This window comes from Gasterosteus aculeatus, chromosome 12 (genome assembly GCF_964276395.1).
Source record: "Gasterosteus aculeatus chromosome 12, fGasAcu3.hap1.1, whole genome shotgun sequence".
Taxonomy (NCBI): domain Eukaryota; kingdom Metazoa; phylum Chordata; class Actinopteri; order Perciformes; family Gasterosteidae; genus Gasterosteus; species Gasterosteus aculeatus.
In genome coordinates this window covers 18,525,197-18,597,285 of record NC_135700.1, presented here as the reverse complement: position 1 = coordinate 18,597,285, position 72,089 = coordinate 18,525,197, and the positions used below count along the sequence as shown (strand labels likewise).

The following is a 72,089-nucleotide window of genomic DNA, read 5'->3' as shown; positions in this document are numbered from 1 at the left end:
TAGCGAGTACACAGGAACGCACGTTTCTCTGATTCTATTCCCTTGACTTGAATTGGTGTAGGCACAATAAAAGACTCATCCGTTGGAATAATTAAGCCCGACACCAATGTATTTGGTGCGCATCTTAACCCATTTCACTGAAGCACTCATTTACTCTATTTGAATAACTCCTAGAATGGTAATAAAAAAGCATGCAATAAAAGAGGCTCAGTGCGCCAGGCAGCATTGTTTCTGAATTAAACGCCCCAAATATCTTCAGGAAATAAGATTGTTTTCCTGCGGATGGAGGCTTAATCTACTCAGTCATGGTGGTTTGAAGAGGGAATGTTTTCAAGTTTTAACAGGGTTGGTTCCAGCATTCCCACCACCACCACCAGAGTGATCTAACTACTGAGGGGGCTTCTCCTTTCCTCTCACTGCCACCAAAGGGAAAAGAGGTTACATGGATGAGCTGTGAATTACACCCTGGAACCGCCTGAGCACACCAGCTTGGATGCCAAGGACCTGTGAAGTGTCACTGCTGATTAAATGATATCTATCAAGATGAGCACTGAATCATTTGCGTACAGTACACTGAAACTCTGTCCTCTAGAGTAGAGATTAAAGAGAAGGCTCTTTTGGATTCATTACAAACAACTGAGCCCAAGGCTACAGGGCTACCAGATAATCCCCCCATGAGTCAGACTCTCACAATCAACACAAAGGCCTTGGAACCATAACAGTTTGACAACAGTAAAGTACAAGAGGGTGCAACCAGAGGGAAACCATGTTAGCTCGTTGCCTCTAGCTGCTTGGTTTTGGGTCTCGGGTGTCTTCTTCTCTCCAGGTATGTGTTACTATTATAGAGTAGTTAAGAGGGCCTGTTGTTGAGGGCCCTTCCCTCCTGTCTCGGCACACTGACTCCAGTGTGAACCGGGGTGCCTGGCCGGTTTAGCGCAGTCTTGTTGGACTGACTCTCGCACAATGGAAACTGTCATGCGGCTTGTAATGTGTAATTGAACTCGGAGCCATTTTGCGTGAGAATATTCAGACCGAGCTCGATTGGATTACACTCGGAAAAAGTCGACAAGCATCCGGCACGGCGTTTTTGCTCGCAGGCTTGTTTTTTGGGAAGCGCGGAGCACATGCGGGGGAACAGTTTTCGTAGACGCTTTTCCCAAAAGGCCTACCGTGTACGGTACATTTGCACCCTTCTCTTATGACCCCGAAAACCACAAACACCCACACTTCTTTCTCAGAACCCACCCCACCCTCGCTGAAAACGTTTTTTTTCCCTCTGGAACTTTCATTATGTGACAAGGATAAAAATACAGCACTCTGTGAATTCATGGTTCCGTCAGCGTTGCCATTGAAAATATGAACTTTTCAGACATTCGCTCTGAAACCAAAGTAAGAAAACAGAGCGGCCACAGCTTTTATACAGAGTCACCGCAACATGGAGGCCTACAGTCACTGCACACGCACTTACGGCCTTTTTTGTATTAAGGCGCAGCCACTTAAGGCTCTCCACAAACAGAGCACATGTACACACACACACACACACACACACACACACACACATCAACCAACTGCATGAGAACACATTCATGCAAGCATATAAACGTTTTAAGATGTCCATGTGTGCGTATGAGGCACATAAACATCCAGTGACAACTGAAAACATGCACTCGTCTGCACGCAGGAAAATACACACACATGCGTGTGTGTGTGTGTGTGTGTGAGACGGACAGACAGAGACCATAATCCACCACATCCTCTTGGATATGTTAGAAATGTTTATTAAATTTTAAAGCACAGTCCATACATCTTATTCGTTTCCAGCGTAAACCTCGTGCACCCATTTCGACCTCCGACGCTGATGACACATTCTTTTAAACATCCCTTTCTTTTACATGGACACATGACTCAATGATAATGATAGTATTGAGTGTTTCACAGAGTCATAATTACAATCATCCAAACCGCCATTTCTCGGGAGTTTATGTCCATCTCCTCTTTCCTTCTCTCCCCCCTCGCTCTCTCTTTCTCGCTTGACAGCTGCTTTTTCCTGGGAAAGTGCCTCTTTTCTGCGGAAGATAATCTATTGCCGCCCCCCCCATCGCTTACATGTAGCTACATGGTGAGTCAGTGCTGTAATTCCGTCATTAGCTGGATAATGTGTGTGCTGTCTCTGTGTTAAAACTCTAAGTGCCAGCCTTAGTGTGACCCCGGGGCAGTCTGTGGGTTTGACTGATGCCAGTCTACCCACCAAGCGTCATTTGAGCTCTCTGTAATAGGTTTTTTTTCCAGCTCATTTCGGGCCCAGATCAGCTTCGGGTGTTTGAAACTTGTGTTTGAGGACTAACTGCAGACAGAAAATGTATTCTTTGGATCCTGGTGTATGTTTTTTGGCAGAGAGGAGGGGGGGGGGGGTCAAACGTTTTAGGAGCTGTCAGAAAAAAGGTTACTCATTATCAGAAAAAGCTCTATAAAACAAACCTATTGGCGTGAACTTTTTAGGGGAATGTGAAAGCTCATGATTTGGTACCACCGCACTCTTTTCTTTTTTACAACCCCACTGGTTTGTGCTTGGGGACATGTCTCTGACACGGGATTCACATTAGCGCGAAGTAACCCCAAATCACCTCCAGCCCCTTTCTGCACACACTGGGAGCATTCACTGCACTGGCTGCCAGAGAAAGACACCTCTAAATCAAACCTGGAATTACAGTAAAACATGGGTCCTATTACGCCAATACTTTAAGATACATAGAAAGATACAGCCAAATTGATAAAACATGTTTCGGCTAAGTCCCCACCTGTCTTTTTCCAATAACAAACCCGCACAATTAAGTTCTAAACTCTGCCGTAAATCTTCCAGGACGCATGTTTAAAGAGTCCCCCCCGGGCCGGCAGACATTCGTTTTTGATTGCAGCACGAACACGGAAAAGAAGTCTGTGTCTGGCTTTTCAAATACTTACCTGGAATGACATATGTATGTATTATTCACACATGTGTTGAGGTCCTTTCTGTTGATCCTTTCTACTCTCTGCACACGCATGTGCTTGCATGCGCGAGTGATTCACACACATGTCACATCCAAATACCGCTTTCAATCGCAGATGAGCTCCTACCAGCCCGTGACAAATCTCCACCTGTGTGTGGGATCACTGTTGCTGTACATGTGGGAGCTCGTCCTAATCCCCCAGCCGATGAACTATCACCTACCACCTAAGGCCCCACATGACTGATGATTGACTGATGGGAGAATCTCACCTGACAAAAAGCATCAGTGATTGATCACCAAGGCTCACCTGAGCACCTCAGGGGGCCCAGCGTGCCAGGGACTGCGGGCTCAAGCAGGTGCACCTTTCCCGGGCTCGTCCACCTGACACCCTGGGGCGGATTCCCCAGCACATGGATCTGTGTGGTCATCACCGCCGCTAGTGTATGTACACAATCTACCACCCACTTCAACGTGACAAACAAAAGACATGCAAATTCCCCCCCGGGACAAGAAAATGTGTTATACAAGTGTTTTTTCTGTTGATTTTGTTGGGAGCCCGATGACGAAGAAGGTCTTGGAAATAATCCTGGGCAATTAAACTGTCTTGAATGAAAAATGCATGAGGCCATTCTACACAGTATACACCATCCAATGCCAAATAGTGTGGATTGTTCAGAAAGGAAAATTAGTGAAACCCTTCTCGTTTTGTTGTCGTTTTATTTTAGCGCCATAATGAATTCTGTGAGAGAAAACATATACACACGCCACGAGATTCTTGGAAGGCGAAGGCAGACAAACCCCCATCCCGCTGATAGCTATGTCTGGATTGCCTTCTGCGCTGGGATAGGAGTCAACATGTTTAGCGACATCAAAAGAAAACCTGATACCTTAAGTATAAGAAGATTAACACTTGCAGTGATCTTGAGCTTAGGCTTCTCCAGGACTTTCAACAGACTGTGCCAGAAGGGACAATTACCGATGAATTGGCACCAACATCTCGTAGTTATTTAACAAAATCTGGCACAGTGTATAAGCTCTCGTCTTTAAGACTTCCTTTCAAGTCTGGCCCCCGTATCAGAGGGCTAACAGATTGGGGAATGTGACGAGAGCAGACAGCAGGGGAATCTGCAGGGACACTGAATGAGGGGAGGTGGGGAAATAAAAAATACAAGCAAGACAGAAAGAAAGAAAAAAAACAATGAAAAACAAAGGAGACAAAAGAAGCCAAATCGTATCACTCAGTAGACATTTTTACTCCTGACTTTAGGGCTGTGTCATATCTCCGGGTGCATATTTGTGGCATTCCACGCTCACTGGTACGCCTGCGCTTATAAAAGATGTTGTTTCACTGTGCACCTCGGTGGACTCGATGTGACAACTTTAGGAATGTGACATTGTGTAAAATAAATGTTGACAGTCGGAAACAGAGCAGCAGAACAGCGCCATTGAACGACATGCACTTACACACCGGAAAAAAAACATTTAAAATGCATTTTGAATCGTTTCATGATTTGAAAAGCATGTTATTTTCACGAGGATTGCTATTTAGAGTAATTCAAGAATACTTACGGGTCCCACAAACACATATTCAGCTACAGAACACCTGTAAGAGATGTTCCGTTGCCACAAGTGCTCTGCTAATCCGTACATTGAGCGCCACGCACTCACCACAGGACTTCTGAGGGTTTATAAAGTACACTGCTCTTTACACACATATCACTCTCTATTAATCCAAAGTACATACTCTATGCTTGTACCTACAACCACTTTGTACAGCAAATGTAATCTGCCTGTCAGACGGGATGCCAAAAAGAGGAAACCGCATGGGGGAGTCATCGACAAACTCATCAGGAAAAGATGTCTCCTTCCCTGCAGGTACCTGACAGCGCGCTCGCATTTCACCCCAAATTGTTGCCCTTACTCAGGAGTGAGGGCAACAATTTCTTAATAAATCTAGTTTGAACTTTTCTTTTTGTGAAACTCTCACTGGAGGTATATTTTTTAAATTGCGTGGATCTGAAGTGGTGTTTATGAATGTCAAATTCATTTTGAATTTCCACTCAGTGCTTTAACTCTAAGGAGCTTTTAGCCTCTTTGCGATCATCGCCTTGACATCATTAACCACACTTTTAAGCTCTGATGAACACTGTATGCTACCATCACTTGTGGGTAAATATACAAAGTTCAACAACTCCCTCGTACAAAAAAAGCCAAACTTCTCGCCAGTAGGAGACAAGGAAAAAGGAAGCATGAATATTTCAGGTGAATTTGTAGTTTGACAAATGTACTGTGTTTCCTGCATGTGAAAGTGGGCAGCTAACCTTCAAATGGTGAATAACTCCGCTTGTAACTGTCCGCTTTGCCACATGCTGATTAATAAAAAAGACATGAAGCAAGTCGTCTCAGTTGTGTGCTCCATGAGAAAATCAACAGCCACTTACCAAGTGGATATTTGTTGCTTTTTAACAGCACTGACAGTTTCTCTGCTGTCCATGCAACGTGCTTATGTGATGAGGTACTATGCGGAACATTCGTCTCTCTACACGTCAAATGTAGCTGTTGAAACGTTGGGTAAGTGTTTAGAGGGAAAGAGCAGCTCTCGGTGAAATGTTTCTGCTCTTGATTCAATACAGGAGAGATGTCAGACATTCATCTTCATGTTGTCAAAGCAAATCTACGTGAGATAATGGCCTGTTCATTTATTTTCTTACAGAAACATTAACAAAAAAATATTATTTTTTACTTTACTGCCCAAACATTCACTAGGAAACTTTTTCTTTGACGACCCTTTTGAGACAAAGCATTCGCAGTGTATTTATGGTTATGCTCGGGCTCCTATAATTGCTTGTTGAAGGTAAGAACAGTAGGATCTATGGTCATACAGTTGGCTGACCAGAACAAAGACTGTTCTAGTCAGCCAACTGTGTCGTAAGCGAAAATGATCCCCCCACTACTTTTTAGAATTGGCACTTAATGTTGAAATAAATTGCAGTCGCAAATTATTTGCACATTACAATGACTTAGAAGACTTTTTCTAATGGAAAAGTGAGTGTCATCTGTCATCCTTCACCGGCAGTTGGTTTACATCCAAACATGATCCAAACCATCATCTTGACTTGATTATTAAAGAGAAGCATCGTTTCTGTGGGACTCCCATTCAGCTCGTTTCCAGCTCATTGTGGGTCATCGGCTTCGGCAGACGGAATAGAGGCCGCGTTCCACGACGTGAAACTCCCACCCGGCAATTTTCTTAGCAAGGCTGTGAGTGATCTGACGCAGGACTCCAAGACATGGTAAAGATAACAGGTGACAAGACAAGCGGCGCCAGTGCCTTGTTGGATCTGGAGGCTGCCTTGGGATACTGTGACAGACGTTGGTTTCTGACACATATCCATGGCGGATGGGGAGGAGCAGGAAAAGTGAGTGATTTGGCGTTGTTTTGGAGAAATTCCCTCCAGTCAGAGTGCTTCCTCATTCCCCAAGCCTCCCTGGAGTGGCTTTGACAGACAGACAGAGGAGACGTGACCTGAAACAAGCGGCTGTTTGATCATCTCCATACCGCTTTCATTCTGTCACAAAGATCTATGCAAGATCACATAATATTAAAAAAGATTTCACTATTATTAAAGTGAAAATAAGCTCACTGGTGCCAATGCATTATACATCAATGGCTCTGACAAAATCAATGGTAAAAGTAAACTGATGAGCCGGGGGGAAGAAAGAGAAATTGTGATATGTCTCAAGAAGGGTGTAATGTAGGCCATAGAGCGATTTGGCATGTGTGTGTGTGTGTGTGTGTGTTACTTTCTCAGAGACAGGAGGAGGGAGAGTAGGTCTAAAAGTGCAGTCAAAGTATTTTACTTTGAGTTTAGTCCACTATCCAAGCCACAAAAAAATTATGATTAGTGCATGTGTGTGTGTTTGTGTGGGGGGGGGGGTGTGCATTGACACATTTGTGAGGCCAATTGATTTATTTTATTTTTAACACTCATGTGTTCACAAAAAATAACACTGTCTGTATATTTCTTTATGAAGCTATGGTCTACAGAAAAAGACATGCAAACACACAGATTTTTTTACACTGGCACACACAAAGTCAAAGCTATCCCAACACCTCATAAAGTCGGAGCCCGCCCACGCCCCAAAAACAAGTTCAAAACAATCGAGAGGGTGCAGGCTGCAGCAGACTGCTCTCGTCATTACTCCGGTCTCAGCGACAGCTTACCCCGCTCACCTCATCTGTCTGCCCTCCATAAAGCGCAGCCTTATGGGCAGGCTGGGAGTCCCCCCCCCCCCCCGCCTTGACCCTTTCTCACACCCTTCATCAGACACTGGCCCCTCGACCCTCTTCTGACAATTTAGGCATGGTGTGGATGTGTTTATTCCCGACCGCTGTTGCCTGTGACCGACTACCGCACTCAAAATAACTTTTCCACTAAAGCTATCAGCGCAGATAAAACAAACACAGCAGTATAAAAGTGTGTGTTTTCAAATATCTCATTTGCAAACAATGTATCTCATACGTGCCCATGTCCTCTTGCCTAACGTGTTATGGAATAGGGTTTGTTAGCAGTTACGTGATTATCAAGCTGATCATCTTCATGTAGCAGAGAAAATATAAAATAACAAAAAGATCATAAAAATAAAAATAATAAAAGCAACCAATACTACAGAGCTCAAGAAATAAAAATATCAAGAAGTGTAGAGCTTAAAACATTTTCCGGTATCACTAGGATATCAATAATATCTAATCTACCCAGTGACCTTTTTTCAAAGATCACTTTTTGAGAGTTTTGTTGATTTACAGTGAAGTTCAGTGAAGTCTGACAAGCCTGCCGAGTCATCGCTGAGGCCCAGACCCCAAATTATTTCACCATTGTTCAGCTTGCTTTCTTTCAACCACTTTACACCCTCTATTTCTGACAATCACATGCAAAAGAACCTTCTAACGCATATCTTCAACTCGCAAATAACCGAACACACCCTAACATAAGCGTCTCCGACTTTCTTCCACTGCTGTGCACTGCCGCGGCAGACCTAGCCAGGATTTACGCAGCCCAGTCACAGCGTCTCCCATTAATTGCTGAAAGTGACACCGTGCACGGTTATTACACGATTACGACATGACAGCTCTCGTTTTTCACCATTAAGAAGCAGACGGGCCTCCGCTCGGCTGCAGCAGGGTGTCGGCACATGGGAGGGGGGCCGATAGGAGGACAGGTTACCCCGCCAGGGGCCGCGGGCGCCGCATGGGGTGCTCAGCTCGCTCGCAGGGCCTGACGCTAAAGACGTTCACCGCCAGGACCAAAGCTCACGGAAATGCCTCAAACTGCCCGATAAACAAGAATTCAAGCAAATGACCAGTCAAGTAAGCGGACTTAAAAGTAACAAAAACAAGGACGCCGCTGCAAGGAGCACATGTAGGGACCATATAAAAATAGTCTGCCACCCCAGAATAAATTTATGAGAAATATTCAGTGAATGTCAAGCAGTCAGCAGAGTAGTTTGGGGTTTACAGCTACCATTGCCTTGGTATCTAATCCGTCTCAGACATCATAAATTTGGTGAAAGGCCATTGAGATCCCTAAGGTCATGGTAGGAGTGTTCTGGTGGGGGGGGGCAGTGGGACGATGACATGTGTATTTACACAGGCTGTGTCTCGCAGCAGCGGTAACCGACCCAATCGCCCATAACTTTTCATTCACGATTGTATTCTCCTGGCCAAAAAATGAACATTGCCATTCGATGGCATCAGAACGCCCGCACTGTTAACTACAATCATGGGAGGAAATAGATTCTGCCTGCGGTTCTATTAATTGCCCACTCGAAGAAAAGAAGTCGAGGCTGTATGGATTTTCTGCCAAGGAAGTCTAGTGTGGCTGTCCCTCTACTGACGCGAGATGGTTGGAGGAGGCCTGAGGGGGGAGGGGGGGGGGGGGTGGTGAAGATGAGGATGTGAATAATGCATTACAAGGTATGAGGCTGGTAAGGAGCCGGGGCTGTGGGAATTTAAAAGGCATTTGTGTTTGTCACACGAATAAGGAAGTCTCGCTGAGCTCGGAGGCAAATCCGAACCGACGGGCTGCGAGCGAAAGAGTGCATCACCTTTTCCATTGAATCCAGACCGGAGGAGGAAGCAGTGGTCGGGAAAAGGGAGAGAAGATAAGAAGTGCATGTGTGTGAGCATGTGTGTGTGTGTGTGTGTGTGTGTGTGTGTGTGTGAGAGAGAGAACTCTTGATGGGAAACAGAATGGAAGAGGAGGAGGAATGTCAGCCTTGAATTCATAAATACTATGCAATATTATCATATATATCTGTGAATAAACAATTCTTGATTTTTGAAATGATGCTGTTATCCAGAGTGACCTGCAGTACCCTGATTAGCCGAGCTTTGGTATCACACAGCGTGAGGTCGGTGATTGACCTTTGGCTTTCAGGGATCAAACTTACCAATTAAATTAGGTTAACGGTGATCTTTTTTAATCTCAACTCGCCTTATATGTCACAGACAGTATCTGCTGTACTGATTTTCACAGTGAGAAATAGACACCCGGGATTCAACGTTTACTAGCAGCTACTTTCCGACATGTGAAACCTTCGGATGAACGAGACGCTCACTGGAGGTCAGACGTACTAAAGATAAAAGCCACTGACCTCTGCACAGAGAGAGAGAGATTCCCTTCCTGCCGGGCAGCTCTGTGGTTTGTCTGTCAGTGACCGTGCGTGCGTGTGTGCGTGTGTGTGTGCACGAGTCTATTTAAGACCATTTGTGTGTCACTGTCTGTGTCTATGTAGCAAAGGTCAACTTGGGCTCCTGGTGTGAGCCAGTCAGGCATGTCTAAAGCAGTCTGGAGCTGGAGGTTGGTCTTAAAGATTTTTACCTTCCCTGGTTTGGAAAGGAGGGGGGAGGGAGGGTGAGGGGGGGTTACATGGCAGGAGACTATGGGAATGGACAACTGGGTGCGTGTGAGGTTGGGCTGTTGCCCTGCTGCTGATGAAGAGGGCGCAGAGGTGCAGACAGACAGGAAGCAGATCACACTCAGAGACCAGACAGTCTCCGCCCTATTGGAAGCGTTGAGTTACAACAACTGTGCTTCGTGGTCAGCAATGTATACGTAGACACTAAAAGCTCTATTTGAGATGATAATATGGAACCAGGCAATGTAAAAGGTAGACACAAACAAAATAAGGCTTAGCTCTTGGAGCCTTCGGCCTCCATTTTCCTCTCTTATCCCTTACCATTATTGGTGCCGCAGTAACCATGCAGCCTAATAAGTAAAGACAACCCCCAGAAATGATATTAAAGTGAAGCTGCAATAGTGACAAAAATGTGAAACATTTCCAACGGCTCTTCTGCAGAGTCGTAAGTTTGAAGTGGTTTCTTGCCTCGCTGTTGACAGGAGATTGCATGTTACTTAAGGCAAATGGCACAAAGACCCGGCTGCCATGCTGCGGCTGGCAGACACATACCAGACCTTCACTTAAAAAGGCCACGTTGGGGGTTAAGTGGTCATGGAAAAGGAGGGCCGGGAGCTGCCGCAGAAGCTATTAGGCGGCGTGGCTTCTCTCGTCAGCAGGTGGGAGGTGAGATCTGGTGTAACAAGCAGGTGCGGCTCAGGGCCAAAGATCACAGACGAACTTAAGGCCGTGATAAGCCCAATGCCACTTAAATGACATCCCACCCCACCACAGCGCTCTTTCCCTGCATGGTTTATATACATGCGAGAGAGAATGAGAGAAAGTGAGAGAGTAGACGGTACAAGTGTGAGAAACAAAAGCGTGGACCTTTTTCTGGGATTTGCATTGCCATATGTTAGACACACGCAAGAAAAAAATAGTGAAAGCTAAATAAAGTGCAGTCATCAGTCATGACCAGCTAAGGGCCTGTTTGACTCGTTATAGTCTGTCATTCTCTAGAGACGATTTCCCCTCACATGTCTTACATGTGTGGGGGAGGACAAAGGCGGCTGAAGATGAAGGCCTGCTGTGTTGTTTTGTCAAATGCCAGCGCTCATCCACAAAATGGCATCGAGCCACAGATTTCAAAATGCCGTTTAGTGTAAAGACGGCCCCGAAACACGTTGGGGACGAGGGTGGGACGAGAGTCGAGGTGAGGGGAAGAAAGCGGCGGCGGCGCAAGGCGAGGCACGAAGGGCGGATGCATTTAACTGGTGATTATGTGTTAGTTACAGTCCAGCATCAGAAGCACTTCCAGCAAAGCAAAGTCACACACAGACCAAAAAAGAACGGTAGAAGAAACGGAGGATGAAAGTGGAAAGCACGGAGGGTGGGGGGGGGATGAGGCGAGGTGAAGTATTGATCATCCATTGACAAACACAATAGAAATTTTAGATGTGATGTGAGAGGCCCCCCCATCCATAATTTATCAACAGGCCAAATGTGAGTGAGGTGGTGTGTGGACAGGCAGGAGCACTGAGTATTGATTAGTGGGGCGTGGGGGGGTTCCGAAGACAAGATGGGGCTGAGATGGGAGGGGGGGGCGTAGAGCGAGCACAGGAAAGCCATTAGAGATGGCAGTGTTACCAGACACTGGCAGCGCAAAAACAGAGCAGAGCAGCGCAAAGATTGGTGGAGAGGGAGAAAGAACTACAGAGAGGTCAACACCCCCCCCCCCAACACAAGTCACACCACACACCCTTTCCATCCCAACCACTCTCCCCACCACCCCAATCAATATGACCATGTCAAAACATAAAATGCATGCTTCTGCTCTTAAGTAAAAGGTGTCTCAGATTTTTAAAAGCATTGATTCAGGGACAGGTCGATGGAAATCAAGGCAGATTTTTCTGTGCAAAGAGGGGCAATAACGCTCGGCTGATAATAGCACAACAGAGGGGACTCGCCGTGTGTCTGCAAGGAGTGCAATGGTCAGATTGCTGCACCTCCACCAGGAGACGGTCCCAGGAAGGGGGCAGGTCAAGGATTTGAGCTCTCTCCACACTAACTGGTGCTGAAATGTGTCTACTGGGAGAGCAGATTGAGTTGATGGCACTGGACTTTTACTGGAACATCTGCCAAAAACACATTTTACACATTAAAGTGGGGAGCAGCTAGGTAGGAAGTTCTCCCAGGCTTGCTGTTGGGGGAACGTGCAAACACAGCAAGACGCAGCGAGAGTCCTTCTCTTGTGCAGTGCTTCCCAAAACACAGCCAAACACATAGATTGAAAATCATTAGGAATAGAATTGTTGTTTGAAAATGTTGTTCGAACTACCTTGACTCGGTTACGGTTGATTTTTTAAGCGCACCACCACATTATGACTACGATTCAGTCACTGAGGGGAAAACGAGCCTGAGGCACAAAAGGTTATGGGTGGGTTCGGCGGTTTGGGAAAGTTGCTCCCTAATGTGGGCACCAGTGAGGCAGAGAAAAAAAAAAAAACCCGCTCTATGCCGGCACTGGGGACACTGCACCGCCCAGAGAGCCGAACCCAGGCAGTTAAAACAGACCAGCACAAAGAGAGACAGCAAAGGAAAACACAAGATGAGAGAAGGAAAAGAACAACAAAATCATGCTCCATAATCAGAAACAAAAACGAGCACCCGCCACATTAAGGCGACTGCCAGCGTGCGTCCATGTGCCCCTTGTTGTTACGCCACTTAGCGCAGCAGCCACATAATGGGCCTCTAAAGACAATGGCAGTATAGCATCAATTAGCCTTATCCCTGGGTGTGGCTACGCTCTGAAGGCACTCATCTGTCCACGACCACACAGGCATGTAATGAGTGACATGGCATCGCAGTGAAACATTCAAATAAACAACATCTGGCAGAACTTAAGACGACTGCCTTCATCTTCCATGACCCCCTGACCTTTGGTAGGTCATAACGGGGCCTTTAATCAACAGCAACTGCTTTTTGCAACATATGTGTGATATACACAACAACTCTGGATGCTCAACAAATCATTTTAATTACCTCTTGCCACGTAGGGGAGTTTTGTTGAGTCCACGGTGCAGAATGTTGCTTCGTCACATATGACGACTCGAAGGAAGCCTTGCAGACATGCTGAAATATCAGCGATGGAGCAAGCAGCGGCCCGCCATGCCTCGGTATCGGACATTTGGACCGGGTGGACACATTGGCCGCATGTGGCCTCACATTGAAAGGGTGTTTCCTCTTGATACCCAGCAATCTCTCTAAACGCCAGGTCACGGTAACACCCCAAACACGGCTTTCAGCGCGCAGAGGTGTATAACTGACAAGAAGCATTACTCACTTTGGAACCATTGCCCATCAAACTCTGAACCGAATGCCAAGGCCGTTGAGTCAACGACCTTTAACTTGAGCGTTTCTACGACACAGGTTGTGGATCTTGCGGACTGGTTTAGTCTTTTTGCTGGCTGCGTCCTGATTGTGTGTGATCATTTTTCAGAGTAGCCGATGAAAATGGGGGAAATGGAAGCCGGCGGAGAGGTATTCTGGTCGCCTGATCCAGGCTCGGTGGAGGCGATGAGGTGTGTGTGTCACATGATGAGGGGGGCAAAACAGCAGGTGACTCCCTCTTAACACATGACCACGCCACGAGGAAGATGAGAGCGGAAGAAGAGATGGGAAATGTAGATGGTTACGTGGATTCCCTTTCGTTGTGTGATTCTTGGCAAAAGCGGGTCGGATGGAAGAAAAGAACAGGTACTCTGCGGTTGGTCTAAGGCTCTCCGCTGGTACTCCAGCGACACTGTGTGATGTCCGTAGGTATGGAAACACACTGTAGCACATCCATATGTTGCGATCGAGGAGGTGTACGAGTGCGGTGTGTGCAGGTGTGTGTATTTACCGGCTTAATCAATTACCTCACCACTTGCCAAAGAGGAAACCGGATTTGCTCAACATGCCTCCCACCTTTCAGAAGGAGAGTCAACACAAATAGATTATGCAAACAGCTCACACACAGAGAACAAAGCATCTCCCCTCCTTTTGTTTAAAGGAGACTTCTGCTACATTGTATCAATAACCGCAGTCCTCTGTGGAAACAAAGCCAGATGACAAGTCATCAGTGCGAAGGAGACACACAAACACATTTGTATTAATATCTTGTATTACTGCAGTCACAAGAGATAATTCCCCAAAATAGATCAAAAAAAGGACCAGGCAACATGCTAAAACCCTCATGAATGCAGATCTCATGCGGATGATTCAATCAGCGGTCTAACAGATGTTTTTAGGCTGCCCCCTTTCATTAAAAGCCTCCAGCAGCAGATACAGGAATCAAAGATTATTTCCAGAATGAGGATATGAAAAGCACGTTAGCTCAATTAGGAAAATTAAATTGTGTACATTACACAGATCCTTGTTCGAGCAGCACTGCGCATTCCGCCGACTCGGCCGCGGCATAATAAAATCAAAGAATCACAGCTTAATTGAAATGCACTTAAAAAGGATCATGCTGACAAATGTGATTGTATTGAGCCACTAATGTGAACACCTCCTCCCAGGCCTCTCTAAATCCAATGAAATTGAAATACCCAGCGGCTGCTGACCACTTCCTGATACAATCAGCCGGCCAGCAGCAAAGCATATGCAAAGAGGAAGAAAAATTACCAAGCAAGTAAATCAATTTAGAACAAACACGTCAGGACGGCACCTCTTACAACGCTACACTCTCCTCACACACACATACACACATCAGACGTTACACCACTTAAAAGATCGAAAGGAATGAAGGGGGGGGGGGGGGGGGGGGAAGTGTAGAAGTCATCGTTGTCATATCAGTATTATCTCGCCAGGGGAGACGGTTCACTTCTCCGAGCTCATAATGGCATGAGACGCATGTCAGAGATGATGGACCAATTAGTGTTAGCTCAATTAACTGGCGTAACACACCAACAGGAACACGTTCATATCATCACACACATTCAAGTCAGTGGGAAATCCATATCCCTGGGACTGTTTGCAACAATAAAAGATAGTCAGTGAGTGATAATAATAATGTCGCATTGATTTATCTGAATATCTAAACTCAGTGAAACTTTAATATCAAAGTTTTAAGAAGAGCACACTTATTATTTGCAATGCTCCAAGGCTTTTTCCTGGAGCCTACTTGTCTTGGTACAACACAGAATATATTAGGCTGAATCGTGGCTGTGAAGCAAAGTTAAAAATCCTGTGTATGAGAGTACACAACTCTCTCCCTTAACACATTTATTTTATTTAGTAGTTGTTGATGAGAACATGGTACTTGAATTGCAAACACTAAATACCTACACCCTTTTTTGAGCTTACACTGTTTCACAAACAAGCCGTTCCCTCCACATATATATGTAAGCAAACAGAAATAGACGGTACACAGTTGGACTGCTGATATGGAAACAAAAAAGTAAGTGTTTGCTATTTCTCGTACCATTAACTTGCTGCTGAGCAGACTCGTGCTCTCTGAGGTAATTCTCTGGAGAAGCCACTAGGGGAGCTTCCAACCCCCTTTTCAGCTAACTTGAGCAGACAGTGTATGTATGCAAACACAGAGGAGCGCATGGCGCGCACACACACCACACACACACACACACTTAAACAAAAAGTAAAACAAAAAGAAAAGTAGCACAAATGTTATTTATCAAAGAAATATGGTGCTTTATCCCCTTGTCATGAAAGAGCCCGTGGACATACCTGAACATTTTCACTTTTCATCTTCATTGCGGCCCAAGACCTTTCATCGTTCTATCCGATACGTATATTACTTTTCACTGTTGACACTGCTGTGGGACACGGTGAACGAGCCAGTATGCTATTGTACCGCAGCCTTGTGTAGTTATGGGAATATTGTGCCCCAAAAGTACAGAGCACACCTCCATTATGCATTACACATCTAAGATATTTAAGCTCTTTGTAAGAGTTAAGTCTCGGAGCCGTGCCGTGTCATTCTGTGGGGGATGATAGGGAGCTTTAGTCATGTCTGTATTAGCGGGATGACTTCCAAAGCCGCTGGGATGGTGTGTTACAACAACTAGCTTCAGTCGGTCCCTGCGTTGATACCCAACTCTGCCTGGCCCTAAGCACCAGATCACAAACCCAAATAGGCCTTGCATTAAAGGGGATAAGCTTTACCACAGGGACCGACTATCCACCAAACAAGATCAAATGAAATGCTGTAGGTTTATTGTGAGTGGAAATAAATAGAAGCGCAGTGGTTCAACAGTCCGGCGAGGATGGAGGAGCCAACAAGCAAAAAGCTCTCATTTCTGTTGCATACAAAGAAGGCTGGATATGGATTTTTTTGGGGGGCTTTTCAAAAAAAAAAAAAAAAAAAAAAAGGTTTTAGGAAGGAGAAGTGAGACTTGAGACCTGTGAGCATCAACTGAAATGAATTCTAGGACACGTGTCTTTCTCTGAAGTGGGGAAGGCCGAGTTTTCCCCTTCTTGGAGCAGGAGAACATGGTTCTTATTCTAAGATAAATACTGTCTGGTGCTGTATGGCGGCTGGGTGTGTGTGCGCCAAAATCGGAGCCCTTCAAGAGACACTTAGGTCTGTGTGTATATTTTCGCAGTCTGATTGAAGTAAAACACAGCCTTTAATGTGTCATTTCAAGTGAACACTGTGCCCAAATGAAAACACACCCACCTACAAGCTCCACTTAATTGAAGGCTACAGGTTTTCACATAGCAGACAGTTTTTTTGGTCTTTTTTTTTTCCAAGGGGAGAAGAGAGCACTTTTTGAAATCAATATTCTCAACTTGTTTTCCTGCAAATTAAAGCTGCCATTCTCAGTCTGGTGTCACCAGGGACCAACGCCGAGAGACAGATAGGGACAGGAACAGCAGCAGCAAAGTTTTAGATTTCAAGCAAAAAAAAAAAAAAAAAATCCGTAATCCTGCATTATCTCAAAATGACTGAAGGAAAGAGAGAGAGAGAGACGGGAAGACACGCCCACCAAAAGGGAGCCCAGATGCCATTTCTGTTTTCGGATAGAATTATGGAAAAAGAAATATATGGGCATTATAATAATTTGAAATGTCCCTCATACTGTTCTTTCCGAGATGTATAAAATATTAGTCTGTTCCAATAACTTTATCTTGACATACTTCCCATCTGTGGGAGAAGAATTCCTTTGCTACAAGTTTTTGCCTCATCCTCCATCTCAATAACATGCAATTGCCTGCAGTTAGTTTACATAGCATGCAATTTACACACGACACTGCACTCTTCTCGCTGTCTGCTCTGGTGGAGCGGGACTGTACTTTGCCATAAAAAGGAGACACACAGGAAGCTTTGTACAGCTTAAAAACCTCAATTAGTTCCATCAATATTTGATGGAATGGCTCTGATAAGGTCCCTCCCTGCATCCCCCCCCCACCACCACCATTCCTCCCCGCTCCGGTGCCCCTGTGCTGGCGTTATGTCTTTAATTGTTGGCCCAGAGCACTGCAGACAGACATGACTTTGTTTTATCCGTAATGGACGGCTGTGTTCCTTACAAAATAGAGACTGGCCATTGTGCAAAGCATGGGCTGCCGCACTCCTGGCCTGTGGTGAGAGTGGGAAAGGGATGTTGACATCAGTGGAGGATCACGTGCGCTTTGGTGTGCATACAGTACATCAGTATACATACCGGCGCTCAGTAGAAGGACAACAAAGCGCATGACCTCAATCAGTCCCCAATATCACAGTAAAGCCCTAGTTTCTTCGCCACATCAAACTCTAAACACCAAGCAGGCAGGAAGCATCTACGCCGAGCCAGGCGCCTTAAAAACTATCTTGCACAAACTGCAGGGCTGTCGAGATATAATAGGAACAAGGCGAAAACATGAAAGGCAGCCCTCACCCGCCCTACTCCTACTCCCGCCCCCCATCTCCTCCTCCCTCCTCTGGCGTGTGTTGGTTTCACCTTGGCATACGCCGATCGCATTCTCTACCCTTGCCTGTGCGCCTCTTCCAGGACCCCTGAGCTGTCCTGGGAGGTGCCTTTACTAAGGGATTTTTCTTCATTGACTTCCTCGGGTAAATTGATTTTAATAGCCAACACTTGGGGCCTTTTTCTCACGCTCTGCGCTTTCAGCAGCGGCAGGCTCCGTCACGCCCTGCCATATTTCTCCACTCAGGACGTCTGGGCTATTTTCCAGGCCTATTGGAATAAGAACTGACGAATTCCTTTCAAGGTCCCAAGGAGATAATCTCCTGTCATTTCTGATTTGCATAACATTATTTAAAATTTAATGTAATGGCATTAAGATATAGAAGACCCTCCCTATTCCGCGAGCCCCCATCTGTTTGTGGTGTGTGCATACATTTTTGCATTCGTGAATGTGAATATGCAGATCGAGGTGGGGGCTCATCTCCGACCAGGGGTAACAGGAAGACCCTCTCCCTCCTCTCGTTCTTCCTGTCCTCCCCGAAGCGACCCCCACCTTCCAATCCGTCGCAGCTAACACGCAATCCAACGACACTGCACTGAGATAATCAACAGATAGCTCAAAGCAGATGAAAGAGGTATCACATCCTTACACACGAGGAGCCGCTAACAAAGCAATGTGTTTCAGGGTACGGGGGCCAAGGCATAGCCCAAAGGACCGAGGGTCAGATACCATTCCATTTGTCGGATCCGTAAGTGTCCTACTTAGAAAGCTGCAGTGGGACTCAATTAGGCTGGAAAGAAGACTAGCTGATGAATTAATGAATACAATGGAATAGAGAACGGAGGGACGAGCTTGCTCATTTGTTTGGGGCTGGCTGCTCTACTACAAACACTGGGTATTCATTGGGACAGAGATGGGTCAAACAGGGATTATGCAATAGAAATGAATACCTTTTGTGGTTGTCTCTCCAACAAATGTTGTTATAATATTAAACAAAAACACTTATTTTGGTGCTCTGTAGGTCACTATCTAATTATGATTTCACGTACATTACATCTCAAAAAAACACAGGAGCACAGAGAGACCAAACCACACACGCCTGCATCCAGACATGAACCCAGGTAAATGTGTACATGATGTGCAATTGTATTAGTGATACATGATGCACATGCAGCCACAAAATAGCAAACACACGCACAGAAACATGCTATTTCACTGTAGAAGGACAAGAATGCACACGCACACACACAGACTCATACACACCATCTCTATTCTCTGTGGTAGAGCATCTTCCTCACATTAAAAATAAATTCATTCAGAGTCAATTTGGAGAATGTTTGGCGATGCAGGGCAGGAATACCATCAGAGCTCTGGGAATTGTAGATTGCTTCCCCTCTCCCTAAGGCATTCTCTTTGTCTATTTGGTGTGATTAAAAATACAATGATGAATGCATATTTCTTCCAGATGAATAACTTGAAGGGTTTGGCAGCAGATGAATCAGTGTGCAGTGTGTTGTTGAAGACACTAGCCAGGTCAGACAGACACAGTCAGATCCTCTACAGGCCGGGCTTCCTCAGCGTGGACAGATATTAAAGAGGTCATCTGGACAACAGTCTAACTGAGGGTGGACCTGGATACATTTACATTATAGCTGCAGGCAGTTTTTGTCATGATTCAAGGCTTGGTTAGGACTCAAGAGCAGAGGCCGACACCGGACACGAGATGAAATTGGAAAGATGGATCTTTACTAGTTACCAAAAAGTAATAAACAAGAGAACTCAAAGCAACACCAATAGGGAGCGAGCAAAAACCAACAAAAGGCAAAGTCATTGTAGAAAGGGCTTGGCATGGGAGACACGATGGGCACAAGGGAAAGAACTATGACAACCATAAACTGGGGCAGGGAACACAGGGGGGTATATGTACCAGTTGGGTGATGAGACAATTGGAGGCAGCTGGGTGGACCAGGCAGGTGAGCAGGATGAGTGCAATCAGGGGAAACACACACAGACATGATGAGACTAACGGGACATTACAATTTTCATGTAAAAATAAAACATGTTATCACCGTTTAATGGAGATGCACAGAAAATAAATTCCCTTCCAGCAACCTATAAGAATTAAGACAATCCCATTTTCTCAAAATGATTTCCAAAGTGCGGATGGCTCACCGGTAATATATTGTTCACACATAGCAGTTTTCTGATTAGTTTACCGGCACTAATACGGAGACAGATTGACCCAAACCGCCATCCGTTACCAAGACAAAATAAATTTAAACTTTGACCTTCAAGCCATTACAATCTGAAAAAAGTATGTTTGTGGAAATAAAAAAACAAGCATTATATGCCATTCGCCTCCGCTGATATATTTAGGTGTTTTGTGTTGCGTTTTTTGATGACAAATATTAAATATTGCATACAGATGCACACAAACGCACAGCCACAACTGTTGTCTCTGCCAATGTAAACACAAACAACAAATGTATTCATGCACCCACACCCATCCCAAAACCATACATCCATAAATACAGTCAACTGGGCACCAAACATGAGATATATAAGACTCCCTGATGCCTCGGGAGGGTAAGGGCTTGAAGGGGAGCGTTTGAGGCTCATATCCCCAGCAGAGACCGCTCCTGGCAGGGCTACTGAGTGCCTCCCCTCCCATTGCCCCCTACAAACTAGTGAAAGAGGAAGGCCCTCCTCTCCTTACATGTCAACTTCAGAGAGCATGCCTCTTGCTGCCTCAAAGCTTTGATACCAAAATAGTCCAGGAAGCCTCTGTCTTAAAAATGCCCCAGCAGACCTTGATTCTGAGGATAGAGGGAGGGAAATGAAAGAAAAGAGGCTGGTGGAAGGAAAGCAAACACAGGAGGACTAGAGAGTATTACTGGGAGAGAGACAAAGAGGGAAACTGTATTGGGTTCCTTGGGTTGCTCAACACTGTAGTGTACTGCAAACCCCTCAAGCAATACGAGTCAATCTTGATGAACAAATAAATCTTTGCATGCCAATAGGATACATATGTTCACTAGGAGAGGGGCAAAAAATGCCACCATAATGTCCTCCAACAATAATGACAATTTAGTTCACTTTTGTCATAACAATTGCCGTAGAATGTTTTGGATTCTCGCCTCAACTGGCGTGTGCGGGAAGAATCAAACGTTCTTGAAAATAAATGGAGCGCTTCTTGATCAGACCTGTGATTGCGCAGAGAAATGAGAATGAGCAAATCCAGCCTCCGTCACCATCCCTGCTTGAAAAGAAAAAATCCACGCACCCATCGACCAACGAAAAATGGAAGACTACTTTGGGATGGAGGAAGATGACAAGAGAACCACCCTCATTTTTTGCAAGCCTCTCAAGGCACTCAAAGTTGTTGACAACAAACTACCAACGCTGTTGTCTAGCAGCACGTGGTGGTAATGGATGTTTTGTTTTTGTGAATGCTCCTTCAGCTGGGTAAATTTCTCAAGATTTGGGCCACTGAATACTGCCATTCCTTGGCACTCATGTCCAAGGCCCCTACCGTCTTCCCAATGGTTTGCAGACCAGGGGGTTGGATGGCAACAAGGTAGTCGTGAGGAACTACTCGATGTATCTTGTCATTGGGCTGATCATGAGCTATTCAGAGGGCAGATGCTAATACTGTAAGAACTGATGGACAACAATTAATAAGCCCCATCTGTGACTGCAGAGAGCAGGTCAAGTTGACACCGTGGTTCAGGTAAGACCTCCAAGGCATTTAGTGTATGCTCTGTTCAAAGGTTGCATTAACCAGATATTTTACCGGGTATATCCGTAGGGCTTAACTTATTATTCCGCCTTAATATTAGTACTTAGTACTTAATATTAGTACTTAGTAGAGCACCCTTTGACATGATTCAACTCCCTGCGTCAAGCACACCTGGTGCAACTAATCAAGGGCTTCATTAGTTCAGGTGTGCTTGAGATGGAACACATAAATACCTGGTCTGGCTAGGGGTTTGTTCGGAGTGACGTTTAATTGCATGTCAGAAATATGCCTAAGTCAAAAGAATTGTCCAAAACGTTCAGAGAAGAGATCATTGCCTTGCACAAACAAGGAAAAGGATACAAAAAGATAGCAAAAGCACTGAATGTCCCTAGAAATACAGTTGGAAGCATAGTTCGCAAGTTCAAAGATGAAGGAACAGTGGCTACACTACCTGGACGTGGCAGAAAGAAGAAGCTATCAGCGGCTGCCACCAGATTCCTGAGGAGGCAAGTGGTCAAAAACCCTCAAGTGACTGCAAAACACCTGCAGCAAGACTTGGTGGCAACAGGCACTGAGGTTTCATTTTGCACAGTAAGGCGCATACTAAACACTGAAGGGTTCCGTGCCCATTCTCCAAGACGCACACCACTACTGACCCAAAAGCACAAGAAAAGTTGGCTCCAATATGCTGAAAACCATACAAATAAGCCACTGAAGTTTTGGAATTCTGTTCTGTGGAGCGTTGAGACAAAACTAGAACTATTCGGGCCTATGGATCAGCGGTATGTCTGGAGGAAGAAGAATGAAGCATATGCTGAAAAGAACACCCTGCCTACAGTGAAGCATGGCGGTGGCTCAGTGATGCTCTGGGGCTGATTTGCTGCCTCTGGCACTGGAAACCTGCAGCGTGTGGAGGGCACGATGGATTCAGTCAAATATCAGGAAATCTTAGAAAAAAATGTCATGCCGTCTGTGATGAAGCTGAAACTTGGGCGTCATTGGACCTCCCAACAGGACAATGATCCCAAGCATACCTCAAAGTCCACCAAGGCTTTGTTTCAGAAGAAGAAATGGAAGATTCTAGAGTGGCCATCACAGTCGCCTGACTTGAACCCCATCGAAATATCTTTGGTGGCATTTGAAGGAAGGCGGTTGCAAAACGCACAACAAAGAATATTACTGAACTGGAGGCCATTGCCCAAACAGCTGAGAAATGGTATATATTGCCAATAAACCTAATGTGCAATGGGGGGTTGAATAATTTTGATTGCAACTGTACATGGTACAAACCGCTTGGGTCTGCTGTACTAGGGAATGGGAGTGAAAAGAGGGGCATTTTCTGAAAATACATATGCTACAGCAGTTGTAGTAGATCTCCACATCCTGCTTGCACTTGGATTACAGCTGTGCTAGATCTAAAGGAGTCTGCCAGGGAGTTAGTGGGCAACCAGCTCTCACTGGACTCTTCCTAACAGGCCTGCGTGGCTGACTTAAAGATTGCCTTGCTTTAACGCCTAGCTCACCCTCCTATTTGGCCATAAGGTTCATATTGGGGGACTTGCTCATTCTGCAGAGAGACCCATTGGTTCATTCAGCTGCAAACCCCTCAACTCACCCAACATATAGGTCCCTTGTTCATTCAGCAATGCCATGGTGCTAGTCAGATGAAAGCACCTGTCAAACAAACTGCTGGAACTGTGATAAATTAATGATCAAACGGCTGACTGGGAAGTAAAGTGGCATTGCAGAGACCTGTAAGCACCAAAGACAAAGCAATATAGACAGAAAGAAAGGGAAACGGTGAGAGAGGGACCAAAAGGAAAGGAGGGATGGACAGTGAATGAGCGAGATGCAGAGAATGTAGGAGACAAAAGAGAAAGGCGAGGGAAAATATATATATATAAGATGACACAGAGGGAAGAAATCAGAAATGAAGAAACAGAAATGTAATGGTGTTTGTATGCATGTAGTTCCTTTAGCCTTCAAAGTAAGGACAGTTTGAGGATGCATCAACAGTCGCTTAAAATTTACACACCACGCACAACGTAGTGGTGGCGTACACTGAACAAATAAGTTTGCACCCATTTTATTACAAGTAGAATTATTTTTGAGGGTTAACTCAACGACGCGCAGTGGCGGGCCTAACAATACCCCCGAAACTGTTACATTATTGGATGATAAAGTACAGCCTCTCGTACCTTATTGCTTAATTATTACTCAGTTTTACGATACTTTATGGGCGACTCAAACTGCCTAAAACAAACTCTAAATCTAAAAGCTTCCAACTTTAAAACAGTGGCCCAGTGGCTGTATTAGTTTGTGACAATGTTACTACATTGCAATAGACGAATACACTTTGATAGAGCGACATTTTTATTATAGACATACAAGAGAATGTTATCAAAAGACTGCAGTCACACACAATGGAAATTCATTATTCATCTGCAAGCTTTTTCGTAGGTCTTTAAACAAGCATTTCGTCTTTCTGTGTGATTTAATATACTTTGGAGGGCGAGAGATTTCTTATGGCTTCTGAGGAAAAATGTAGATGATGTCAAAGAAAAAGGTCTCGCAAACAACACATGAATGCGGGGTTTTGTTTGGGAGAGGAATTTGTTGTGAGTGACTGTTGTTCTGAGCAAATTTACATCCCTATTATGTCGTCCAGGCGTTGTGACGGAGCGCTGCAGCTCATCTCATATGCAGTTACCCAGCTAACTACCAGCCTTCCCCCTGCTGCTCCACCGGCCTTTGATAAGAACAGAGGGAAATTAAAATCATGAACCTGAATTATGAATCCAATGACGAAATAGCCTCCAAAGGGTTTTTTCTTCGCACCGTCTCTCTTGGGCGATTTTCTCCTGCTCACTCCCACTTTTGCGCTTGTTCTTATTTTTTCTTTCCGTTCCAGTGTTTTCTTTCTTTCACTTTGTTCTTCTTTCCCAGCACCGCCCTCCGTCTCTTTTCGTTACAGAGGAATTCAACTACTAGCATATTCCATAAGAGCAAGACAGAGACTGAAGGGGATATAGAGGAGGAAAGTTTCAAACGACAAAAAACACACAGTTTGATAAAACTGACGAGGGACTCAATTAAGGCTTCCCTGTCAAAGCAGGATTGATATTTTATTAAGTGGCAGTGTGCCATCCGAAGGGTACATCAAGCGACACATCTGTAGACGAGAGGACTGCACCAGCCGGGTAAGAGGGACACGTGTTGCCGCTTTCGGGAAACATCAGTCGAAAGTCACTTCATCACATCTGCTGAAAAATTAAGAAGTCCCTGTATTAGTATGCTTATTTACTTTTTCATGCACCACGCTAAGAATTTGACGAGAAAATGACGCTGTCCTCCTTTTTCCCCTCCTTTTATATTGTACACATGCCGGAACAAAGAATGCCGGTATTAGCTCTTGTTACATTACCACCGGAACAAGTGCGACAAAGATTTTGCCACTTCAAAAAAAGGCAACCAACAAAGCCCTGCATAGTCGCTGCTTCTAAAAAATAGATTTATAGGGCAACCTATGTGCATCCTTTTTAACTACGTCTAATGTTTCCGTTGCCAGCGTGCTTCAGCGTTGAGCATATTCAATAGGGGAACTACTTTGACTAGACAAAATGTAATCTTTCTAATGATTGTGTCCTGCTGCATGGACCCCAAAATACTTACCCAAATTATTGGTTGTGTTCATGACGTAAAACTCTGGTCTACCGTTCTTCTCATTTTAATTCGCTGTGGATAAGAGACAATAAAACATCCAAAATGTAACACGGAATGCAGCTTTATTTATTGCTGAAAAAAAAGGATTTGGGTGTAATAGGATATGGGCTATAAATTCACCTCTGTTTCTTTGTATATATATTCACCAACTTTGTCCCAAATTTATTTTTAAATAACCCAATCCTTCAGAAAGATCAAACATGGTGGTAGTTAAAAAGAAAATAGCAGTGCTCTGATTTGCCTACAAAAGGCCACCGTGTTACAGTAAAATTAAACTTTAATTCCAAAGTCTCTCTTGTATTTGAGATTGCTCTTGTCGGATGTTGTACTGTTGAAGAAAAACAGATGCCCCTGTCCACCCACACGCAGACACACACAAACATAACAGTGTGTGTGCCTGAGTTTTGTTATTCTACACAAGTATGGCTCTGCATGACTACTCGTTCTGTGTGTGTCCGTCTGTGTGCACGCGCGTACATGTTCGCATGGTGGAGCTGACACTGGGTTGTACAGGAGCTCAGTGCTGACCATACATAGTCTGTTTCATCTAGAACAAAAGCACTGTTGGAGAACACAAAAGGCCAGGTTCAAAAGCATCGGCAGCCCAGGCCTGGATACATGAAACAATCAGTGTAAACTTGTCCACAGCTAAGAGAGCGATGAAGCACACACAACAATGCTCCTCGTGCTCAACAGACACACTTCTGTCCACATAGGACAAGATTAAAGCTCTGGTTAGATCAAACACACTGTTGATGATTAGCGCAAAAGAATGTTTTTGTGTTTCTATCATTGATTAATATGTTGCTCCCAAGACGACCAATAATTTATGCATGAAGTGCACGACTGAAACCACAGCACTGCTGTGTGTAGTTGGCGTTGGGGTGTGGCGGACGTGAAAAAGCAGGCGACGTGCGTGCACATGGAAGGCCATTTCATTTAATGGTAATTCAAGTATATAAACATGCTAATGAAATAAATAGTATGGCTTTGAAATAAGTTCTGGAATGATTAATCAGGTGTTAAATACGTAAAGAACTAAATATAGAAAATCAATCTTTTCATTCTCTCCCCTGCCGATGATAATCCTGTGTTGCCAGTAGGACAGCATGGTGATGCTCTGGAGACAAAGCTGCCAGCAACATTGCGAAAATCACAACCTGGCGATGGAAAGTTCGCTATTTGCTGTTTTGAGTGCATAGTTTAGTCTCCTCCATCACTCTATCCAGTATTATTCTGACTGATGGATCCGTCAGTGGTCTTTTTTGTCTACTAAACAAATGAAAGTTGCAGCTTGTGCCATCGAGGCGACGCTTTCATCAGCACCCAGTGGTTCTGTTTGAAGTACCCCCCCCCCCCCTCTCTATCTCCCGTACCGGCGCTGAACTTGATGAGCTGGTACTTGGGAATGTGACATTCACATTCAGCTACCAGATGTGGCATACGCATGTTTATTTTCCTGCTGAAATGTGGTTTTATTGGTCAGTCAAATAGTTAAATAAAACTACATTTGGTAAGAGTTACATTTGAGTGCTTCATCTGTGAAGAAGTAGAAGAACAATATCATCCGTAAGTTGGTTCAGGTTGTGTTTTGTTCTTTTCTACAGACCTGCAGGCTGTTCCACTGTGACAAAATAGGGTGTTGTCAGCCCAGGGGCATCATGTGTATGCTGGTCTAGCTTTGGTCGCTTCGCCATCAATTTGCTACCGATGTTTCCTGACATCTACTATTCGCCTCTCCAACAATGTGCCAGTCATGTCCTTTTTTTCATTTTTTTTCACAATTTGTCTTTACAATTTGTTTTTGCTAAATCAGGCCTGTACAAGCCACAATTATTGTCTTTTATTGTTGGCAAAATAGCAGATGGTGGAGGATCAAACAATTGTAGGTGACGAGGGCCAGCAGTTATTTACCCCCACAATTTTATGATATGGATTTACAGATGAATGGATGGGTGTTCCGTGTGTGCCATGCTGATGTTGCCAGCCTGTGGTAGCTAGTTTGTGTTTCCCCTGGAGTGAATGCATTGGAATGGATGAATGATGAACATAAACGTGGGTGTAAGTTAGAGAGCGTCAATCACAAAAAGCACTGAGGTCTATAGCACAAAACTATAACACAGAAATGCCCCAGGGATACAAAACCCGCATAGAAACCGTGTAGAAACCAACACAGGAATTGTTTTGGGCTCAGAAAAAACTGTTGCCAATAGTTTTTTTTCAACGAAAACACACTCTTTTAGTTAATAATAACTTGAATTTTGTGTTGAGGAAATGACAATGGATAACAATAAAAGTGTAAAAGGTGATACAATCGCAACAAAGCTTTTGATCCCTGCACCCACAGAGACATATCCACCTGTTGCAGACTAAATACTAGCTGTATTTATTTCAGAGCCAAGCCTGAATTGAGGGCTAATTTGGTCAAATAAACTCAAACGGAAATATATTAGTAAGCTCCATTTCGGACTGTTGTTTTTTTCTAGCTATTCTAGCTTATTTGTAGCTTGGCACCCATTCACACTTAGCGGCACATACATAAATACACATTCACAAATTGCTCCAAATATGTATATGCGTTTCCAAAAGTTGGAGGTAAACAACTTTAATCATCCTGTTCCACGTCGGTTCCACTGACAGTTTGTATTAACAGACTGGGAAAAGATGAGACAGGTGGAGAGCCAGGATATTTTACCCCATTGGAGAGAAAGAAAATGTAAAATTGCAATGAAAGGGAAGAAAACCCAACAATAAATAGGCGGTGATGTCCTTACATAGCCAATAGGATACACATATTTGTGGAGGAAAACTTAACAGGCACTTCAATTATGTATTAATCAAACATAGCTTAACACGAACTGACAAGGAACTTGGCAATCTGGCAGCCATCTGGAAGACTGGACTGTCCGAGGTGAGGAAGAGGAGCGGCTGAACCCGAGAGAAAGGAAAAACCAAGGAGGGGGACAAAGACAGCAAGACCGAGAGGGAGTATCAAGTATCACTGACGGCAAAAGGTGTGTTTTTCGTACATCACTGAGGAAGAGTATCGTCATTGTTGCTGGTTGCCGTTGTGCGTTACAAGTATTCTATGATTGCAGAGCAAGAGCATAGAATCAGAAAGCTCTCCAAATGGCACAGTTAAACAACCCGGCTGATCGGTTGCCATTGGCAGCCTCTTCCCTCCACAGATGGGGACACAGTAACGAGGCGAACAAGACAAAAACTGACAAGACTGTGATACAAACAAGGAAGCGATACTTCCATCTGGCTCTCACTGCACTTTGATTTGCTCCCTCCAGTGGTTAGAGCGATTTAGATTTAAACCGCTCGCAGTGCGCTAACAATCCTTTTCTCCTTAACAATCCAAGACTGATTTCACATTGTTCTCCACCTAAGTTATGTATGACAAACGCCTGGGGCCAAATCACCATCAAAGCAGCACATCGCGGGAACACAGTGCTTCCGAGATTCTTAGTGATGGCAGATGTCACTTTTGAAGTGAGCAAGGGGATGAAAGTGGCGGGATGTGACGGGCGGCAAAAGGACAGCCTCTCTGCCGCGACCTGCTATCATCAGTGCCGCGGAGGTGTAATGGGGAGAGACTGGAGGGGCCCCGGAAGCTACAGCGGGCTCCGTGGGAGTGTCTCTCTTGGTGCCCAGCAGGGGTCATGCCTTAAATGTTGCACCCACCTACCCAGGAGAGCAGCCAGCCTGGCATCTTCCTTTTGCCAGTCAGTCAACGCGGCTGGGATGGAAGCGTCTCCCTGCTTCACACCGGCTTGCTCTGCCGGTGGATTCGTCGGGGTATAGAGAGAATAGCTAATCTGAGGGAACCGGTGGCCCGGAATCAAAGGCCCACCGGCTTCTCTCCTCCTTGTGTGCAGCGGGGCTCACCTGGGTAACATCCCCGGCGTGAAGGAGCGAGCGGCAAGAGGACTCGGTAAACAAGGCAGAGCAATGCAACTGTCAAACAGAGAGGCAGCCAGTGCAGGGAAACCAAAACAAACTCTTAACTCGGGAAATTCAGAGAGCATTTTCCCCTTGCCTGCTCCACTGTTCCCTGTGTCTTTATTGTGGCTTGATATGTCACCACTGTCTTTATCTCCTACTTACTCAGGACTTCAAGTGGCTGTCTCTATTTTGCTGGGCCATAAATTATTCAGTGCCGTGTGTCTTCTTAGTATCTGCGCTTTCCATTGGGATGCTATCTTATCCCCTGTTCTGCAAGAGGGGCTGGTGCTTTGAGACAGAGTTTGCAAAAGGTAACACAGGAACTTCAGCGCCGACATCCCCTTTCTTAGTAGGAGCTCTTGTCAAGTACATATATTTGTTCCGGCACAAGGAAAAAATGAAAAAGAAAAAACAGGAAAAAAAGTTGTATCTGAATTCAACATGGCAACCAACAAGCTCCTGTGCTGCTGCTACAACAACTTGGACTACTATCTGAGCCTAAAATAATGACAGTATTCCACACAGAGGAGTATGTTTTTGTGTTTCCCCCTGCGCATGCATGTGTGCGTTTGTGCAAGTGTGATTGTTTGTGTGAGTGCGGTTGTGTGTGTTGGAGCTAACGGAGCCTACTGTATGTAAATAGCCATATGAGACTGCATAGCATTACTGTCCACACATTGAAGAGGTGACCTGATCCCAATTAATCACACAATCCCAGGGAGAACTGTCACATCCCATCTCCATCAGCAGTAGCATCCTGTTCTGTCTCCCTCTCTCATGTCACCCTCTATTCCTCCATCTCTCTTCCTCTCCCACGCACACATGCACGCATACACTACCCATCGCAGGCCCGTCGCACTCTCAACCAACTCCCTCGCCTCCCTCATTTTATTCAAACACACAGGGTCTAAAGCTGACAGGTCAGCTGGCGTGGGCCAGTCGGTCCCCACCTGTCCCCTTGCTTCTTCCCCCAGAAGGCAGAGTGCCAGAAAAATGGTGAAGAGGCACTTCTATCTTTACAGCTGCCAAAACCGAAAGCAACCGGAAGCTTTCTATTCCCCCAACGGGATGAAATGTTTGCATTGCACTTGTATTGGTCAAGGACCGTATACGGTGGATATTATCCAGAGGTATAAGAAAATATTGTTTTTTACTAAGCTCATTCATATGGTAGTGCATTCCTCATCCTATATCCGTTAGGGTTTCCATTAGCACAAAATACTGCAATATATTAAACAGTAAGCCGTGTATCATGCAACTGATAGCATCCTGATCTTAGCAACATTTACCAAAAAGAGTGCAGTGGGGGGAAGTTGGTCACAATATTATTATTACGTACAACAGAAATTTTGTCTGAGCAAAATAGTACATACAAAAATGTCCCATGTGTAATAAATGGAAGGGTAGAAGGAACCTTTCTAAATGTGGTAGGTGGGTAAACATTTTCTAGTGTCTGACTGGAAAGTGGATGTATATGGACTTTGAAGCTTATGTGACAGTAAGTGACGACTGCGAATCATTAGGCAAATGTTACCAGACCAGGTGATCTTCCAGATAAATGCAGTTTTATATTTGTGTTGTCAACTTATTATTAAGTAGATACGCGATAATGCATCCGTAAAAAAAAGAAACCCTGTTGCAGATTGAGAAGTGACCAAAAGAGCAAAGAAAGAACATCAATCTGACTCGTGCGTGACCTTCACAGGAAAGGACTTGTCTAATGACGTTATTCTGTTGAATCTATCAGCAACACTTAAATGAAACGCGTCCCTTTTTTCTTATCTATTTTTCTTTTTTCTTTTTTTTAGACATACATACAAGTGGAGATCAAAAACACTGGGTATGTCTATAAAGGAGCATATTGGATACAGGAGTCATGTCATAGCTTTGTCTTGATTCATCCTGATATAACTATTTTGAGTATTCCCTTTGAAAAACGGAGAACTGGCATCTTGTGGAATCACAGTGGAAGTCAGGAGACTATGTATCCCATGTCGTTAGAGTTCTATTGTTTCACCCATCTGTTCGTAGACGTTTTCATGTTGCCGTGTTCAAGCTGTTCCCTTTTGTTACAGTTATAGGACTGTGACATTAAAAAGTCTGCAAAACTACAAGGTGAAGCAGTATATTCTGTCTTCATTCCAACACTGTATGTATGAGTAATACAGTTCTTCAAAGTTTCATTCACTAGAAAAAACTTTTCAACTGCAGCTCCTTGGCAAAGTTTTAACCACTTAAAATGTGGCATAAAAGTGTGGAAGATTATTTGCCACTAATCCCAAAAGTCTTTATGATTAGCAGAGGTTCTCTCAATCGGTCTCCCTCTCAAGCTCTTCCTCTACTATTCTACGCAGCCTCTCCTGCTGCTCCGTAGTTCCTCATTAGTGGTTATGCGTTTGCTGTAAAAACCAGACTTTCAGCCCAGAGAGAGGAAGCTGTGGTGTGGTGGGCCGAGGGGCCAATGGAGGGGCCCACAGAGGAGCCTGCAGAGGAGGGAAAGAAAAGCATCTCGGGAAACAACCTCAGAGGAGAGAGGAGAAGGGTGGAGCTGCATTTCCCGAACACCATGAACTCTCCTCCTCTTACATCCTCTTGTGTCTTCTCATCTCCCCATGCCATAGAAAAAAATAGGAATGGTAATGAGGCCCCGTGTGTCTTCCTCCATCTTGTTAATCATCAGGTGGATGAGGTCTGTTTTATTGCAAACTTTTGACCATAATCAAGATCAGTACAAGTTTAACGTGACTTAACATCAATCAGGGATTTTTTAAATTATTATAATATTTGCCTAATGCACTTATAAGAAATGCCTCCTGTGATTGTATTTAATGTCTTTGGAAAAAATTAATATAAATTACGCATTGATGTTTTAATTGGAGCATTATTGTAAAAAGTAAAACTGTTAAAAACCATCATATAAATACATTTCCATTAAATAAAAGGGATCATGATTAATAAAAAACTATTGAAAAAAACTGATTACTATTACTATTTTACTAACAAAGGGGGAAACAAATCCAGTAGGGATTACAAGTACAGAGAGGTTCCCACAGAGCACAGCCGAAGATTCCACTACAGATTTGTTTCAACCATTTCTGGCCAACAGGTCTCTCTGCTGTGAGCCCTGCATGGTCCAACTGCTTTGACACATCTACTGTAGACCCAGCTTGGTCATTACGAACTACAAAGCTCACTGACCTTGTCAAGCGCTCGCTACCCTCTCAAAGCCATCCAAGTGTTTGGGAGGAGGGGATACATTTAGTGGCTGTCTGGTTACGCCCAGCACACACAAACACACCTGGACCATGGCTGTTTGCCTGCCAGGTTAAAGGGCTAATGTCAGTGACAGAAGGAGATTTAACAAGGAAGGTGGAAGAGGATGAATATGCAGCAAGGGTAGAACGTGAGCGAGAGGAGCAAAGGGAGGAAGGAGGGTGGGAAGCGAATGACAGTCCAAAGCAGAGGGAGGGGGTGAATGGGGGTCACAGAGTGATGAGGGGGTTAAATGCCACAAATGCCATGTCTCAAGGCCTCATGAAGACAAACTCATGCATTGCTCCCAAGGTCAGGGCACGCACACAAACACCTGTGCAATAGTAGTGGAGGTTTCGTGGGTTGGGAGAGCAATGGAGCAACACAGTCTAGCCAGTTAGCGCTTATTGTCTGCTACACATGGCTTCACAGAAATAAATTGTGCACCACTCTTAAAGGGGATTACGGAGAAATAGATGCGTTTAGCTGTTAGTCCCTACCATGAAAATAGAGTAAAGGTTTGGTGAAAGAGCTAGGAGAAGATAAGCGGAAAGAGAGGAAGGTATATGAACCATCGTGTGGCATTGTTTGCCCTCACGAGTCTCAACATAAATGATTAACTTCTGAGATGGATCTGATTTCCGGTAGCTCTCTCAATCAGTGTAAAAACACGTATGCTCTGTATGGTGTTCAACTCCATCATACTATTTCAACATCATTAAATGAGCGTTTCCCATGAAGAAAACACAAATTTCAGGCATGAAACCCTAAGAGACAAATAAAAAGGTTCCCACGAATACATGTAATCTTCTCACTATTTGCATTTACAATATATTTGTTTAGTTTGTGCTCCAAATTACAAAATGACATGCAACTGTGTTGGAATCCCCGTGCTGCAAGATGATAACGGGCCGGCCAAGTGGCAGCTTGAACATGCCAGCGGCCAACCAGCATGCACCAAGTCCCTCCAGTCAGCCAGCTAGAGCCCCAGATGGCTGGCCAAACTGTGGTCAATAGGAGTCTGCAGGTGGCAGCGTTACATCCACCCGTCGATATCAAAGCCACCATGATCACTATGGTAACTGAGAGATCATCGGGAGAGCCAACTCTTCATTTAGGGGAGGCGGGAGGCAAGAGGACAATAACTGCTATCTTCACTAGGCTAGCGAGCAGTGACTGGCTCTTTACACGCGTGCTTACAATTCCACATGCATGGTGTATAAAAATATACATACACGTGCACGCAGACATATTTTGCATACCCTCAACCTCCAAGGCCCAAAACGGCACCAGAGCCAGACAATGAATGTGAGATGAGGAGTCTGATCCATTGATCACTTTTAAGACCCAGTAACTTTGTCACCTAAACCATTATTGTCCCATGAACTTAACAGGCAGAGGCAGCCTTCAGCCAATTACAGGACGGCATTAGCGTTAGGTGGGAGTGTGTGTAATACGAGAAAACCAATTAAAATAACTTATGGAAAGGGTAACATCCACTGATTTAGGCCTAACTAAACGGCTTTGGGGGGATTATCCCTAATGTAACCTGATCTCATTCTCTCCCACTCAGACACACACTAAGGTCCAGGAGCTGACACCACAAGTTGTGTGTTTGTCTGTTCTCTTTACTGTGACAACATATAAAGTGTTTACACTTTTTATGTTGTCCCCATTGATTGTTTTTTTTTTTTTATCTATAGAATTATATAAAATGTTATACAAATTTGCAAACTACTGTAAATTCGGACACACGCACAAGACAGATGAAAAGACAACTGAGTTAAGCTTAATGTGTAACTTAATGTACATGGCTCTGCCATTCTCAGACAGAGGATGATGCACATTCAAATGGGATTGTTTGTTACACGCAACCGAGCTCATAGGCACTGTGGAAATTAATGTACCTTTCTTCTTTTTAGCGGTGGTGATGATAAATTAAAAAATTGCAAAACTCCTTTATTTTACTCTTGGGTTGAATCCAATTAAAAAGGAAACAACTCACATTCTGGTCTAGAATTCGCAAACTGTACTATTTAACAAAACGGAACAAATACAATAACATAAAAAAGACACAACAAAAGTTCTCAGTCAGACTTTCCGCTGTATAGACACCACCTGTCTGATGGATAATGGTCATTGTGAAGTATGTCTATACAGATCCCAAAAGTCAGACAAACAATCTAAGTGATACCAGTCAATTCCAAGGGGATTTACTATTTATGCTGAGGCCTCGAATCTAATCCCTAACTGGTTTGATTTACAGGCCTTGTGTCTGCACTTCGTGCTTTGCTGTTTTTACACTGAGGCTGAAGAGAAGAAAAACAAACTAAAGCTAAATATTGATCATGTTGTTTGGATCACTCTTGTAACCGATGCATAACTGAAACAATAAGAAAACGATATTCATTTATTGGTTTCGTTGATAATGGACAGTGCACATTAATAAAACATTGCTGTAAATGTCAGTTAGCCAAAAGGCTATTTTTCATCTGTGGTCTCGGTCTACAAGGGATTTTTTTTTCTTTTATCTCTTCAATACAGCCAAACACAGCATGTGGCTCACTGAGAAGCTGGGTTCTGCTAATAAACCAATGGGCGGTGCTCTTAGTCGTTTGACTGACACGGCCAGTCGGCGAGCTCAGTTTACCTTTCACCTACTTGTGGCTTCGTTGAACGGCCAAAGTTCCCACTAATTCTCCTCATGGCCGTTTTTCAAGGCATCCATTGAAACGCAACCTAAAACCCCAAATGGGCACGTCTGTGTGGGCCCAGTTGAAACTGGCGCAGTGCAGTGTACTTTCCTGCGCCTCGGAACCACTGACGCTGACCTCCACGCGCAGAAAGATGGTTTAAAAGACGTGTTTGCTGATGTGCCTCAGCTACATGTGTCTACTTGATCGCTACCAGTGAGGAAATGTAGCATTGTCAGGTTGTTGTGGCTCTGTGGTGAAACTGGTCCTAACTTTTCCCACATTTCCAGCGACCACAAGTGCATGTTTCCAGGGGGCAAGACAGGGAGATGAATTGTTTGAATGGAAAAAAAGGAAGAAATGCTCTGCCCTCACCATGTAGAAAACACATGTTTGGAGACAAACAGTTTTTTTTCCAAATAACACTTGGATAGAGACAATTTCTAAAGAGGAAAAAAAGCAGACCTAGCTGATGACGCAACAGATCAGAGGTGCTGCATAAAAATAAAAACAGCTGTCTAGCAATAAGCCATTAAACTTCCTGCTGATTTGGAAACATACTATAAAAGTAGTTCTTGTTTTAAAATGCATCAGTCAAAAACTAAATCCTGCCAAAATGTACGACACAGACACTCTTTATGAAAACATTAGTCCAGCAATTTGAAACCATGCGCTCACAAATCACAGTACAAAGCACAGCAGCGAACAAAGCAAAACTGACCTTTCAAATGATTAAGCTGAAACATTATCATCATGTTCCCAATTTTTTTTTCTTTCCCCTCCCCGAGATCACAACAACTGGTTTGCCAGTTCACAGCTGGCAAGGGAAAAGCCCATCTATGATTTCAGTTCAGAGCTGCCGGGCGGAGGGGGCGGAGGGGGCCAAGTTGGCCGCTGCCCATCTGGAGCGGGCCAAGTGTCTGTTCCACTCAGACTCAATGCACAGTGGTGATTACTGTGATGGTACGGCGGTGGCCACGGTGGTGTGGTTATAAATATAAGCCCGGGGTTTGATCTCTCTTGTTCATAAACAGAGGTTTGGAGCTGCTGTGGGAACCGAGCACAAAGGCTTTGTGGGCCACCGAGGGCAACTGAGCTCCGTGGCCGCTACACTGCCTCCGGTTCGCACCGGCCAGCTGCTGGAGTCTGACCAGATGAGGACTGCCGGGCTGCCAATAAGGCGGTTGAATGACGGCACAGAAGGCTGGGGCAACGGCTGGCACCCATGGAGATGGTGGCAGAGAGATCGGGCTCGGAGCATGGGGCAGTGCTTCAAAAACACTGGAGGATTCTGCTGCACTGTTTAAAAGAAATTAGGCTCGATGATTATTTAGCAGAGATTTGGAGCGTAAAGGAAGTGGATGTGTCCATTCTAAAGGAAAAGAGAATGTCCACAGCTTCATGTGTCAATTACATATCACATTAACCAACCCACAGAGCAGAGACGGACTACAATGAAAGTATTGGATGTCAAACACCCAACATCTCCTCCACTTGATCTAATTAGTGAAGTGGGGGCTGAAACCAAGTGGTGGCATTCTGCAGTGGACAGACTCCGCCATGGGGCCCAGTAATCCATGCATGGATCAGCTCACGAGCAGCCACCCTTTGCCCCTCTTAACTTCTACCCGCCAGTGGTCATATGGCTCACAATGCCTGATCCATGCCCAATCCTTTATTAGCATTAGTATCAAGGGTTAAGCCTCTAATGCTGCCAGCTGTGCACGGCTGCCTCCTCCACACCAATCCCCTCAGAACAATGGAATGGCATGTGGGCAGGACAGTTGGGATGGGGTTGGCTGGCATCCCCGGGGGGTATGCGTGGATGTAGTGCCCTCTTGTGCCAAGTGCTTTAACTTGTTATTCATGGTCGTGGCCACAGCAAACAATTGTGTAATTGTTGAATAGATAAAACCAAGAAAAGATGACGTCTGGTTGAATCAACAATCTAATTAACAGCTAGCAGCTTCAAAGGCACAATTCAGTTATATCTTCTATCAAATCAAAAATGTATCTGCTGTCTTGCCAAATATGTCATGTTAAAGTTGTTAAGTAAAGTTTACCTTCTCACCTGTAAGTAAGCGCCTTACTAAATGTTTCATTCTACTTTCTTTTTCACGGACGCGCCCGGCGGTGAGCGCAACCCTCAAACCTGCAAATGATGTTGCATTGCTTTACTAAAGCATGTCAAGGCAGTACGTTGGTGTACAGCACACGGGAACGGGGCCTGGCTGAGCTGGCGACACAGCTTTCTCAGTTAAGCTGATAATTGCCCTTATTGATGTATAAAAGATATCCCACAGAGCCTTGTGAAACACCATTAGCAGGCAGAAGCTGAATTGTTCATGAGCTGCCTTTAAATGAGAAAGAAGGGCAAAAAACAGTCTGAAGATTAATAAGACTTCCCCTGGAGTGTGATAATAGCAGGGTGCATGTGTGTGGGGCCCATGTGTGAATGTGTATTTCCAGCCCAGCCTCTGAAGACTTCCCATTACTAACAGACATTATTCTGGGAAACTAATCTATTTAAAATCTCAAATTGAGGGGAAAAGATGTAATGTCATTTACTATTCAGGGGAGGGTGAGGGTCATTATCATAAGGGCTCTCCTCAATTTGACTTAGGCAGCATGAAGCCTAAATGATGACACTAAAAATGCTCTGAGAGCTCCAAACAAAAAAAAAGAAGACACTGCAAATGTACAAGTCAAGCACCGTGTGAGGCCCAAATTCTCCGTGCAGACAATTCTATGGTGAATCATATTAGAGGATATTCAAAATGAGATGTATATTTGTCTCCTCAGGCTCCTGATGCCCATTAGAGGTCTAAAATCAGCTAACACAGACTGAGAGGAGTTTAACCAGCTGCAACACACTGTACATAACTCGAGATCTAGATAAACTTGAACTTTCTCTTCATTCATGTGAGCAGAATCTTGGAAAAAGTTGAAAGAAACTATTACAAAGATTCATGGTTTCAAGATGGAAGTTTGTGAAATATTAAATAGCGGATTGTACACCGTATCAAACAATTCCTGAAGTCTGTGTGTATATATTCAAACCCGGACCTCCTAATTATTCAGAAAGAGGAGCCATGGAAATCCTGACAGAGCTTATCAATGAGAAATGACATCTTGTTAAATTAGGAATTCCCTTTGTGTTAGCAAGGTCTCTTTAGTTAATCTGGCACCTTTCTTGATCTGCACCGAGGAAATTGGAATGCACGGTGGAAATGCCTGCCATATTGAGCAAGGAGAGAACAATGAAATAATTGGATATCAAAACAGCCGCTCGTTTCTTTATCAATTCTCCAACCTACTCACTTCAAAAGTAGGTTTGCACTTTTTTAAAGACGCGGGGGCTGAAGATCCCTGGCTCCACTGACATGACAGGATGAAGTTCAAATTAAGTAAACTCTCACTCACAAGTAGATATCTCTCCTTGTGGAAACCTTTTTGGGGTTTTTTCTATCAAAAAACAACAAACGTGGACTAAAACTCCTCTATTCATCAAATGGTAACAAAATGTAATAAGAAGCTGAGACACGAAAAAGAACATCGTCTTAAACTTTATTTGACTGTGTGGGTTTACGTGGTCCCTGTTTGCCTGTGGCTGTGCGTGCGTGTGTGTGTCTATGTGCTGATAAACATGTGTGCGTGCTCATTTATCTTACTGTGAGTTAATGTGTGTTATCCAGTCATCACACCCCCGGCGCTGTGGCACTAAGCAGAAGGACGGGTGAGAGGTCAGGTCGGGGGCAGCCACGACCTTTCCGTCTCCGTGGCACAGTGTCATCCTTCGGGCAAGCTAAACAAACAGGCCTGCCGCCCACCCCCGGCTATGTGGGCCCAGCAGGGTGGCATTGCCAGGTCAGGGTAAAGCCTCGGACAAGACAGGAAGGGGTGGCAGACCCCTGATAGATGCTGCTCATTATCTTTACCCCAGAAAACTAGGACAATTACAAACAGAGAGGTACCATGGCAACTGGGGGACGGGGTCACGGTCAGAGGGCTTTTCATCGTAGCTAACCCTTGACATTTGTCAACACATCGACACAAGAGCGCACATACACAGACATGAATATACAAATACACAGTTTCTCACACATGATTAACCAACAAACTTTTAGGGATGAGGCATCACAACGGGTGGAGCATCTGTGTTAAAGCTCTTGTGTGATAATCGTAAGAAACATTTATGTTTAGACTGTGAAATAAATTGGATGCATTTAATAATCTTAAACTGTTGAGTTTTGGTACGTTTAATGCTTTAATCAGCATTAAGCAAAAGCTCCAACTCCGGCTGCTTTTGCATCCAAACTGATGGGACATTTAGAAAAAAGATTACATTTTACCCAAAACCTGCAAATCTCCCCAACTTCTAATGAAACCAAGTCAAGAGACGGAGTATTCCCAAACCATTTCAGAGGGTTTTTTTTGTTTTTGACCTGCATATCTTCCCAAGGTTGTTTTGTATAATTTAAAGAGACTGTAAGGGAATGAGGGGTGTGTGTCATGATGTCTCTCTGAACTACCTATATTTACTTCTGAAAGTGAATTCTTTATGAGAGCACAGATATCAAAGACAGCGGGATCAAAGAGGATTTAATAAGCTACCCACTGTTCTACAAAACCTGAACTTTCATGTCATGCATTTTTTGTGGTAGCTTCATTTTGGGCTTTGGGCCAAGAAACCAACACTGAAGGCAAGCATGTGCAGTCGCATTGTCATTCTCTATTCCTATGATGTGTTATCTGTAACCCGTGTAGTGGAGAATGTCCCGTTGTCTGGCAAGTGCTAATTTTATTGTGTCAGTTTTGTTCACCACATCAACTATCTGTTCCTGTCGATACAGTCTTTCTGCACATGATTCCTCTTCTTTTAGCCAAAACTATAAATAGTGTATTCCTACCATTTCTTGCAGGTTGCAGGATCTCGTTATCACAAAAAGTAAACACCTAGTAATTACTGTGGGAACACTTGTTCCTTGACAAGACACAACAACTGCTGCTCATTATTTCCCTCCATTAAATGGTGGTGTGTGTAACCACAATAAGGATTGCTATGTTGTACTTGCAAAATAAGACATTACTCAACTTTTTAAAGCTGTAAAGTAGAAAACAAACGCAGCTTAACAACATTTTAGACTGCAATGTCTCGACAATAGCTGGAAGAGTCTGTCCATTGTCCATAAAGATGGACACAGTGAGCTTAGCTTAGCATATTAACTGAAAATAATGGTTAACAGCTAACGGTGCTTTGTGCAAAGGGGGGGGGGGGGGGGGGGGGGGGCGTTTGGAACCACTTCCTGTCTGGGAATCACCATACTTGTCATTCATTGTTTACAGTCATCACTGTTTTAGAGACTGACTATGAAATCAATGAAGGGAGAGAATCACATAGAGAAATAGTTTCAAAAGGTCCATCAATTACATTATCAGTGAAATTGTACTGAATGTATACACACCTTAAAAGCTGCTGAAAGAAAAATGTGTTTTAGTTATATTAATTCACATGAATCATAAAATGTCAATTGTATCAAAAGCTGAAGGCTCGGTTTGGTTTTTCTTTGCAAAGATGACGGTAAAATTATCTTTTTTGCCAAAATGTCTTCAGCATATGGAGAAAATACACTTCCCCTGAGTAGATACACCCCAACTTCTGGGTCCCGTGAGGTGATGTTCCCCAGTGGAGGAACCTCACAAGATCCTCTGATGTCACTGACTGCTAGGCCTGTTATGGATTCGGTGCCCTCCTCCCCAGAGGATTAAAGTAGCTCCCTGTACTGCTGCGTATGTCAACTCATGTCTCGGGTTATTGACACATAGCTACTGCTGCCGCACGGTGTCTACTGCCTTCAACTGTACCTTCTGAATATACTGTATGGGTAAAGCATCATGCAATACAGCAGTTCAATAGCGTGGCGGTGAGTTGTATACAGTGTGTTATGAATTTAGCACACAAAAGTGCAGCTGAAGTTCTGCTAAGAAGCCTTCCTGCTGCGAATACACAATCTGCCACAACAACCCCAAAATGCAAATGGACCCATAGGAGAGACACACACAAACACTCAGCGCGTCAGTTCCATGCAGATAGCATGCGTTCCTCTTTCTAAGCACCATCCACCATCTACCTGGTTTCAAATGCGTTCAAATACGTGCAGCGTACGTTTTAACAGCGAACAGGCTGCTTGCATGGGTGATTAACGTGTAATGTTAATGGTAGGCTTGTGTTCAGGGCAACTGCACTAGGGTTAAGTAACGATAATAGTAGACTTGGCCACACCGCATCTGTAATAATGTTGTCTGCAAAGCGCAATGTGATGATTGTGAAATTGCTACTCCCCGGCCCATCTACCGAGCAGTCAAACGAGCAGTTTTACTCACAAAGGCATACAAAATGACACACACCAGACAGACGAGGAATCACACAAAACATCGCTCACAGACGTGGCAAGAAAATGGAATTTAATGTTCCTTTATATGAATTAAGGAAAAAACTGTCCAAACAATGCTACTCAACAAAAGACATTGAGTAATGGGCGGATTTAGTACTCCTGGAAATGTGAAATGAGGAGAATTTGCATGTTGGTTTTCTAGTTTTCGGACAATGTTGAATTCATTTTGAATCATTGAAGCCGTGTTTCGATTCAAGGATGATCGGACATGGTCTTCATTTATTAAGCCGTGTTTACTGGGACGATGAAACAACATCATCAATCATTCTTAAAGACCAGCGCTCCGATGGGGAGAATTAGAATGCATTACAGATGTCACGCATCATCAAGCCAAACATCTCATTTCCACCTCGCTGTGCGCCGTGTCTGCTCTGTGTCTGGGACTCGGATCCCTCTCGCTCTGTCTGTGGAGCAGTGTGTGTTTGCCTGTGCGAGTTTACGGTTAAGTGCTCTTGTGGCCATTCTCCCCGGGGCAAGGGATCCATCACCGTCCAAGCAGGTTTTGACTGGGCACAGCTTAGGCCCTACAGCTAGTTTTGGTCCCCCCCCGAATATCTCCCTGGGGTCCCTGGGTGTCAAGGGATACCACCTGCACCAAACCCATACACACACGCTAATACAAATCACTGTGACCCTAACACTCCTCTAATGCCCTCATTAGGTGATTAGTCGCAGAGGCGGGACTAAACTAACATTGCCCACTTCCAAATACCCAACTTTGCCCCTGGAGGATAATGGTGGTGACAGGTGGACTCAGTTGTGGGTGAAACACATGCAGACAAACAATAGGGTGATTGCATGTGTGTGTATTGTTGTAAACTGGGATACATGAAACGAGGCCGCTGATATCATGTTTTTTTAAACTTTTGGACACAAAAATATAAAGAGACTTTTTATAAAAGATAGAGCGAGCAAATAGCTTCTTCTGAAAGTGTTTTCCTTTTTTAAACGGCGTTATAGATTGTGAATATTTGAATTTTTTCTTGATGTTTTACTCGGCAGTATCAGTTTGACCATCCATATTGTTCTTTTAATTCATCCGGCGCTCCACCACCAACAACAATGAGCTGCAAAAACCCACCACAAGCGCCTCTCCAGGAGTATTAAAGTCAGTGGCTTTGGTGGCGTAATTAACTATGAAATATTGATGCATATAACTTCTTCTGTGGTCCCTGTGAGCAAGCCTCTGAGACACACTCGGTATGGAGGAAACTGTATGCAAGCTCGCGAACCTGAGTCACCGATGAATAATTGACAGCAACATAATTAGCTTGGTGCTCTATTGTGTTAGCAGGTCTCACACACATCCTCGAAGCATGTTTTGCTATGAAGAAAAATGTCAAACACGGGCACAAAGAGATGTATAATTAAAATGTATTAGAAAAATGCTCCTTGGACCTTGTTATGAGTGTTCAGTTAGCGAATACTATGATGAAAAAAATATGATAAAACGTAGATTATTTTCAAACACAATCCCTTGGCACAGCCGGAGGAACCATCCGTACAATCGAGTTAACCTGATGTATCAGCTGAAGACAATGTTTTACCTTCAGACACTGCTGGGACTTCTGGAAACCAGTGAAGGGTGGAACACGCATGCTTTAATCATCGGTGGAAGATGCACATGTCAAATAAATACAATGTCTTGCTAGAACGGAAGCGGGAAGGCAATAGCATAGATATGCTATATAGTACTGTAAGGTATACATATGCAGACCCTTAGAAACGACCGATTGGTGATTATTGTTAAGGTTACGGCACAAACTCATTCATTGCGCAGTCCCAGCTCAGCACAAACCCAATTTAAATGCAAACCTAAATTGTTTGCACCATGGATATTAAAGCAATGACAGCTACGACTGCCTACTACTGTGTAACGGGGACATTTATGAAAAGTTGAAAGCAAACTGGAAGCCAACAAACTCCAGAGCGAACTGAGTGCTGTCTGCTCAAAACCATCTTCATGCCATGAAATAAAATAATCCCTCTCATCTGCTCGGACTTGTTAACAAAGCTGTCAGCTTGCTTTTACAACCAACCAGGCCTCTGTCAGACCCTCTCTCCGACAATGGAGAAGGAGCAGACTCTGTAATGTTGCAAACAGCAGCAATACTGCCCACAGTTCCCAATATACACACACACACACACACACACCCTCCCCCCTTCCCCTCTTGTGTCGACTAAATGTCAGCTCTCTTGACATACAGCCTTGTTTGCGGCCAATGATTACCTCATAGCTAATTAATCCTGATTCAATCAATGTGAACTATTCAGATAGCGTGTGTGTGTCTCTGCGTGTGCGTTTATGCTACCTGTTTGTGCGCGCATCTGTGAGTGTGTGTGTGTGCGAAAGTCGGAGTGATCAGGAGGGAGGGCCGGAAGGTTGGGTGATGATGGATGGCACTCAGTGAGAGGCCTGTTCTAATCAGCAGGACCTTTTCCCCGTAACAGGTGGCAGTAGAGAGGATGGGGAAGGCCGATTGCCGACGGAGGAGAGTGTGCGGGAGTGTGTGTGTGTGTGTGTGTGTGTAGCTACCATGTATTCAGTCTATAGAGCATCTGTCTTACAGGAACAAGGGTGTGAGAAAAATATCCATGCTTGAGTATCGCAATAGTGTATTTTGTAATACTACATAGATTCTCAAAATACTCCATTAGTTTTAATTATGTTTCAATGTAGAGATTTGACAGTGGTTGATTTTGTAAGTTGTTTTGATGTTTCACGTCACAGACTGTTTCCCCCAAAATTCCTTATTTTTAGACGCAATCAATGGATAGAAAGAAATATTACACCAATTTTATTTTTTATTTTTTGTCACGCTCCAAGTGGGCAGGTTGGTAGGACAGAAATGGGAGATATATATATATATATATATATATATATATATATATTATATATATATATATATAATTTCATTGAGAGTACTATTAAATGATGTATTCTTTTTGTTTTTTGTTAAGTACCAAACAAATGGAAGTAAGGCATATATATATATATATATATATATATATATATATATATATATGTATATATAATTACTCATTCTAAGAATGCCACAGAGTTATTGTTACTTGCAGACTAATAGCTGCTCTTTTTATAGTCTCCCCTCTGCACTGCGCCAAACCACAAGAGGTCTTGGCACACATCTGATATCAAACAACCAAGGCCAGGAGATTTAAGGAAAGAAAACATGTTTGTTGTCTCCCTTCCTCTGTTCATTAGCAGCATTCGAGGAATCGTCCCCAGGTAGCGGCTTTCTGCTTGTTTGCTGGAGTGACTTTAGAGAAGTTCTACCAATGGCATGTTTAAAAGATCATTTGTAGATATTCAACACAAACAAACCAGCCTCATTTAAAATGTTAAGGCATAGATCATTTTCATGGCTTGTTTGCATTTGAGTAAACATGGTGGCGTAAACATGTTATAAATATATCAGTATCCTCATTAATCTGTGATTTTCGAAGATAATTAAAACTAATTAGTGAACAAGCATTAATAAGTCAAGAAAAAGCTGTCGCCTCGGCTCCTCAGATGACATCGAAGCATGACATTAAATATATATGTATATATATACTGTATATCACATGTTACTGAGAGATGGACAGCATCTTGCATTTGAAATATTCATAATTTATCCAGGTGGAAACAACTAAGTGTTCCAAGGAAGAACGATAGCAGGTAAAACATTATTCAATTCAATTTTTTTTAGGGCCAATTGTGATGCATCTTAAGATTTGAGAATTTATTATTTTTATCTAGCTTAATGACAAACACATTGGGGCCGTGGTTTGTCGCCTCACATTTCCTTTAATGTGACAAAGTCTGGTTTACTCCTCCAGTCAAAATAATCTCATGGTTACATGAATTGGAGACAGTAGTTGTGTATTCTACATCTAAGTTACATATGAGTAACTTTGGGATTTACACTACAATCCACAATAAAAGACTATTCTTCTTCTTAAAAATCATTATGTTCATGTTTGGAGGCCTTATAATTTATCAAGGGTCATCTATTGACCCTTTAGTTAGCTTCCCATATATAGGGACAATTTCCATAATTTAATTAACACTATGTGAATGACTATGAAGACTGACCCTTGAGACAGGAGTAAGATTGTCTTCTCTCTCTGTCTCCATCAACCACTTCTGAGGTCATCTGCTTGATGCACGTCAACAGCCCAGATTCTCAGGGACTCCAAAAAGAATCTGTGTACATCCGTGTTGAAGCGTCACAAACTGTGCGCTTGTTGAACTTGTGCGCAGCATTAGCGGGATCAAAGGCAGCAACAAGCACGACTAATCGGCACCCGACTGTCGCACATTCTGCAGTCATTAGGTGCGGCAAGAAGAAGAACGGGGATGTTTCGACGCCCAGTCTGCTCCCCGTGGAACAGGAGCTGTAGGTGGCTGATTGAACACAGAAACTTGTAATTACACGTCCGTGCACGCTCCCACGCAAACGCACACAGAAAAACTCCACCCACTTGCAGCCAGGCACACATCTGCGAGGCTGCAAGCGCGGTTAAACATCCGCGGGCGCCGTGCGGGGGCCGCACAGGTGGTGCCTCGTATGAGGTCTACGCCCTACATCAAAAGGACACCTCTGACATCTCAGATTGCTCACAAATGATGATGCGAAGAGATCTTTTGCCACTACAAAGGCAGAACAAAAGAACCGACATGAAAGGGAAGTCAATAAACATAAGGCGCTTAATAAAACATTTTTTTCCCGCAGATTTCACTACAAAAGGTTTTTACGGTGTTTCTCTGACGCGACAAAACAAAAAGAAAAATGGAGAACAGTCGAGTCCCGTGATTGGCTGAGAAGAGGCGAGAATCCAGTCACTTTCTGACAGCATGAGCCCGCCCTGCTTAGAGAGTGAAAATGTGACGGCAACTGAAGCAAACACTGCGGTGGAAATGGAGGAGTTTTGTTTGTAACATATCAACACTCTCTCTTGTATAGTTAACACACCAGTTTCCTAATTCATTTGCTCTCACAGACGTGCGGCACAGAAAAAGTCCCCGACGCAAAAGGCAAGCTGTGCAAACACGGACGCGGCGGCTCGCAACTGGTACCAGCTATGGCCGGCATCAAAGCGCGCTGCACACCGCCTCACAGGCCGTGCTGCAAAGTCACACTCGCTGCACAGAAAGCAGAGGCGGCCGCGTAGGAGCGGTGGCTTACAGATGTTCAGTGTCCTACAGCAGTTGTTGGAGCTGCAGTGAAGTATTGGCCCGGGGAAGACAGAGAGCCGAGGCGCAGCGGCATAGAAACAGAATGGAACATGAGGTCACACTCAAAGCCTTCGCAGCCCACGGCGCCTCCAACCGCCGGCCCTGCCAACAGCCTGTGAAACTTCAAGTCAACACGAGGAAGGACGGGGGGACGGATTTCATCATCTCCCAGCGCTGGCCTGGTTTCGCATTGATAGTCCTCCCAGGCAATGTTCAATAAGCCAGGACTGAAGGAGGTCAAAGTAGGTGGTGGAACATTACAGACAAGGGGAAAGATAATAAGAGTTTTTAGAATTTAGAACACTTTTTTCTTCTTGATGCCATCAAGGAAACAACAGTTGACATATGATAGAACTAATTATCTCTTTTTCAGCTGACTTTTACAACACATTCTTGCTGCTTCATTTTACACAGAACTGCTGTATTTTTAATCTGAATAAAACAGCTAAAGACAGTTATGCTAGTAGTTCTGTTTAGAAGTATAATGTTCAGCTTATTAAAAAAATAACATTTTCATTCACCAGTTTTAAACAATCTTGGCCATCAATGTTATGGTAGGTGAAGCACTGCACTGAAAATATACAAGAGCTATTTTTGTACATACAGTAGTAAATATACTGACTTACATTATTGCAGGTCCCCTGTAAATCTCTCCAAACACTGAGCTTTGTTTGAGAGTTGAGTGACAGCAGAATTGCTCCTAAGTTAAGGGGCTAGGGGGGGAAGTTGCATAAATGGTAGTTCACATTAACTCATTGCTTTTCCAGGTGGTCCGTGCCGAGGTGAAAATGGCTCCGGTCATGGGTCAATCTACTCTTTATTTTGTCTCTCTGATGTGGCACTGTAAAAGGGCCTTCTGGCGTTCTGACACCTCGCAAGCCTTTTCCTGTTGGAGAGACCCTTTGCATTGGTGTGTCAAAGTCTGTCCGTGCTGGTTCTGGTGCTCAGACGCCACAAAGTACCCTGCAGAGAAAACCAGATGAAACCAGCTGGTTATTTCCTCTGTGTTTCAACATGCTGTTTACTATTTCAAATAGATGATGCAGTCATTTCTTTTTTCCTGATTTCAAACATTCAACGGGGGCCTTTTCATGTTTGTGCGTGCGCAAATGTACCAGTGGCCGGGTGAGTGTTGTGTTAGTCTGAGCGTACATGCTTGTGTGCATCTCGGTGTGTGCTTAGGCCGACTGAAGGATCACACGTACACGGTAGTGTAACATGAATATTCTACTTTGCGTCTGGGTGCTGTGGTCTCCCTCGCCGTGTAGCTAGAGGTGGGGGTGTTAGTCAGAGGTGGGGGGGGGGGGGGGGTTGCACTCTCTAATGGGCTACCCAGGGACCTGACGCCAATCTCCAGAGACACATGTGCTCAATGCATCCCGGTCTGCAGCCTTTGTCAAAATGCGCACTTCCTCAGATATTCCTTTTCAAATCTATTAACTCCAAACTCAAATCTACACCCAATTAGGCTGAGCAGGCCAACTTCATAAGACCTGTACGAGACTCACGGCAAAAGAAAGTTCTGATGTGGAGTGGGCATGGGCAAGTGTGTGTTTGCCTCCGATTAAGTGTGAGTGACATTGTAACAAAAGTAGAGTAGAGGTCCCTCACACAAAACATCTGCTTATCAGGATTATACCACAGTTTTACAGAAATAATAATTATCAAATTAAGAAATACGTGTTGATATTGTTTCAAATGAAGAGTTTGTATTTTTACCAGTAAATCTCTAGATAATGGATCACATCTACGCACACTGAGAGTGAAGATGTGCCGGTAGATGTCTCGATGGTGTGACGGTGTGCAGACCGCGACAATGAGATGAATGAGATCCACGCTGTGATGTGTTTTAAGTATCCCGGCCTCCTCTGTGTGCTTTTGTGTGTTTGTGCACGTCGGTGAGTGTACTCAAAACGACATTTGTATCCGTAGCGGCATTGGCGCGTGAGTCTGTGTGTGAGATTCACCTGTCTCCATGACCACCATGGAAAGCCTTGTGCCTCCTGCCCCCTTTAATCACAGTCGCACAATGGTGAGGCTAAAGCCGCCTTATCTTTACACAATCAGATTAGGGAGGATTGGAGCTCTGCTAAGCACCACAAAGTAACCCCCCCCCCCCAACACACACTCATCCCTCCCGGATCAAGATGATTTGATTAATAATTTGTGATCACATTATCCTTTAAGAAGCATAAATTGTTACATTTTTATTTATTTATTTTCCACTTGTTTCTGTTTTTCTCCACAGTTCCTAAGGCTAAACGGAGATTGAAAGATTACCTTCCCCACCTGAGCTAGTGCTCTCTCCCCCTCCAACCCCGCCGCCCCCCCCTACACACACACACGCTTTATCTCCATCGACTCACTGGAGATGGTTTGTCTCAGTTCCGCCGGTGACCAGATGGGGGTGCCACGACTGCTGCACACAGTGGGGGCTTCCTCCTCACCTAATCTCATCAAAATAAACATGCCAGCAGTTGTCAGCTTCTCCAGCAGCGAGAGGCGGGGAGGGAGGGCGCTATAGAAGCAGGTCAGGCTAATCATGCATATAATTGCATTTTGACATTTTGGGCTACAGGGACCAGACCTTTGGATATCAGGTTATCCTCGAAGCACTTAAGTGATTAACAAATGAAAATGCATCTCTGAAACTTAATTAGATATTATGTCTCGTCCACGCCTGTGGGGTGTTTTTTTTGGGAGCTGTTTTCAGTGGCTGGGTGCGGGGGATGGATGTTAGTTTGTTAAAACAGGAAACATTAATGTGGTGGAAAATCATTTTAACACTGTGCAGATTATTTATTTCAAAGATGTAACCCTTAGAAGTCAGGAATATTATTTCTCAATATCTATTGCAATAAGCGATTAAAGTGTTTAAGGTCTTTGAGATGTAAATTGTATTCGAGTCACAAAGTTGAAACTCCATACTCCAAGTGGTGAAATGTGTTTCACTTGTAGGTTAGCGGCTTAGGGGGGAAAAAACTGGCTCATTTGAATAGAAAAATGGAGGCGTTGCTGCTGACGTGTTGAATGATCTGGTCGCAAATCTCTCTACATTGTCCTCCTCCTCCTATAGACAGCTTCATCACTGCTTTCAAAGTTTATTTGATTTCAAATTGTGGTAATTAACATAATGATACATTATTATGAATTACATGTTCAATATTGCTACTTGTATCTTCACAGCTAGAATTCAATAAAGAAATGTATAAGTCTAAAAATGTTATCCCTTGAAAAATTCTTATTGTGCAAACAACACAGTGTCCTCCTGATGCCCTCCAAGAAAACATGGTCCTGCTCAAAAGAAAAACAACATGTTAGAAGAGCCTCCATTGTCCCTAACCCTTCTGATAATAAGGATAAACGACTGAAGGCAGCAGATTAATGGGGTCTTCCCTACAGCGTGACCCAAGAGGACTTCTCACTGGCCACTACCTGATTCTTTGCTCACCACTCTTCTTACCCCCATGTTGGAACCAGCTCCTGAACACGATTAGCTACTTTTCCACTTTACTAATTCATGGGCCAAGTGAAGCCTCCGAACACAATCCATGCCCTTTCCTTCCTTTATCTTTCTCTCGTCCACCTGGACTGCTATTGACCCCGTAAAGTACAGCTCTAGTCCATTCGATTGTCCCGACTCCTTGTCCTGCTTCTGCTCCAGCAGACATGGTGACCCATCACCGTGGGGTTCACGCTCCCACCCACAACAATGGATCCCACCGCAATGCTGTACCTGGAGACCATCTAGCCAACTTGACATTTTGTAGCTTATAGGGAAAATAAATGTCATTTTTCTTTCTAAGGAGAACAAAGATTTTTTTTCTTCATTTTTCCACTCATTACGCTGCCAAGGCCAAAGTGACTTGAGAATGAACATCATTCATGCGATTGTTCTACAGTGTCAACCTTGTCCTTTAGCTTCTGGCACACGTCCTTCCATCAGAATCATTTAACGTTGTATTTTATATACATTTGCACACTTTACTGTAGACCACTGGGCCCAAGAATGAGATAGAAGTGACAACTACATATGAGCGGGTGCTCAGCCCTTCAAGTAAACTATAATTTAATGAGGTATTTGGATGTGTGTATTAAAACAAACGTAGCTTATTTGTGTTTTAACAACCGAATGACTGATTGTACATCAATGTATGAAATGGGAATGAGGTAAAAACTATAATAAAATGTGTGTCCTTTCTCAATGCCCACCATTGCCCACTCATTAATATTGCTGAGGTAATTTTGTTGTTGTCATGTCAACACATTAGGGGGTGGTTTTATGTTCATTAATCCTCAAATAATGATAGCCAGGCTGTTACTGACTTTTCCAAATGCACTCATTGTAAGGATTGGACACACTGATGACAGTTCCTAACTGAATGACTTATGAGCAGCATTCACGTCGGCAGCATCTCTCAGATTTTATGGGAAATGCATGTAATGTCACATTTTTGACACGAGACATTGGTCTTGAATCCCACTCACTGTGTCTTGCTTATTGGTATATGCAGCGTTGTATTGTGGAATCATCTGGACTATATACATTTTATGAATAAGAGTTGAACCTAAATTTAAGAGCAATCATTTCAGGACGTAACACATCCAGTAGTGTTGACTGAGGCGATGAGGCTGTCAGTAGCCTGCACCCTGTCCCGTTCAGGGCTCATCATCAGCACAAAGACTGTGATGAAGACATGGCTCCCGACAGATGTCACAGACCGTGTCTGTGTTTGTGCCTCTGCTGCACGGGACAACAAGAGCCGTCAGTCATGGAAGATAGGCGGGGGAGAGGGAGGGGGGGTGGGGGTTGAGGACATGGGCGGGAGGACGGGGGGGTGGATGGGGCACAGGGCCTCAGCTGTCAGCTCCATGCACTCACATATGGTCCTAGTAGCACTATGTTAAATGACAAAGAGCCCTCCCTCTCCATCATCCTAGGTAGACACACCTTTACACACACCTCCATCTGGCTGTGTGTCTGGAGATGTGCACATTTTAACATATGCACAACTCTACCACACAATCGTATATAGACACAAGAGCGCACACAAAAAATATCCACAAAGCACATTCACAGGCAGACATACTCATCTCCTGCATTTTGCATAGGTGGCACTTTTCATTATTCAAAGCTTCTTTCTGGGGATGGGGTGTGCACATCGAGAGGCGACATGCACTCTCTCCAAACAAGGTACATCTTAATTATGCATGCTTAGACTCCTGGCGTTGCATTTCGGTGTGCATGCGTGTGTCCGGACTACTGTTTAGTGCTCACTTGCTTAATTGTAAGTGTTTATGCGGTGGACATGTGCAATGCAAAGTATCTTCAGTATGCATCATGTATAGTGGGCAAATATATGTGTACACCTGCAGAGAATGCAATATCTTCATCTATCTGGCAGACATACATCTTTGAAAGAACCTTTGTTAAGATACCGTAGTATCTTTGAGCAAACCACCATAACCTCCAAGTAGTGCGTCCAATACTGGAACAGTATGAAAGAGAAAGCCAGCCCATGTAAACTAAACTGGTTCAGTGTGAACAGATGAGATGCAGAGTGTCATCTAGCGCTCCCACCTGACCCGCCCCTCATCAGAGCCATCTTCCGCCCTCAACAAAACATATTTGTATTGTTGTTGTGTGCTTAGTCTCTTTATCCGCCTGACAGGGTTTCACATTTGCACGTCTCTCCCTGAAGAGACGGCGGTAATGAAACAATTCAAAAAATGGCGGCTCCTGTCGTTCACTCGGCATTACATCTCTCTGTGAAATACACAAGTAGGCTTTCATTTAGGCGATTACACCAGATTAAACTTTCCACTGATGTTGGGGAGTGAACGTTCCTTTAGAGGGGGCCTCCGCTTCGAGAGTCGACACAACGACGCATTAGAACACTGAGCATCACATTAACCAGCAGCCCTGGCAGCTCAGAGGTGCAGCAAGACAGGGATTTTCAGCTTGATTGGGTTTCCATATTGGAGTGAAGGGATGAATTATTTATTGGCCAACTTGTGTGTATGTGAGTGTGAGTGTGCGTGTGTGTGTGTGTGTGAGAGAGAGAGCATACGGAAATGTGTGCAAGCTTACGGTGAATACTTTTGAAACATTCTACCTTTCTCTTGATGCAAAAAAACAACAAGCTCCAGGGTCAGAGTGCAACATTCCCAAAAGTGAAATTCCAGCAATTATTCACGGGAGATCCACAGCGGGTGCTCGGGGCAACATGTCCGCACCCTTGAGTGGGCAGAGGAGACTGACAGCCCCATTATAAAACGGCCCGCGTGACAGATAAATATTTCAGACACAAATAAATAAAGGATGCTCAGCGTTTTCCCGCTGAATGACTTTTCACAGTCGAATGCCCACGACCGCTTGCCCTGGGAGCTCCTGACGGCACCCTTCACCCTTACCTCACCACCTCTCCACCTCAGGCTCTGTGCGACACCCCCACCCGCTCCGTCCCGCACAACCTCGGCCCTCCTCTCTCCAATGCGCAGTTCCCCAGGGCCGACCTGCACGCCGCTGGCAGCGGCGTGCAGGTCGGCCCGCTGCTCCTCCATTTCTGGGTACAAAGAAGCAATTAATCTACGTCTCTGAGACAGGGTGTCTGGAAGGACTTCCTTTTGTGTTTGCGGATCTCGCTGTCGAGCAAACTCTGGGAGCGAGGAACCATTGTTGTCCATTATTACTGCAATGTTTAGAATACATGTTGAATTGTAATGACTTTGTACTTTGTCGTTGTTGTTTTTTTTCCCTCTTTTGGCCAACGTCACCCAGGAGGTGATCACAAATGAGTTGAGTGGAAGGTTCTCGTGGGATATGTTAAACAGTAGTAGGTTTAATTTAATTGTACATTAAGTGCTTCAATTGCCTGTCGCTGTAATAGGGATGGTTAAGCAGCTGCTCTGCACTTCCCAATAGCTCTTATGGATTACCCCCCCCCCTTATTGGCCGTGCCCCTCCGAAGGTTAACAGTGTGATAATTTAATTGAGGGAAAATTATTTGATTTTCCTGTGGTTATAATCTGAGAGACGCTCGATGGGAATGGTGCACCTTGACTGAGCAAAGAGATGGAGGAAGAAGTATCTGGGAAAAGAGAGGAAACAGGCGCAAGATGAAGGATCACAAAAGTGACAGGAAATCCAAGATCAGCATCCTCGATAATATACAACAGTTTGTTGAGGCTAGATTTGTGGAAAACTTTAAGACACTTGAAATCCCTGCCGTGAGTAATGCTGGGAATGACAATTTCCACAAACGGAAGCTGTGCAGTGTACAAAAACATGTAAAGATCGGCACTGACAAGGTTCGTAGTTTAAGTATTAGTATCAAGTACTGCATCTTGAATGCAATTACACTGACAGGATTGCATGTATTGCTCTCGTCTGTATGTTCATACTGTTTGTACAGTAGTTTGGATTACAGTTTAACTTTTTTTCATGCCATTCACAGAGTTGAAATCATTAGAATATAAGGTCTTTCAGACGGTCTTCTCTTGAGTTTCCCCATCTTTTGCTTTCCCTCTCTACATCTTTCCCAATATTTCTCTTTCACAGTCTCGCAACCAAAAAATCATGTTGAGCGGTGTTAGCACGGAGATAAAAAGAACTCTAAAATATTAATGGAGGTGTGCTTTGTTCTGCAAGCGCAGAGACGTAGATCTTCAGACGGGGAGAAACCAGGTCTGATTCATTAGCTGCGGTGTCTGTGTGAGGAGGTCCACAGAGGGCTGCCACATCCACTAAGAATGCTGGGTACCCCTCCGCCCCCCTACACACACACACACACCACCCTACCCACTTCCAATCAAGCCCTCCCATACACTCCCTCTGTCTCTCTCCTCCTTCCCCTTCATCCTCTCAATCATTACCCCCCCACCTCCACATTCTCTCTACAATTCTTTAACCTCAAATTCTCATAACCTCGCCTCACTGTCTTATGAATTCTTCTCATATGATCCTCTCCTCCTCCTCCTCTATAGTGATGTGGTTCCATTTACCTCCCCCGACCCAACCCCCTTGAATGCCGGTTGTTTGTTCTTTCTAATGCATCTCCAGAAGTGCAAAAGTGAAAGAAGCTCACGTCTCCCAGCTCCACTCGACACTGGGATTTGGGATAAACAAGCTAGAGACCTAAGAGCTGGGATCTGGCGCTACACTTTACCCTCAGTGACTGCCTTTGAGAGTTAAAGCGCCACGTATTCACACACATGTTTGAATTATGCCGAGCTGCGCCGGCAAAGAGAGTACCACAGGGAGCGTCCAGCTTCTTCCTACATCGCTTTTTGTCTCATCTTTTACTCCACCTCACTTTCCCCTTTTCCCTTTGAGACAAAGATGATCAAACCATAGTGAGTGGACACAGTCCCTCCACAAACCTAGAGAGAGTAACAGAAAGATGGAAATTACAGCATGCTCCGAATCTCTTTTTTTCCAAAAATGCCTTAAAAAAGATGAGCTGCTTCCCCCGATGAAAAGGGAAAAGCTCATCGGGATCGTCTCAGAACAAGATTGAGGATTTCTTGGATGGTTTTTTATCTTTGTATGCTCTGATTGAAAGAAGAAAAAAAAATCAATACAGCAGCAGAGGGAAAAAAAGATGAGCGATAACAATGAGGCCATATATATGAGTCTTCACAGATGTACTACACTTGTGACTTTGTTTCAGTATTAAAACTTATTAACTTGGCTTTTTGTGTAGCAAAACTATTGAACAACAGTAACTTGCCAAAAACATTACACCAAAATCTGTGCAGGACGACTCCTCCATTAACAGGTCGGGATTCACAAGAGATGAACACGAGCTGTGATGTCCGTCGTGGTTTATAAGCATCTACTGTGGCTTGTTAGACGGCAGCTCCTTTCTTGTTCAAATGGCTCTTGGTAGTCCAGTGGGAAGTTGGGAAAATACGGGGACACTTGTTCTTTGTGCAAACAAGGCTCGACAAACAGACCTGACGCAAGAGAGGGAAACAACTGAGGTGCTTTAATGTCTGAAATAAATAGTTATGAGCACACAAATCACGTTTGACAAACTCCTCACTGCCACTGTTATGTTATGTTTTTTAATTAGGCTATTTTAATGTGGTTATTTATGTTTTTGCTTTAGTATATTGTATATTATACTGTTTAAACACTGTCGGTCGTATTACACACAAAGACTTTTACGCAAATTTACCTTCTGCTCAGTCTCTTTCTCACACGCGCACACACAAGCACCCTAGTGAGCAAACAATCGCACAGATGAGTCACAACATGCTCAAAATCCCTTTATTACCTCTCGTTGTGGCGAGGACGCAGAAGTGGCCCGCCAAGTGCACCCCTCTTTCTGTATATAAACCCTTAAAGCCCCGTCCAACCAATGAAAGGCCAGTGCAATCTGTAAGCAACCCTGTTCCCATATGGGCCAGCCTGCCGTGGGCCTCGCTTGCCTTTGTCCCGTGGCTCTCGGAGGGCCGAGCCCCACACGCCCCAGCCGAGCTCCAGGCATTTATTAAATATGCACCTTCCAGTTGCTGTGAAGAAAGATCCCAACCAGCTAATCTCATCACAGGCTGGGGACCCTCCACATATGTAAATCTACATCTGTTCCCCTTCAAAGAGAGAGATTCTCCAGGATTATCCCGCACACAGACCCAGACGCATACACAAATGCGAGGCGTGCACTATTTCACGCACACGCAAACACACGAAAGTGCTCTCCCACATGGCCACTGCCAATCAAGAATGCCCTCCCCCCCACCACCCTACCTCAGACCCCTCCCTGCCACCACATGTACTTGTCTGCCGTCCCCAGACTCCAAACATGCCCTCCTTTCTCAATTAGCTTGATGACAAGCAATGGCCAAGAAATTGCTCTTTTTGTCATTGCTTTGTATTTCTCTTGGTTGGAAGTGACAAGGCGAAGCCTTACAAAACCTGTCCTTCCACTAAAGGCTACGGCTGGCGTCGGGGTGCTGGGGCTGGGCCAGGGTCCATAAAGAGTTGTGCCAGAGGGCCAGGAAGCTGGCACCATACAGAGGGAAACATCCTATAGCGCCCAGGGATATCATTATACATCCCTGCAACACAGGATTAGCTGTCTCGCTGGCTGGGAGCTGCCATAAGTCCGTCTGTGAGAGAGACAGCTTCATCAAACGCCAATGACTGACTGGTACATGACAGTGGAAACAGCTAAATGTAAAATGCAACACAAACTCTATGAATATTACAATCATCAACACATTTCAACCAATGATGCGTTTAACTTTTGGTTTGGTTTGGGAGGCCCGGGGACGGAGATTTGTTTATACAATTACATGAAATTACATAAAACAAAAAAAGAATAGCCACACTATTGTTAACTGAAATAATTTGGAAGCAAAGTAGTGCAATATGAGCCACACACAAGTGTAAGACTAGGAATATTTTACTTTTAAACAGAATGTGCTCTCTGTAGATATGTTTACGTGAGCTACTATCGACTGCTAATGTAATATATAGTTTGCCTGACAGAAATAGGTGGAAGTCGTCTCTAATTCATCTTCACTTTGTATTTCGGCCATTACCCAAGCGTGTAGTAAAAGCAGTGTTGATAGATATTACAGGTGACAGATGAATATGTTAGCTCATTTTACTATTGTGCCAGTGTGTGGTGATGGACTTTAGGCACCCATAATATGAGAATGTCGGTGACATAAACTAGGAATAAATATGTACGCTATTACCTTTTCAGCAAAGTCAAAATGCACTGCTGTCTGGAGCTCCATCCAAATCCAAAAGTAAAGTATCTGTCACATACGACGGGCAGATTTTGATGAATTGACTAAGCAAGCACATCTCTGTCGACAGTAGATTTGAGAGCAACAGTTGAATTTTGAGCAATATTCATAGTATAAATGATCAATGATTGATCTGGATGTGAACCAGCACTACTGCACAAACACTGTTTCACCAAAAATCAATCAGTCATATGTTAAATTCAATTCACCTCGGCCATGTTCATATCATTGGCTATTGTATAATTAGATTACAAAAAAAGAGGATCTCAAACTGAAAGAAAGACCATGTGACACGACATAACAGCTACAGCGAGAGAGGTTGTTAAGACGTGTTCGATAGATCAGATTTGCATGTTTAATTAAGCTATGAGCTCAGTACAACTGAGACCCAGAACCTAAAGCCGGAGAGTCAACAGCCCCTGTAATAACACCTCCCACCGGTCAGGAGAGCTGAGGAGAAGTGGAGGGAGGAGAGGAGAAAGCAGGCAAAAGGGTGGGAGGTGTGTGTGGAGGGGGGGAGGAGGGGTGCAGTCAGTCACTAACACACTGAAAGGGAAAGCGCGCAAAGCTTTTCATTAACACCCTGTGAAAGGCACATTCACACTCCAGCCCACTAATTAAGTTAGGCCTCACTCACCAGGGAGCGGGAGAAAAGGGGAGAGAGGGAGAGGAAGAGGAGTAGAAACCAAGCAAAAGTGAGGAGACGGGAGAAAATTGAAAGGAGGAAAGTGGCCGAGGTGAGGTGGCGGGATAGATGACAGAGACAGAGGCACAGTGAGAGCCGAGGAGCCAAAGGAGGAGGGAGGTGCAGAGATAATATCTGTGCACCTAATCAGGTTGATGTTAAAGTCACTCGTTGCCAGTCCACCGCAGACCTCATTAACTCGCCTCTGGCTGGCGTCATTGTTCAGGCAGCGTTTGAAATCCACCAAAGGAATGTAGATTTGCTTTAATCCGGGCCCATCAAAGGTAACACTGATGCTGCGGTGACGCTGTGCCTCTGGATTAGGCCGAGCTCGGGGGGAGAGAGAGAGAGAAAGAAAGACCCATCCTCAAAATGTAACCATTCCGAATTCAGTAGGTGACAGGTCTCAAGAGCCTCACGGGCACTGGAGATGACACTTTTCGGAGGCATTTAAATAATCTGGATGGTCTAGGTTACATAATTATGCCATGACAATTTGGGCACACATGTCAGAGTACAGTCTGGCAGCCAGCGTGTCAGTGTGGGGAAGCTTACAGGGGTGGGGATAAGCGCCATACTGTCCCTGCATTTACTTTCCACCAATGTGTTCTGCTAGGTGCTGATTTGGGGAAATTTGCAATTCAAAACAACTTTTTGAAAAGAATATTTTTTCGTCTCATGAATACAAAATTTGGGAAGGTAGGTTTTAAATTGCACAGGGCAACAACGGGAGACCATTTTGTGGTTAGCTCACCCCTGGCTGTGTCAAATCATGAGGACTGTAGACTGGCGGCATATCTGGAAGGACGGCCAGTGTAAAGTTCTCAAAAGGACCACGTATCTGGATAACTACAAACTTGGATCATACGGTTGGTGAAGAAAACTATCTTGTGTGGAAAAATCAACAGATGATTTTCAGCACCTTACAGAGTGCAGGATGATACTTGACAGTTGTGGTAAAAGCCATACTAAAATACACACTTTTATCACTTTCTAACTGTCTAGAAAGCGTGTTTTCTGAAAGAGTATAGCTTCCGCTTTTAGAGAGAGAGAGAGCACTCTCCCCTCAGATGTCGTGAGTCCTGGGGTAAAAAGAACATACCGGCATCTCATCTCTATTCATGAGCAAAAGCCATCACGGTGGATATTAAACTCTGCATTCTGGCACTTCTATGTCCAAACAATCTACCTGTCCCATCTTAGAAGGTCCACTCCTCACGCATGCATTGTTCACACCCAGAATGGGTGCCTCGCTGATTTTCTATGCAGAGTCATGGCATGCTCATGACATGTTAAACATGACTTCCAGGTGTCCCCAACCCAGGGATGCTGAGGATTCTCAGGGGACTTGAGGATGAGGCGAAGAGCCGGGGATCAGTAGCAGTGGCAAAGAGGCGAGAGATTGTGGGCATGAGGGTCCCGGGCTCACAGGGGGAGCCAGGTTAAGCCAGTTAAGGGCATTAGACCTCCAGATTGATGAAAAGGGGCCCTCCCAGATCAAATTGAAGTAAATCTAGCCTAAATCCACCCGACAAAGGGAGTTTAGACATCGGCATTGTACAGGCCAGAGTAAACAGGGGGTCCTTGGGTAAGCCTCCCTTCACAGGGGACAAAGGCAGAGAGTTGAGGAACTGATCTTACCCCAGTAGGCCAATGTTAGCACACAGATCACAGGGTTAGACACACTCAAACCTATCAGCTGCTACACAGGCCTCTACGGTCACAACACTCTGCTAAGCCCTAAACAAGCTATAAGTTCTCTTCTGCCTCTGACAGTCTTGAATGCTTCCCGTGACTGCTCACATTTTGCCCTGAAGACATTAGTGGCGATAACTTTGTTGTCAGTCACCGGGTGAGACATCTCAAAGAGCAGTTTCCTCACCCTGCGGTCTGTCTCACATAACTTGGCATTTTTATTTCATCGTCTAAAAGGATTGTTTCTGCATCGGGCGACAACTGACATATCAAGTCTCCATCATCCTTTTCCGTCCAAGCGTGAGCCGATTTCTCCACATGGCCACCGGGCACTTGTGCTTTGCAAGCGGGATCACAGTGGCAGGGAGAAATAAACTCCTCATTCACAAAAAAAAAAAAAACTTTTCAGGGCGGCCAGCACAACAATCCTGTTAATGGTTCTAATTGTGGCATCATCATACCCGTCACACTCCAGCTGAACCTAGCACAATAAATATGTGTCCAATTAGGATCCATCAAACGGTCCCAGCCACCGCTGCTGTAAAAACAAAGAGGGCCCCCCGGCCCATGGGGCTCGTTCAATTCACCTGGCAATCATATTATGATGCTCTTTTTTCTTACCTGCTTCAAATTATCTCTGGGAAAACAAAAACCTTCTCCTTTCCATTCGTGCCAAGACAATTGTTCTCCTTCTCCTGAGTCAAAAATGTTGGCGGATTATAGCCTCTTTGTGCTAAAGTATTCGTGTCAGGTACTATTAAAGTCAAGGTCTAAAAACGTGCACTCACACAGACGCAGGTTACAGGCCCGGCAGGCGTTTGTGTGAGAATGCAAAGGAAAACGTCCACGTTGCTGCTGTAATTATCAGCCGGAGGAAACCATAACAGTGTTCACACAACAGAAGAATGTAAAAACAAAAGCGCCTTTCAGCAGCAGGAACACCGATGGTGTTTTGATAGTGACGGCCATCTTGTCAGCCAACACAAGCTGCTGACTGAAATGAAAGATAACCACCGCAGGCGACCAGGTGCCTCTTCCACTCCAGTCTACGCACAGCACACTGAGCAGGGCTGTGTGCGTGCGAGCAGGTGTGCTCGAAACACAAATAGATAAAGTGAGGTGGTTTGGTCTGGATTTACTCATCTGATGGTGGTGATGTGGTGTACACTTACAATGGTTCCCAAACTTTTTCCAATTCCATTTAAATTAATTTCATTAAAACTAATAAAATCTAAATATTACTTGTTCTTGTTAACTCACCTTTCCAGTTTCTTTTTTTTTACTGAAAATAAGATTTTGATATAATGAAATTAACTTAATTTCTTTCTCTTTCCGTGTCGCACTGTGTCTGTCTCTTTCTACTCTTTTTTTGTAATAGGATTCGTTCTGGTGGACACGTTGTCGCCTCCTTTTTTTTGTCAATTTCTTTTCTTTAAGTTTTTATACCTCAGGCACAACCTTGTGATCTTTACACCTTGTTTGCAAATGGCATTTTTTATAACTGTGTAAAACCCTTCACATGTAGCTATACAGTAATTGGGTGAATGTGGTGGGTGTAATAGTACTATGGGCCCTGGGTATAAGGACGCCATAACATTCTTGTACAGTAAAGGGCCTTCAAAGACATTTAAGAAAACAAAAAAAGGCACGTGAAAGTTAGTCAGTACTCACAAATACAAGCGTAATTCAGAGGGGAAAACAGGGGAAGCTGAGCGATGGACGGCAGGCAGAGCGCGGAAGAAGAAACAGCAGCAACAGCGTACAGAAGCACGCGCCGACGCGGGAATCCGTTCCTTTGCGGTCCAAAGGCGCTTTCCGATGCTTTCTTACGGTCACAAAGGTCCATCTCCTGAATCAGATAAACAACAAGTCCACATCTTACTTCAGGGTGATCTGACGTTAGCAACAACTCGTCTCAATAACTGGATTCAAAAGACACAGGTAACAGTGTGAAGTCAAAGCTAACGGGTAGTATGCTAATGCTAACGGCTACTCGCGAGTAGCATCACACCTAGTTTTACACTACAACAATAAGTCACAGTATAGCAAACAATACACAAACAACTCATACTTGCCTCTTGTAGGCCACAACAGTCCAAACCATAAGCTAACTGGTCGTCAGCCCTTAAGTTATGAACATTTTTGCTCTTCTACACTATTACCTTTTCACCCAACACTCCTTTCTCCGATCCACTGAATCTGACCGCATAAGCCCCGCCCCTCCACCTGAGAATGGAGATGGATTGGCTGTTGGGATCAGGATAAGCCAATTAAACAAACTGCTACAAGTTAAGACTGTTAATACACACTGATAACACACGTGCTGAATCTTGTACTTCAAACAAACAAACGAACTACTAATTTGCATGAAATGCAACCTTTGAGCTCTAGTATGTAACTCTCTCATTAAAATACATTTTATCCACTCATCTATATATTACTATACTTAAAAAACTATCCTGAAGTCTAAATTAATTTTGTGCCCGGGCTATACCTGTATATTATTGTTTTACTGATGTGTGCATGTGTGTCTGTGGCTGTGTGTGCATTAGTTGGTGATGAAGTTGTTTTCCCCCCTCCCTAGTTTTTTGAAACCTATACAATTGAAAGTTTTACCAAATTACGTGCTGTGTGTGTGCATGTGTCAATGCACGGATTTGTGGATGTGCGCTGTCTCCAAATGAGCAGAAGGAGGGTAGAGGGCTCGTCACAAGCCTGGTTATAGGAGATGATGAACAATCCAGCTGATGTCAGCCATAAGCAGTCTACCTCTCAGTACTCTTGCCCTAGAACAGCCTGAGGTTATCGGGACGTGCCAGCACTGTTGGTGTGAACGTTTGACTGCTTCACCTCCTAATCGTGCCTCCTCCGGGCAGCGCTCTCCTGGGAGACCTCCCATCCTCTTCTCTTCCTGCTCCCCCCCTCTTTCAGACTAAGTGTTGTTATACTGAAGAGTAGCGTAACTGTGGATGGAGAGAGCTTTTAAAGTGTCAATTTGTTCTATTCTAAACTGTGTTTTCAGGCTACAGTAAGTTCACAAGCCTCTTATTGTGGGTGTTTTGACCTCGCCCTTACTTTTCTGTTTTTCCCATAATGGTAAATTATGTGTTAAACATGATGTCACTGTTTTAGTCTGCTGATAGCTCTATTCTGTACACTCAGGGCGAATGTACAAAGCCTGAAAAGACGTGTTCAGCAAAATAAACCCCACACTGCACCATTTTCTGCCGACAAGTAATTTTGAAAGACTGATGGCTTAAAACATGGATATATATTTTAAGTACCTTAAATATGTTTTTCCTGGCTGGCACGAGGTAACAGATATGTAGGCCAGGCAAACCATGTTCAAGTTGTATTAAATGGACATATTCAGTCAAATAGGAATGCTCTGTTCACATCCACCTCCAAAAGGAAATGACAGTATAAAATGTGGAATGCTTGGAGCTTGAAAACCCTTTCCTTGGTATCAATAATTGCAGCAGTGTATCACTGGTTTCTGATGGTAACTCTGTAACAGTGCTGGCATGCCGGGGTACTAAAAAACCCCAACAGGCCTGGCACCAATTTTGTGGGATCCAGCACTTCATCCGCCACGTTTTCTTGTAAATCACTTCAGACGATGATGGGTGAGGTGGCAGGGTAATGAGATTGTGACTTTGATAGTTAGAAAACACTGATGGTGATAAGTGCACATATGTAGGCACAATGTTCTCTATAAACAAACAGGCCACAATTAAGACTACAATCGACATCTGGAAGGCTTGTATGAGAGGATTTAATTACACTTAAAAACATTTCCATCTTACATTACAACTATTATCTTTCCCAATGCAAGTATCTATTTCCGTGGCGAAGGCTGTTTGTATCTGGCCTTTGTGGACCACATCTTCCTCTGTGGCTTGTTGTTCAAGCGCATTTCTGAACCCACCCATTTATTTTGGTTGGTCATAAACTATATTTATCTCCTTTCTCTCTGACAAATGGGACTTGAAAAAGAAAATAGCGTAAAAGGGAAAAGCCCTAAAAGTTCTTTCTGTCTCTCTGAGAGTGAAAAGAATAGCTGTAAGCCTGTAGTATATACAGTGCAGCTATGCTTTAAGCCAATGCTTTGATTGTTCAAGCAGGGATTTAACAGGCATGTAATTGTAACTTATGAAAAGGCCAGCTGGTCAAATGGTTGTTTCTGAATTTATGAAGTCAAACAAAGCACACATAGCAAATGCTCATCCAAAAAGAAAATAAGTACTGAAGAACCAAACTAATAGCAAGTACAAGGCAGTATATTGTTTCATGAAACTGTTTGTGAAACAAAAGTCAAATCATCATGATTGTTTGTAGGCAAAATATTGGATTTAGTCGTACAAACCCTCGACTGTTCTCACATTTTGATCCACTTATGCCCCCAATGGCTTATATATTGTGACCAAGTTAAATGATTTTAAATTTAAAAATGTATGATTTCTTCCACTTATTCCTCTAATTAGTTGGAAGGAAATTATAATAAATCCTTACTGCGCCATCTCTTGTAAGTATTGATTATCAAAAATATCCTTTCCTGGGCATACACAGGCTTCATTATCAGGCTATGCAGTTCAAATATGAATGTAAAGTACAAGTTTCACAAATTTTTCAAATTTAATAACATAAAAATAGAATATATGAAGTTTTGGGCATTTTTTGTCAAATAGCTGAGTTTTCAATAATTACACGATGAGTCTTTAATAATACTGAAATTCCCATCTCTATATCTAAATATACATGATATAAACAGGCTACCTATTTTTCAGTTAAATGAAGCTCTGTCAGACAGTCAGTCTGACTGAGTTAAATGAACAGTAAGACTCAATCAAATTCCAGAAGAAATTATATATATTACATACATATTATATATATATGTATATATATAATATGTATATATATGTATATATATAATATGTATGTAATAAATATTATATATAATGTGTGTGTGTGTGCGTAAGCCACTTTGTGCCACCCTGCTGGTTTAGAGCCAGTACCTATACTTATACTTATAAGTACACTTATAAGTTGGTCTCAACTGGTTATATGCTCTTGACTCTTGTTGCTCTTTATAGAAGCATGCTGACTAAAAGTAAACATACGGTCCTGTCCACCCACACAAACTTCTCTCTTACGTTAACACTTCTGACAGCTCTCCTGCAAAGAGCATCGCGCAGACTAAGAGTACGCCACAGCTAAAACTTGGGAGGCTTAAATGATGCAGGGTGGTGGACAGCTACTGAGAAGGATGAATCAGAATTTCTCAGTGCATGGGTATACACTCTAAATATGAATTATTAAGGGGCTATGATACCCCCATAGTATGAAAATAAATCCAGGGGTGAATGAAATGAGAAGGGGCTGAAGTAGTGGACCTGAATACTGATGTGAAAACAAATCCCGGAGGAGACACAGGTACTAAAAGGCGCCAGGAAGGTTGCTTGGATCTCCTGCTGTAAGTGCCTGATCTTACCTCTTAGCCTCTGACACGGAGGACCACAATGCAGGTTGTGGCCGGCCAGGGCTCGGACATCTGAGTTCTAACGTTCTCCTTTGAAAGCTTTTAAGTGTCTTAAAAAGCTTGAAAATTGAAATTCGTAATCGATAGATTTGTAATTTCATATCGTGCAAGGAAAATCAGTTTGGGGGATACCAAATTAAACCGATCCACCCGTCGTCGACAATTTTTTTTTTTAACAAACGGATCGACCGGAGCGATGTTCTGGATTCCATTTAAAAATTTACATTAGAGACGAAAGCAATACAAAAGGTGATATTCATTCAATTTTTTAGTTAAACAAGATGTTTAAATAATGAGCAAGAAAGAAAAAAGTTGACAATACTGAAGACTTCCTCAATCGGATTTCAGTATTTCACTTGTTTTAATTGTGGACACCCATAATTTCTATACCGATCCGGCCTGAGAAAGAAATGAGTTTGTGAGAAAATGAAGGCTTGTGTAGATGGAGGTAAATGTGTGTTTGACCACAAGATGTGTATTTGTCTTCAAGGTCTGCACATGCTCCCGTTGGCTACGGGTCGGTCACAAAGCAGAATTAACAGCATGTGCCTCTGGTGTTCACATCATACCCCTTAATACACCCTCCCCTACAAATCTCCTCAATCTGGTGGATCTGCATTCAGAATGAAGAACTACGCTCCTCGTCTCACTGTGACTGTGTCTATATTTGTCCATACGTTTGTTGCATTTGATTAAGTAAAAAAGGAGACATTTTATCTACTGTAGGAGGGACACAGTGTTCACATCTTGTCTAATAATACTACAATGGACAATGGAAGGGAAACATCTGGAAAACAGTTGTGCAACAAAAGGAATTTTCAAAAGAATTTAAGTTTAAGAGGCTGCAATAGATTTTACAAACCTCAAACTGTATTTGTTGAAGGAAAGGAATGAAAAAAAGTCAAATTCCTAGGTTACACCATATCTAAGCTGTAACATCTTAACACAGCACACCTGATCAGATGGGTTTTAGCCCTGCGTGGATCCTCCACTGAAAGACGGACCAGACGGAACATCTGGGAGTGAAGCCGACTAAACGTGAACCATGTGTGTAGCAGCATTCAGCCAGGTAGCGTTGAGTTCTGTCCAGCACACGGTTTTAGCTGATGCAGAAGTATGCAAAACTATCAAAATTGCAAAGACAACTACTACTGGTACTGTAAGAGTAACACCCCATAAACGTCACTGTAAAAAACCTTAATTGATATGCTCTTAAAGATGAATTATTTTTCCATGGCGCCCCATCATGTCAACTCTCCTCAAACTTTACTGTAACCATCTGTGGATATCTAGTAAGAACGTATTGAAGAACATATTTTGACTCCAAATATTCCAAGGTGAAAGCGCGAGGGAATTGACTTATCCAGGCTTTATATGAAAAACGCATTATCGAGGAAATATTGTCAGCTAGAACAAAAATATCTGTCGTTAGCTTCTGTCAAAGGCTAGAATAATCAATTGGAAATTATAGTTATTTAAGTTAATATGGCACATGTCCTACTCATGGATGCATAACACACTATGTGTAGCAAGGTCTTTCCTCTAGAAATAAATGATGACCGGATTGGTTTATAATTTTAAACACTGTAATCCTTTTTCTCTCTGAAACGAACCTATTATAAGTTATTTCTAGTTTGTTTAATTATAGGAAAAAAGAGCAATGCCCATTGAGCTGTACGATATGTATATGAGGTATTGCAGACGGGGTGGAGTGAAAAAAAAAAAGAGAAAGAGAGAGAGAGCAGTTGTTTGTCTGACCGTCCATTGGCCCTATAATTCACTTAATGTTGTGATGTCCTCAAAATGGGATTTATTCCCACATAAAACAGAGCCTTGTATAAGCCTGTTAAGAGAGTAGTCACGAGTATCTTGCTAGCTTGGCTTCCAAAGCACTCAAACTACACAACAAAGCACAAAGCTCGTCCTGGTGCCAGTCTGACCGTCTGCTTCCACTATCATAGCCGGCTGTTTGTTCTTCTCTTCTTTCTCCCTCTCTTCTCCCGGACCTCTTCCACACTCCAAGAACTGTGATGATTCTAAATAGGGGGAGAGAGAGAGAGGGTTTTCTAGAATTCACCTTTTATCTCACATGTGGTGCGTGTACAAAGCGGAGTGTGGGAAGAGGAAAGCAGCAATAAAGTGGATGGGATGAGAGCAGGGGCAGAGATACTGAGAGAAAAAGGGAGCAACTCAGGGGAAGAAAGAGAGCAGGGTCATATTTCTTTTCTTCAGCACATATTTCATGTTCTCTGATCTTAGAAGGAAATGTAAGTAATTCCAGAGAGATACAGACAGCTTGGATACAGCTTTCAATTTATACTTTACTGACTTCGAGCTTCAAAAGTGCTGCCAACTATGTGAACGACGGGCCAGTACAGCCATTGTGAATTCATCTTGGTTCTTTAATACATAATACAATAAGTAAGATCTACGCTTACAAAATGTCAACTCATTTGTTTACTTTTCCCAATAAAAAAATAAGCCTCTAAAAGCTCTCACCAGACAACCGAAATGAAGATAAGACTGTTAATGAGCAAATACTCTGGATGTGCATTGCACTCCAGAAGCCCTTTGTCGAAGTGAAGAAAGCACGTGCATCCATTGGTGAAGTGGGTAAAGTATGGTTTGCTTTGCAGTAAAATGTCATTAGTGGCCGTCAATTGCAAGCCACCCTCCTCCCGTGGCTGGTGAATCACAGCCTTTGAACTACAGGATGGGGGGACCTGTTGAAGCAGGTATCAAGAGGAGACACTAATCCCATACGCTCAGGGGAGGCCCACAATCACATGTTATTAATACACCCGAAAATAAAGGGTTTTGAAGGGTGTAGATGCAAATGCTGCTAGCGTGGCTGTGGCGTTCCTGTAGGAAGAGGCTGATTCCCCTGCTTTCTAGATATCACTTGACAGGTGAGGACAGTCAGATGGGGAGAGAGGGATTGTGGTTTGGGTCCCTCCAATAGGAGAATAAACTTTGCAACCAATGAGAAGTGATTGTGGCTTGTTGACTTGTCTGCCTCGACGGGCACTCAGGGGCGGACAACGCTGCATGCAGCATCCTAACCCAAATGGCCAATCATGATCAAATCCTTTGCCTAACCTCTTCACACCAAGATATTCCTGAGATTACCTTGTAACCTGACGTCCCAATCCACCTCCCTCCGGCAAGATCAATTCCTATTACTTAATTTTCATCTCTCCTTGAAAGAAAGTCACAGGACTCCAAAAACACTAATTCAAAGGGTGTCCACCGGTGCTGGCACAACCTTGACCGTTGTTTGGGAGTTTGTCTTTCTGTATAGCTTATTCCTGTTAAGCAACAAATTTGTGAAGACGTTTTTCAAGAACATACTTTTAAGTTTGGCAACAACAATGCGGTTCACATAAAACGGAGGCAACAACATAAGCTTACATGTTCTTTATAATGAAACTATATGGAAACCCGCCCTTTCATTTAGAAGTGCACTTTACTTATAACCTCTTTTCACAGGGTTTTGATGCGATATATTAGAAAATAAGTGGTGTCACTGCACCATTGTGAAGTAATCGTGTTCAGAACAGAACAATAGAATAGTAAGCTCCCCTCTTTAGCAACGTGATCTCCAAAACCTGTTCGTAAGAATGTATACGAAAATCTTGAACATACAAATTCGTAGTGATACATACGAACTGGCGGTGGTTAACCACGCCCCTTGAGTGAACAACATGGCGGACCATGTTGGATTCTTGAGTGAACGTCTCTCCGCCATGTTGGATTATTTGAGGGGGTTAGGGTTAGTATTCTATTCTTACAATTTAACATTGATTTCTCATTAAAAATGCAATCATAACACGTTTATTTTACATCGTTGGACTTCACAAAGTGTGTTTACGGGGTGCAGGTCCCCATTCACTTTGAATAGGGTGACGTCATCAGTTGCAGTCCGTATTTATTTCGTATGTATCACTACGAATTTATATGTTCAAGATTTTCGCATACATTTTTACGAACAGGTTTTGGAAATCAGGCTGTCTTTAGACATACAGTAAATTGAGATGAACCTACTTGAGATGAACTACTCCTAATCAGCTGCCAGACTCAGACGATCCCTCTGACGACTGGTGAAGGGTATTCATTGGAGAGGAGTTTAACATCATTGCGTCTGATTGACTGGGCTCTCAACCACTACGGGTTAAGGGGGCTCCTGGGGTTAGCCTGGTCAGACAGAACAAGAACGAGCAAGAGAGAGAGAGAGACAGAAAGAGAGGTAGAGGAAGAGCGAAAGAGGGCCCTTCAGTAAGTGGACCGTCCACAGAGAGTTGTGCAGCAGTCTAATGGAGCCTCATAACGGCCAGTCTGTCAGTCAGTCAGGTGAAACAAGGTCTAACGGGGTCCTAATGAAGACAGCTTCACACAGAGTCGTCTCGAAAGTGCCCAGTTATGAACACACAAACTCCTACTATCCAATGATTCTCACAACAAGAGCAAAGCAAGATCCAACTTTAAGACCAAGGCAGCCAACAATACATCTTGTCCATTCTATGTGGAATGAGCATAGTTTAGAAACTCCACAAGAGAGTGTACTAGTGTGTGTACTGTAGTGAAAACCAGATTCATCAGGCTGAATGCTGAGGATAATAAAATAGTGAGAGTAATACAATGCTCCAGTCTATACCATAGATAGCCCCTGGATTGCCTCTTCCAATCACAAATATACAGACTCCTATACCGTTTCTTGTCTAAGTATAATAATTATTTGTTTGATTTGACTTTTGTTTGTGGCCTGCAAGGAGCTACTGCATAAGACAGTAAAATATCAAACTGCCTGTTTCCCCTATCGTATTAATAATACACAACCATGACATTGCTTAACTGAGTCATTAAATATGCATATGCACATTGGGAAACGGATTTCTTCGCAGATTTTTAAAACGTTCCCACTAAATGCTTCAAAGAAAGAAAAAAAACACTTCAGTGCGCCATAAGGGAATTAGGCAATTAATTGAAAGGCAAAACTGGAGGTAGATAAAACCAAATTATAATGCTTTTTGCATTCAAAAGCTATAAATCATCTGCTACTCAGTTCAACTGCAATATAATCTCTACCGGGACCCTATTTAATATGCACTTGGGAAATTTAAACACTTATATCAGTTGGATACTCTCCTTCTAAAGAGACTGTTGTACTTGTATCAAGTCTTACAAATGACAAAACACCATAACCACCAACAGGTCAGGGATTTGTGGTGTGAGATAGAAATAAGTGGTCCTGTGTGGAGCTTCTGAAAATGTTGCGCAAAACATTGGAAATGCTTTTAGCGTATACAGCAACAGTAGATAAAGTGGAGCGCCAATCATCCCCACCGTCCATCCCAGTAGCGTTGCCTCAGGACAACAGCCTCTGGGTGGCCTCTAACCAGACCTTGGCCTGACGTCTCTACGGTAAGTGCTCTGTCGAGAGGCTGCCGGGGGCGGCAGCGTATGCCACCAAATCCCTGGCGGGTCCACCACGGTAAACAGAGGACCCGCTAATGGAGGCACGACCGTCTCTGACGCTTGTCCGTCCCTCTGTCTGTACCCCAGACTGACCTTCAGCTGGCCCGCTCCCCCCCGCCAAAAGCATTCACGGCTGGGTGACGCTGCGGTGCCTTGCTCGCTACGTAGGATATAGAAAGCGACAGAGAAAAGGAGAAATGGGTTGAGAGAGATAAAAGAAGCTCCCATCTCCCTTTGTCCACTGAGCTCAAAGAAATCATCTGTGCAGTCGAACAGTACTTAAGTTAAATCACTGATGCTATGTACACTGCTGTGTGCGAGTCGTAGGAAAAAAGATACACTGTTTGATTGATGCTGTAAGAACGCCACATGGACAACCATAGCGATGTTAAAAAGTTAAAATTAAAACAATGCCCCCCTCCGCTTTGCTCACAAGCATAATCACTGGTGGTGTATTTCCATTGTTCAACATATAAACTCAACCTTCAAACATAATGAAAGGCTTCTGGATCACCCGCCTGTGTGTAAACACTTGACCGCTTAGAGGAAACTGCCGCACTGAGGATTTGATCTACGATGAGTCTTGGCAAACGGAGCTTTCCATGTATTTCTTTGTAAATCCTTTATTTGTACTGCACGCATGCCTACTGCCACTTAAGCGTGCCGTTTCCCACAACCTGCACTGAAAAACAATCACAGAGCAAATTATAGTTTTAATAGACGCTTGGTACTTCTTTCCCTCCCAATGGCCACGGCCAGTGCCCCCACTGTCTGTCTGCCGTTCTGTGGGCATCAAACATAATTAGAGGGCTTTTCAGGTTTGTATAGCAGTATTGGGGCTAGATAAAGCCGTCATTACAGTACATACACACTGTCAAGACACAACTCCAGCACTGGGTACAAAGCAATCACTACAACTGTATTATCTTTCCTGTACAAGTCTATAATTAGTTTCCTCCCTTGTTACAAAGTAGGCATATGTTTCATGGAAGAATAAAAAGAAACAGATTACTTCAAACCTTAACTCTGTCCTATTTCTCTGAGATAGCTTTACGGCAGGCAAAGATAAGAGCAAAGCTACAGG

The 72,089-nt window shown here is 43.8% G+C and overlaps 1 long non-coding RNA gene across 1 annotated transcript; it reads right to left on the bottom strand.

The window, feature by feature from the left end:
* Nucleotides 1-47,127: 47,127 nt before the first annotated feature.
* LOC120830913 (uncharacterized) lies at nt 47,128-61,842 on the bottom strand. The gene is made up of 2 exons (XR_013451586.1): nt 61,663-61,842; nt 47,128-47,810 (listed from the first exon to the last, which is right to left on the bottom strand). It is a non-coding gene; the product is annotated as an uncharacterized LOC120830913 (long non-coding RNA).
* Nucleotides 61,843-72,089: the final 10,247 nt, after the last annotated feature.